Source organism: Ipomoea nil, unplaced genomic scaffold, assembly GCF_001879475.1.
Source record: "Ipomoea nil cultivar Tokyo-kokei standard unplaced genomic scaffold, Asagao_1.1 scaffold0444, whole genome shotgun sequence".
In the NCBI taxonomy this organism is placed as follows: domain Eukaryota; kingdom Viridiplantae; phylum Streptophyta; class Magnoliopsida; order Solanales; family Convolvulaceae; genus Ipomoea; species Ipomoea nil.
Genome location: NW_017616872.1, coordinates 856,021 through 928,109, shown reverse-complemented (window position 1 = coordinate 928,109; position 72,089 = coordinate 856,021). Strand labels below are relative to the sequence as shown.

General features: G+C 40.0%; 1 non-coding gene and 1 pseudogene across 1 annotated transcript; one reads left to right on the top strand and one right to left on the bottom strand.

Annotated features, from left to right (window-relative positions):
- Positions 1-9,910: 9,910 nt before the first annotated feature.
- Positions 9,911-9,984, top strand: TRNAT-AGU. Its single transcript has one exon. It is a non-coding gene; the product is annotated as a tRNA-Thr (tRNA).
- A 24,330-nt stretch (positions 9,985-34,314) lies between these two features.
- On the bottom strand, positions 34,315-38,769 carry LOC109172894 (annotated as a pseudogene).
- Positions 38,770-72,089: the final 33,320 nt, after the last annotated feature.

Sequence of the window (72,089 nt, the reverse complement as noted above, 5' to 3'; positions counted from 1 at the left end):
GTCCATGTTTAGCCTTATCGTGTTCGTGTCGTTATCGTGTCGACCCGTTAATGGACCCGTATACACGAATTGCCAGGTCTAGATGGTGGGATGATGCGTAGACAGCAAATAGTATGTGCGTAGAATGTTATAATGTTGAATTTATGGTTTGGTCAAATTGTTTTAAAGAACTGGAACAGTGTGGGAGGGTAAGCACGGTGAGTACAACTAATATCACTATATTGATGAAAGTTACAGTGTAAAGTGCGTATGAGGATATAAGCCTGTGCATATCGCCTGTATAGCTCTTAGGGAAAATTGGCATTGTTTATGTACCGAAAGCGTATTACGCACAATCTATATACACACACGCACAGACCGAAAATGCACACTAACACGCGCCAGCTACGCACATACCAATTACCCTAAAAACACCATGGTATTATTTAACTAAATCCTTTCAATGCACTCACACGCCTTTGCTACGCACATACCAATGACTAAAAACACCGCAGTATTATTTAATACAAAAAACATGTTTATAACACACTGAATATCAATATGCACATACCAGACCCTCTATATGCACAAACGATATAATAATCTATGAATAAGCTATGGCATATGAAAAATTTAAAGAAGTAACACATCCTAAATTACACAAGAATGGATCATAAATCAAAGTATACCTACTACGGTGAATCATTGATATGCAATTTGTACAGTATTGAACATTTAAATAACACACTGCACTACATTACAAAACCAAGCATTACATTACAAACCCAAGCACACTCTGAGGCAGAGATACGCATTGACCCACCCACATCGGGCGCCGGGTGATCGAGGCTTGGGGCACTTCAACTGCTTCAAGTTGTGGCAAAGTCACCGGCCGATCGGGTTCTTCGGCCACTCCTACTGTTTCCGGATGTGGCAAAGGTGCCACCGGATCAGCTACACAAACGGGCTCAGGAACACCATCACCTGCAAATGGCATAATGAATATACTTAAAATATATAATAACCACTAAAAAATGCACACACCACCCAACACCAATGCACACACTACCCAACACCAATGCACACACCACGGTAGGTAATTTCTTAGGCAATATATATAAAAAAAAAATCTGCTTAAAAGTAACGCACGGGCCAAGTGTTCTTACATTCTTTATTAGGAAAACAAAAAACTCGTCAGCATAACAAATTAAAAAAAAAAAAAACATTAGGCAAAGTCTATGATCTATTGATGCACACACTCGCCAGCATAACGCCGCACCCGCTACCGTTTGGGGTCCCCACGCTATCTGCACTCGTGGAATTTGAACGAGTCGAATTATAAAGCGTCATTGTCGAATAATTTACCACAAAATCGTGTCTTAACCATGCAAGAGTGCAAGACTGTGTTCCCCTAACACATAATACACATATTACACTTTTAACTATACTTGTTATTTGGATATTCCCCTAAAATAAAGCATGTTGAATCAATTTCTTACAAACATATTTTCTAATGGTGATATCCACGCCCGAGCTTACGGTTGGATATATATTTCACAATGCCCTACACAGTTTTAAGAACAATTACATCTGGTTATGATAAAGACAAATAAACAATTGAATAAAAATTTTAAAAATAAAATAAAAACTTTATAAACTTATAATTATCATCAAATAAAACAAGCATATTCCCTTCATAAATTCATCATGAAAACAATATAAATATTTAAAAGAGCCCATTCCTAGCAAAAGTTGAAGCATGAATGAATTTTCTACAGCAACAGACCTAAGGGAAAACACCATTTGTCTGGCGGCCACTTCCATACATTGAGACACACAATTTTATTTCCATTTTTTACCGTTGCCATGCTTCTCATATCCTGTAGCTGTTGTGGTTCCAGTTTCACTGTGGCAAGATTTCGCAATTGCTGTGGCGTTTGATCATTGATGACCTGCGGCTACAGTTTAACAGGTGCAACATTTCCTAATCCACGCCGCCCCCTCCACCCCCTGGAATCATCAAGAACCCTAAAACTACCGAACACCACCTGCGCAGCCACTCCCGAACATATACCCAATCTCCACCCACAAAACCAAGCCCAGCAATGGCACACCAAACCCTCGTTTCGCCAAGCCAATACCCACCCCTTCGAACAACAATAAAAGAGAAAAATAAGAAGAAAACAATGGAAAACGACATACCTCGACTACCACCAGGAAGAACTACTTTTCCAACGTTTTGTCCGGCTGATGTAGGAGCGAACCATGGAGAACCCAGGTACAACACCCAACGACTAGAAGGGTTTGACGGTTCTGGGATAGCCGATGAAGCCACTAGAATGCGAGAATATTGTCGTTGGAAGAAGCAAAGAATCTCAAACGCACAAGGAAATAAACACAATATCACGATTTCATAAGGAAAGAAATTAATGGGTGTGCAAAATTACTCCAATACCCCTAAATATATTACAGATCAGCTAAAAGAATATAAAATAGCCAATAAATCTGAATCATTAAAATAAAGAAAAGGATGCTCAGGATCGATTCTCACGAACTCACCTGACTAGGGGGTGTGCACCGGATTCAAAATCTATATATATATATATATATATATATATATATATATATATATATATATATATATATATATGATCATATGAGAATCCTTTATTAGATGATAACTAAGAACACATCTGGATCGTCCATCATTGGCATTTTCACGGTTGTGATTTTTTTCATTTTTCTTATCATTAATTCACAGGGTTTTATTGTAAATGTCTGTGCCTTTTAAATCTTTTTAGTATTTTATGTATATCTCTTCATTGATTGTAGGTGTTTTAATTATGATAGGATAGAATTGCATTTTCTCTTCTAGCTTTCTATAAATAACAATCACAAGTGATAAAACACAATCCATGGCTCAATTAAAGAATGAATTGAAACTATAATCAATTGAAATCAAAGTAATGATTGAAATGAAAGACTTAGTTCTTGTAGAAATGTAGAATCTAATCCTTGCATGAAGATGAACAATGGAAGTCTAAGCTAAGATTACAACTAAGAATTGCCTTAACCTACCCCACAGCATAAAAGATTAAAATACATTTAAGTTTTTTTCTTCAATTTCTTTAATTTTGACAAATTATGTACACTTATTGATGATCAAGATGAGAACTATATAAACTGTATTAAATGAATAGTAATTACAACTGTACATCCTATGGAAATATATACAAAAGGAATCATAGGAAGACTAGGATAGGGAGTCATAATGTGACTCAAATACAAAGAGTCTTAATACTAGTCCTAATACCTCCCCCTCAAGAAAATCTAGGACTAGGTAAAGCTTTAGTAAATATGTTTGCAAGTTGATCTTTGGTGGATATGAAATTAACTTGAATGTCTCCATAAACAACTTTATCTCAGACGAAGTGATAATCAATTTCCACGTGTTTGGTACAAGCATGAAAGTGGAATTTGCGCACATATAAGTAGCATCAAGATTGTCACACCATAATTTTGGAACAGATATACCTGACACGTTAATCTCACGCAGCAAGGGGACTATCCACGTTACCTTGGCACAGACATATGTTAGAGTTTTGTATTCAGCCTCAATAGAATATCTAGCAACAGTTCTTTGTTTCTTACAGACACAAGAGACAAGATTGGATCCAAGAAACACAGCAAAACCACTCGTGGACTTACGGTCCTCAGGACATTCGGCCAGTTAGAATCAGAGAATGCATAGAGTTCTCTTGATGCTGACTTTCTTATACGCAAGCCAAAATTAACTGTTCCCTTAACATACCTCAAGACTTGTTTTAGATGCTCCCAATGTGCTACTGTATGAGTATGCATGTGTTGACACAACTGATTGATTACGAATGATAGATTTGGGCGAGTGATAGTTAGATACTGTAGTGCTCCTGCCAGATTTCTGTACTGCGTAGGATCATCATATGAATCTGCACTAAAGGGGGGAAAATTCGAAACAAAGATAGGAGTAGACAATACTTTACATTCTTCCAGTCCAGCATGTTTCAAAATATCATTCATATATCTTTGTTGCGAAAGTAAAATACCATCGTCACACTTAATTGTTTCAATCCCATGAAAGAAACTAGGTTCACCAAGATCCCTAATCTTAAATGCAATAGATAATTCTGTTATCAAACGAGTCACAAGATCTTGATCACTTCCCATCATAAGTATATCATCAACATAGACAAAAAAAAAATACACATAAACAGAGTCCTGTGAGTAGTAAAAGAGAGACACCCGTTTTTTATGCTTGAAACCCAACAGAGAGTAAAAATGTATATAAACAATTAAACCAAGCTCTAGGAACCTAATGGTACTCGGGTTGGACTTCCATTTGGAAGGTTGTGAGTTCAAGCCTCAGTAGAGGCGTTATTGGTTCTTTGTGTTTCAGTAGGTTGAGAAAGTATATGAACAGATACTACAATGTAATAGAGCCAGTAACATTCAAAAAAAAAAAAAAAAAAAAGCTCTAGGAACCTATTTTAAGCCATACAAAGAACGTTTAAGCAAACAAACATGATTGGGACATTCAGCCCAGGTGGCTGCTTCATATAAACAGTTTAAGACAAGTTTCCATTTAGAAAATCTTTATGAACATCAAGTTGCATTGATAACCCAACCAGAAGATAAAGCTAAGGAAAGGAGCAACTTGACAGTAATGGGTTTTACCACTGGCTGAATGTATCAAAGAAATCATGTCCAGGCACCTGATTGAATCCTTTTGCTAATAATTTTGCCTTGTGTCTCTCAATAGAACCATCTGCATTTCGTTTGCTATGAAAGACCCACTTATATCCAATAGCATCCATATCTGCCCGAGATGGTACAAGACACCATGTTTGATTCTGTAGAAGAGCACTAAATTCCTGGTTCATAGCCTCACGCCACTCTGGATGTTTTACTACCTGTGTGTAACAAGTGGGATCTGGGGAACAAACCTAAGCACTCAGAGCTATGGGTGGTGCCTGTGACTTACTACGAGTCTCCAAGGTGTGGGTCCGAGTGGTAGATTTTACTAACTTTCCTCACGGACGCCCCTTGGGTCGAGTAGAAAGTGTCGCTACATTCTGCTGCTGAGCAGGCTGCTCTTACCCGCTAGTATCCCCCGTAGGATCCCTAGACCCGTGAGGGTCTCTCGCGGGTTGGTCCAGCGGGTCGTCCCCACCCGCCGGTTCATTTAGTTGTGTCAAAGGCACGACATTTTGGGCATTCTGCTGTAGAATAGATTCTGCCCATGGAGTGGTTTGAGGAGCTTGTGGTGTCTGCAAAACATTTTTAGTAGCAAAGGGAAAGATAACATCATCAAACCGCACATGTATGCACACATAAACTTTATTAGTCTATAAGTCCATGCACCTATAACCCCCGAATGACTCAGGATATCCTAGGAAGACACACAGAGAGGACCTTAAGGACATTTTATGACGGTTATATGGACGTAAATAAGGATAACATAGACACCCGAAGACACGAAGGAAATAGTAGGATGGAGGGGATTTATGCAAGACAAAGTGAGGACTGGAGTTATTTAACATAGTAGATGACATTCTATTGATTAAATACACAGTAGTCTCAAAAGCAAAATCTCAAAATTTATACAGAACAGAGGTACGAGCCATGAGAGTTAAACCTGTTTCAACGATGTGTCTATATTTTCTTTCGACACGACCATTTTGTTCATGAGTATAGGCACATGACTGTCTATGAGTAATTCCTAACTGAACAAAAGAATGATGTAGTTTCTTATATTCAGCCCCTAGATCAAATTGAATGGATTTTATTTTTCTATTGAAGGAATGATCGACCATAGTACGAAACTTATCAAAGATAGCATAAAGATCATATTTTAATTTCATGGGATAATACCAAGTATAGTGTGAGTGATCATCCACAAAAATAACAAAGTAGCGATAGCCATCAATGGATAATAAAGGAGCTGGACCCCAAATATCTGTGTATATTAAATCAAGAATATTGGAACTAGATGACTCGGCACGTGGCAGTGGGAATTGGGCAGATTTCCATAACTGACACACATTACATAGACTTGAATTACAATGAATAGAATTACTTGAGCTACTAACCGAACAAGGTTGAAGAATACGATGTAAGACACGATAATGTGGATGTCCTAGACGATCATGCCACACTGACTCAGACGCATGAGCGGAAAGAAAAGCTGAAGGAGACGAACCGGTGATAGGAAGCTTGTATAGACCGCCAGAGCTATTGCCCTGTAGCAGAATTTCTTTGGTATTGATACCCTTAACAACAAAAAAGAAGAAGGGTGAAACTCTAAAAACACTTGATTATTTGAAGTAAATTTTTGAACAGATAATAAAGATGAGGTATTAAAGGAAGAATGACTAACATGACTAATAGATAAACCCTTACCATCACCAACATGCAAGGTGTCATTACCAACATATTCCTCAGACGTGGATAAGGCTTCAATGTCTGGGGTCACATGATTGGTTGCTCCTGGGTCTAGAATCCAAACCTGAGAACCATTAGTGTCTGAACCATTATCTTAATACGTCAGGTTGGCTTGAGAAGGATGATTTTTTTTTTTTTTTATCGAAGCGGTTGTAACAAGCAAGAGCGATGTGACCATTGCGCTCACAAATTTGACATTTAGACTGGTCGCTGCTGCCACCATTGCCACCGCGGCCCCGACCACCACTGCCACGACCGCCTTGTTGCTATCCGCCACTGCCTCGTTGGCCGCCTCGGTTCCCGCCGTGATTGGAGCAACGGGTCTGCCCTCCGCTCTAAGAAGTGAAGGCTGTAGGGGAGGACCCGTTGGTCCATCTGATGAACTCCTGTGCGCCGAGAAAGTTGGCCAACTCCGCAAGGGTTATGTGTTGTCCATGAACCAAAAGTGACGCGGTTAGGTTCTGAAACTCTAGCCGTAAACCCTGAAAAACATATAGATTCATCTCGTCCAATCCAACTGGCCGACGGGCCAAGGCTAGATCCTCCATAATAACACGCGCATGGCCAATATAATCGGCAACCGTGGGGATTTTCCTTAACGAAGAGACTGAAGCTGACCGAGAAGATTAAGTGACCGGGCACGAGACGAAAAAGTTAGAGACTGCTCTATGACACCCAAACCTCCAGCGACGTACGATGCCCAACGGCGAGGTGCATGACATCTTCGGATAGCGATGAAATCAACATTGCCATCAACGCTTTGTCATGGCGATATCACATTGCGTGGGCCGAGTTCGATTGTGGTTCGCCATCGGCGACAACCGGTAGGAAGGCTGGTGGGCATGAGTTGGTCCTATCAATAAAACCCATGAACCTGTGTCCCTCTAAAAAGGGAATTACTTGCGTCCTCCAAAACAAGAAATTTTTGCGTGTAAGCTTAATATTGATATAGTGATGGGCAGTAGAAAGCGAATTGACAGCCATAGAACCGGAAGAGGTAATGGCGGCATCAGAGATGGTTCATTTCGAGGAGTTAACAGATCCGTCAGCCATGGGAACAATGAAAGAAACCCTAGCTAGCTGATATCAAATGAAAATTGTATAAACTGTATTAGATGAACAATTATTTGCTCGAATTCAAGCAATGATAACATCAAAAAACATAATTGATCCAACCCATTTCATCAATTACACTATATAATATTCATTATTATAATTTATATAAATGTATATCGATCCAAATATTCTTCAAATATTATAACAAATCAATTCCGTGTAACGCACTGGTGAAAATCTACTATATTAATAAGAGCCCAAGAGAGTTAGGCCTATAATGGGAAGAAAAAATGGCGGTCAAGTTTTTTAATCAAATGAATGGCTCAGCTTGATCAGATTTTAATTTTTTTCTTAAGATTTACTAATTTATCCTTAATGAATATGATTATCCGTTAACTTTTCCGTTAAATATTATCTTTTCCGTTAATTTCTGTTAGTTCACCGTTAACTTATTCATTGATCTCAATAAGAAAGGTCTTAAGTTCGAAGTTCGAACCCCATCCCAATCAAAGTTAGCATATTTAGTACTCTATTTTGCTTTTATTAAATTAAATAATAATTTAGTAGTTACAACAAAAAATAATACATATGCATTTCGATCTTTAATTTAGAATGATGTATCTACAATGTTTTTATTCAAAAAATTTATTTATTATCAATAAATTAAATAAGAGAAATAATTTCATTAGTTATATTGTCTTTATTTTTCTCCAATATAAAAATTCTTTACATTCAAATTCATTAATTGATTATATTCGCTACATTGTCCCTACAATGTCTTTATTAAAAAAAAAATTATTCATTATCAATAAATTAATTAAGAGAAATAATTTTATTATATTATATTGTCTTTATTTTTCTCCAATGTAAAAATTCTTTACATTCAAATTCATCAATTGATTATATTCACTACATTGTCTATTATCTTTTTTTGTGCACTATTTTTTTTTTAATTAAATATCAAAGTTATAATACAAAATAATGTTATATATTTATTTACCAAGTATTTTATTAATACCATGAAAAAATTAAGAAAAATATAATTAATAAAGCCAATCATATTAACTACCTGAGAAATTTGTTGACAAAGAGAGTATTCAAATCACACAACAAATTGAAGTGAAAACTATCTCGTAATGTCCTTGTTTGACAATCAGTAGTTAGCGGTTTGCGTTAATGGATTATATTAGCTGATTTGACCAGCGAATTATATCAATGATGGGTAAAAAGATATTTGAAAAAATTAATTTTTTAGATTAACATTTAAAATAACCTAAGGGTATACATACATTTAATAATAATAATAATAATAATAATAATAATAATAGTTTTAAAAATAAAAAAATAAAAAATATATAATTAAGCCAATCATATTAACTACTTGGGGGATTTATTTACAAAAAGAGTATTCAAATTACACAACAAATTGAAGTGGAAAACTACCTCGCAATGTCCTTGTTTGACAATCAACAATTAGCTCTTCAATATTAGTATATATTTAAAATTTTATGCCCTAATTTTTATTTGCTCTCCCTTATGTCCCGTATTTGGTTTCAACCATACCTATACAATTATTTTATTGACAATTATAATCAATCTTGACTATATTATCTTGCATTTGTAAACTTAGAATTACCTATTTAAATACGCAAATTCAACATTCAATTATTTATGCATGAACAATTCTAATATAATTCTGCATTGATATACTTTAAAGTACTTATTAAAAAAAAACATTGAGCATTATCCCAATCGCGCAATGCGCGTAAAAAACTAGTACTAATATAAATAGTACAATAACTAACAACTATTAAAGGTATTTAGACTTTTAAAATAAAATGTAATAAACTGATATTAATAAGCTAGTCAAAATAATTTTTTTTTTATAATTTATTAGCATTAATAAGCCAAATCAAAAAAGTTATTTATTAAATACTCTTTTAATTGTTTCACCAAATCAAATAGCTAAAGTTGATTAAACAAATCAAATTTTGACTGATAAGTCATTATCCAAACACTTCAAAGTATATGATGTAATTTTACATTATAAAATTTGTTAATGTTATTAGTATAGATAAATGAGTATAAATAAAATAAATTGATTATATGAATTGAATTTTGGGATGAGCGGTGTAATTCCTTACTCCGGAAGCAAAAAGCAGGGTAAGGGTATAGGAATAGGAATTGGAATCCTGGGCAGCGCAGACAGCAGTACAGCACTGAGCAGAGAAGTAAAAACACGTCAGCGCCTGAAAAAGATAGCCTGCCCGCCCAGTGGTCTCCGTCATTTCCGTCTTTCCGCGTTTAAATTCACATCACTATCACCCAGCTGTAAATCATATATTCCGTTTAGTAATCCATATAAATAATGCTAAGGCAAATTTGTAATCAATCAGCTCTCGTAGCTCAGTTGGTTAGAGCACCCGTTTAGTAAGCGGGAGGTCTTGAGTTCGACTCTCAACAAACGCATTTTTCTATGCGTTTGTTATAGGCTAGGTCCAGTTAGGTAACGTTTTCAATATTTCGGCCCGTTTAATGAATTTTGGGCCTGATTAAAAATGAACTGATAAATGAAAAATCATTATTGCGTATTTTCTATGGCAATTTATATCCTACACAACGGCGCGCGTTGCACTATGCGCCCAGATTCAAAACGATGTTGTTTTAATTATTTATTTTTTTGAAATTTTTCGCCCTAGTGAATGGCAGTAATTTTTTCTTTAAAAAAAAAACCCGCTGTTCAAGAATGTACATAATGTTATACTAGAATACACATAATGTTATATATGAATGTACATAATTATATAACAAAATATACATACTCTTTTTAAAAGATAATACACATAATCTAACATAATACATAATAAACATAAACTTTTAACATAATACACATCAACTCTTAATATAATACACACAAATTTTCTGATTCGGATGTACATAATTGTATAAAAAGAATGTACATAATTGTATAAAAAATACACGTAACTGTATGAACCAATACACATAACGTTGTGAACAAATACACATAACGTTGTGAACAAATACACATAATCTCAGCAACTTCTTACCGCGCCTCTCAACACTACTCTAAAACGACGTCGTTTTGGGAGGCGCGCGGCGCACATTGCTATGTGCGCCGTGGTGTAGGATATAACGATTGATTTTCTATACGTTCGTTATAGGCTAGGTCCAGTTAGGTAACGTTTTCAATATTTCGGCCCGTTTAATGAATTTTGGGCCTGATTAAAAATGGACTGATAAATGAAAAATCATTATTGCGTGGACCAATACTGTGTAGACTCTTATCCAAAAAGACATAATAAATTATTTTAACTCATAAAATATGAATATATAATTGTTGTGTTGTTTGTTTGGTTATTATTTGTGAACATATATTATTTCTTATTCATGAACCAATTGTGATTATAAACATGTGCATGTGTTTGGTTATTAAGGTTCATGAACATGTTCGTGAACGTGTTCATTCATGAACTCGACCTGTTTGTTAATGTTAATGAGCACGTTCACAAACGTTAACGGATATTAATGAATGATTAATAAATGAACACAAACAAGATTTTCAAAAATCTTAACAAACAAACACGAACGCAAACACTCCAAAAATATTAACAAATGAATACGGACAACCTCGGTTCGTTCATTTTTTTTTTTTTTAATTTTTTTTTGTAATTCGTTAACAACCATGCTCCAAAATCAAAAGCTTACCAAACCAACTCTCTCTCACTCTCACTCAGTAATTGTTTCATGGATTAAGCAAATGTCTCCCCCATCTTCAGACATACCACATGCCAATTTTAAGACTCAACCGTCCACATTATTTAGGGTATGGCTCAAACAAGGAGCATTATGCTTTGTAATCGTCCGCACCATGCAAGGTGCACACAAAATTAGATTCATAATTTTTATAATATAGATTCATAAGTTCTATATTAAGATTCATAATTTCAATACTGTAGATTCATAATTTCAATACTGTAGATTCATAATTTTTAAACTGTAGATTCATAATATTTCTATACTATAGATTCATAATTTCTAAACTGTATAGTTACGTTATCAAATTATGAATATATAGTTATGTGATTTGTGAATACAGAATTCAACAATTGGGAATATGAATATTGAAAATTATGAACTTAAAGTTTTGTAATCTAGCTACAATTCTAATAAGAGCGAATAATGTTAGACCCTTAACTGAAACAAACAAATGTCGGTAGTATTGTTTCTTAAAATGAATGGTTCATATTATTTTGATGTAGTATTTTTGTTTAATGATTTTCCTTATTTACCCTTTATTATATTATTTTCTTCCCTTAAATAACCTAAATTCCGTTAGTATAAACTTTAGTAACGGAATATTTTGTTAACTATTTATTATTTTTAACTTACTCATTAATTTCTATAAGAAATGTCTTAGGTTCGAACCATATCGCAATTAGAGTTGGCATAATTGTTAAACATATACTACGGATATGTTAAAATGTATTAAAAAAAAATATATAATATAAAATTTAACATAAACTTTGGTCAAATAATTAGTCCGACTAAATACATAACATTCAAAGTTAAGCATCAAAGATTATAAATCAAGAGCCTTACAAATCATTTGATTTTTATGCATTTAAAAAAAAAACAAATTTCAGTTAAGTTTTTTTTTTTTTTTCGTTTAATTAATCTTCTTTTGATTATTTAGACTAGAACAAAACTTAATATTTCAATTATATTTTGTATTATTGATATGATTTAGGTCGTTATGGTATTAATATTTTTGTATGTATTTTTATAATGGTACAATTCTACATTACTAGGTGCTTATAAGATAAAGAGTTAATAGTACAACTAAGATCCAATCATATACACAACAATGCAAATCTAAAGCTTCCTACACCATATCTCATTGCACGATGAATCCATCGTCTATGCTACCACCAGTAACCCAATTGCACATGACACACTACCAATAATAAAAAAAAAGAGGACATGTACTGATTTGAAGATGAAGACAATGGCAATGCTACCCAAAAGAAAATTAAGAAGAATTAGAGAAATTTAAACCAAAAGTAGTATTTATTTAGACAATTATTTTTAGACTAAGTATTTAGACTAGCGTTCTTACAAAGTTGCAAACATTTATTTTAGTGACAATATAATCAATCTTTCATATATTATCTTGCACTTATATACTTTAAATTACCGATTTAAATAAACAAATTCAATATTTATTTACATATGCATGAATATCTCTGATATAATATTGCATTGATATACTTTGAAATACTTATTTAAAAATAATCATTGAGCATTATTTCATTCGCGCAAATAAAAGAAATAGTTGTAAACATAATGTTCAATAATTATGAATCTATAGTGCAGCCCTCCTTCTTGCTTGGAAAACCATAAGCAAACACATTTAATGATCATTATGTAGACCATTTATTATTCCTTTATATCTAAAAACATAATAAGTGTGAATGAAAGTTATACCCCTGATTTATGTTCATTTTTTCCATTAAGTTTTTTTTTTTTTTTTTTTTTTTGTACATTATGCTATAAAGGTTGTACATTAAAATATTTTGGACAAACATGCCCCTACCGTTATAACTTCCGTTATCTTTTCCACTATTGTTAACATGCACATGCATCCACCATATATTTTCTTATCTTCTTCATTAATAATAATATATACACATTAAATATTAGAGTTATATGTTAATTATTACATAAATATAAATATCAAATTTATAAAAATGATTTACATTATTATTATTATTATTATTATTATTATTATTATTATTATTATTATTATTATTATTATTATTATTATTATTATTATTATTATTTAGAATAATTTAAATATCTAAAATCTAAATAAATTTAAAATTTTAATATAATGTATTAATATTGGGCACCTATTTTTTGCGCATCGCGTATAAAAAATATTAGTTGTATATATATTTGTGTACACTTGGATTATATAGTTGGCTGATGAATGGAATTTCTTCTATTATGCTTTGTCTATTTTCCTTTCGATGAGAACTGATTGTATTATATTTTCTGAACTTGATTACAATGAGATAAGATGATGTGAATATATAGAATAGAGAGTCACAGTGTGACAATGATAAGAAGTAGAGAGTCACAGTGTGACAAGGATAAGAAGTTCTAAACAGACTCATATACATAGAGTCCTAATACTCCCCCTCAAGCACAGTGTATACTAGTAACCTGTAGCTTGTCCCTTAAGGAAGAAAATCTAGGTTCAGGCAGAGCTTTGGTGAAGATATCAGCAAGTTGATCCTTTGTGGAGATGAAGTTGACTTGGATATCGCCCGAAGCTACTCGATCACGAACAAAATGATAATCAATCTCCACATGCTTGGTGTGCGCATGAAAGATTGGATTGGCACTCATATATGTAGCTCCTAGATTATTAAACCATAATTTTGGAATGGAAATACCCAGAATCTGTATCTCACGCAATAATGACATAATCCATAGAACCTCAGCACAAACATCTGCAAGAGCTTTGTATTCAGCCTCAGTGGATAACCTGGCAACAGTTCTCTGTTTCTTGCAAACCCATGATATAAGATTACTCCCCAAGAAAACAGCAAAACCACTCGTGGATTTTCGATCGTCAGGACAACCAGCCCAATCAGAATCAGAGAAAGCATGAATGTCTCTAGATGAGCACCGTCGTATGCGTAAACCATGATCAACTGTTCCCTTAACATACCTGAGTACCCGTTTGAGCTGCTCCCAGTGTGATATGGTGGGAGCATGCATATGCTGGCATAACTGATTAACTGCAAAGGATAGGTCAGGTCGTGTGACAGTGAGATATTGCAGTGCTCCAGCTAGACTCCTGTACTGTGTGGGATCATCGTATAGATCTGAATTGAAGGGGACAGTTTTCGAGACGGAGATAGGTGTAGAAAGGGGTTTGCATTTAGACATTCCAGCCCGTTTTAAAATATCATTCATATACCGTTGTTGAGATAAAATAATCCCATTGTCACTCTTAACTGTTTCAATACCCAGAAAAAAATTTGGTTCATCAAGATCTCTGATTTTGAATGTAGCAGACAGTTTGGACAAGAGCTGAGACATAATACCCTGATCACTTCCCATTACAAGAATGTCATCCACGTACACCAATAGATAAACCAAAGCAGAGTCTTTAGAGTAATAGAACAGAGAGACATCTGTCTTGGATGCTTGAAAGCCAACCGATAGTAAGAACGTATGTAGTCGATTAAACCAAGCTCTGGAGCTTGTTTTAACCCATACAGAGATCTTTTTAACAAACAAACATGATTGGGGAAGTTAGCATCAATATAACCAGGGGGTTGCTTCATATAAACTGTTTCAGCCAGATTACCATTCAGAAAAGCATTATGAACATCTAGCTGTTTGATAGACCACCCAGATGATAAAGCTAGAGATAGAAGAAGTCTTACAGTCGTAGGCTTTACCACTGGACTAAATGTAACACCCCCCCCCCCCCCCCCCCCCCCCCCCCCCAAAAAAAAAAAAAACAAGACCTAAAAACAAGTCTTAACACATGCAGATTAACAACAAAACTAGCACAACGGAAGAAAACTGAAACTGGATAAAAGAAATCCAAAACGGGGTGTTATGCCATGTCTACCACACCTGGTAAACGCTAAGGCGAACAATCTGCAAGTGTATCACTATCCCAAAGCATCAAACTACAAACAGTCTAAAACCATTGGCTCGCAGGCCACAAAAACACAATCTAAAGGTACAGGCGCTAAGCTACCGGCTCTAGACATCGCGCTAGACTACTCAACACCTGGAAGAACACAAAGATAAACATCGGGGCGACGCTCGGTCAGCGAAAGATGCTGGTAACCCACCAATACCGTTAAGTATCATAAACAGGTAGATATAAGATATAAAAACCATTTTCGAAACGGAATACATATATATAAGTCAAAAGCCAAGATCAGAAGACAACACAAGACTCACCACTCACAAAGATAACACCAGGAACACATCCCAACCACAAAGGTTAACCACACACAAGGATAAAGACTCACCCAACGGCAACACATGCCAAACAACACAAGCCTCCGTGACTACACACGTCACGAGAGAAGAGAACTCACCACAACGGCTACACAAGCCCTCGCGACATCACCCATCACGAGTTGATATGCCTTCCTTATGCCCTGTTCCAACCTTATGGCTACCCCCAACCTTGTACCTTCAAAGCCAACCATTACTTCCAGAAATCCTCTGTACAACCAAGTCCAACCTTATTCCGCCGGGACTGTCGTCCCCCACCTATAACTACCAACGGAAACCCACCAATCACGACAACACATGCCCGGATAACACAATGTTATCCCCCAATCACGTGGACTCAGCCACAACTCCATAATCACGTCACGGCCACCACGAGGACCACTGCAATACCTTGGTGACTAGCGTCCCATACCACTAATCGTGCAATCCAGGTAGAGCCACACACGCACCACCACTCACACGAAAGTCAAGCAACGGATTACAACGAAGGTATGAAACACACTCGATCAAGGAACGGGTCACAACCCAACAACAACAACGATGAATAACGCAAGTCATCATCAACCAAACGGAAGGTACGAACAACACACACGCTAGCATTAAGACAATAAACTAGCATGCTTAACAACGGGGAAACTCAAGGTAGTTCCGAGGAACACACAAGACACTTCTTGGTTCAACGAAACACAATGTTGAACACTTAGCACGAATCAAGACACCAAAGATCCTACATGGATACCTACCATAAAGCTCTAGACCTACGAAACATCAAGAAGACGCTCAAATAGTTCTGCAAAAGAACAACGGGAAGCCAAAAGATCAAACACCGAGACAAACAAATCACGGGGAACAAATCCCGAACCAACTCCACCATGTTCCCCGCGGGTGGACCCACGGGTAGTGCCCCACCCGTGGTCCTGCCCGCGGGTACAACACCCACAAGGCAACACGTTCCCCGCGGGTAGGCCGGCGGGTGGTGCCCCGCCCGCCGTTCCGCCCGCGGGTACGTCCCTGTACCACAACAAATCCCTTCGGGGATTTTCTCCTCTAAACACAAATTCAAGTCCAAAACACACCAAATCTCACCAAACACAACAAAATGACTTGAACCAAGGAACATGCCAAGCAATGGCACAAAGAAACCCTAAACACAAGCTCTAGATATGCAATATCACAAGATAAATGCAAAAACTCTCACATTTCATAGCAAAACACAAATAGAAGCCAAGAAATCATATATAGGTAAGCAAAATAGGTTTTGTAGAGCATGGGTTACCTCTTGAAGACCAAAAGACTCCTCTTACACCACAACAAGCTCTCCACTAAGCTCACTAGCCAAACCCACTTCAAGATCAAACCAAAAGATCATAAAGATCCTACCTTTAAGAAAAAGACAACTAAGATGGAACCAAAAAGACTAGACAAGCTTAGATCTTACCCTTCTAGATGCCCAAATAGAGGAAAGATTGAATCTTGGAAGCAAAACTTGGAATCTTGACAAAGGTCTCACTAGGCTTGAAGAACAAGCTACTCTTCTTTTCTAGAGAGAAGGTAGAGATATTTTCTAGGAATTGTAAGGGATGGAAAAATGAAGAAGTCTTCTAGGTTTAGGTTACAAAACTAACTCTTGGTGAAAAGACAAGGATACCCTTACTAACTCTTAGAAAGTGTAAGGAACAAGGGAACTCCTCTCAAAGCACAAGGTACAACACCACTTAAAGATTGACTAGTCAAATACTAGTCCTTGAGTATCAAAAATCAGGATTTTAGGAATCAATTCCTCAAGAGAAATAGAATTAATTACTCAATTAATTCATGGATTGGAGTGTGGATTTTTTGGGGTGTCACATCCTCTCCCCCTTCAAAGAAGTTTCGTCCCCGAAACTTGGGTACAACGAGTTAAAACGAAAGGTAACAAGGAAACAACATTGTGACAAGAAATTTCAAGAATATCCCTTTTGGTCAAAACCTCCAAAAGTTCTCACAAGGTTCCAAAGCAAAGAAGAAGACATTACGAATCCAAGGATTGGCAAGAGGTCAACAAACGGATAGATTGAGCATCAAGAACTCTAACCTCAACACAACAACCAACTTCTAGACAACAACCAAGAACTCAACAACTAACCCAAACACCAACTAACAAACTAGCTAAACAACAAGGCACAAACAAGACAAGCATGCACACAAAGCACACAACAACCTAACACCAAGCTACAACAGCTAAGAAACAACAAGAAAGAAGCGAACAGGGTTACCACAACACAACTAGAACTCCTCACTCTCCGACTCTTCGGCCTCTTCAGACTCTTCCTCTTCGGCTTCATCTCTGTGACTAGAGCTAGCTTCAAACCGATCCAGCCTCTGATGCACTGCGGCAAACTGCGACCTCACAAACGCAAAACCCTCGGCGATCAAACTGTTCTGCTGACGAAGCAAAGAGAAAACATCCTGCTCTCTCTTGGTGCGAACTTCTTTCCTTCTCCGGCTTTCCTCACTGTCCAATTCACTTACTTCAGCTTCAGTGGTGTCCGGTGCTCCTTCTTCTTCTTCCTGATCTGCTTCCTCCTCAACTTCTTCGTCACCACCCAAACTCTGGACTGCAAGACTCAACTTCCTGGCATGGATCCCAAGCCCAGCAGCTAACTCTGCTCTCTCAATAGGTGCTTTCCTAGCAACCTCTTCAAGCGTGATGTACTCACCACTATCCAACTGAAAAAGATTACAACTCCGGAGATTGGCGGTATCCAACACCATCTTTCCCACAGCCTTCGGGAGACAACCATCCACACTAACACCTTTCTTAACCAAAACCCAACTTAACACCATGCCATACGGCAAACTCTTCCGGTTGTGATCCCGGCAAAACACCATGTGTTGCATCATCAAAGCAGGCAGGTTGAACTTAACCATATTCTTCAGACTGAAAGCAAAGGTACACTCCAACTTACCCAACAAACTGCTCTTGTTGTTGTTAGGCAACAAACAATCTGACACCAACATCACCAAGATCCTTTGTTCCGCAGACAACCACTTCCTTTCCGGCCTCGAAGCTTGAGTGAAACCACACGTACGGCCAAACAGATAGCTCAAATAGTCACGGTATCCCATGGTATCCGTACTAACCCAAGAATGACCACTGTACTGAGCCACTCCGGTAGCAGACAAACTCAACAACTGAGCTAACCTCTTCTCAGACAACACAACATTCACACCTCTCACCTTAGAGGTGATCTCAAGCCCTTCACCATCCTTCGTCACAACCATGTGACGGTAAAACTCCTTCACCAAGCTCGGGTAAGTCTCGGCCCTTATGGCGAGAAACCCATCCAACAAACCTTGAAACTTAAGCAAATCCGACAAGGAACTTGAAAAAGATTCCGGATCAAAAGCTTTACCTTCAAGCACAAGGTAGTGGGCATCCACCCATTCCGCTTTCCTAGCCAAGCTTGACCTTCTAGGCATGGTGAAAGATGATCCAAAGCTCAACAAACAAAGCCCAAAATTCTCCTTCTTCACACTCACGCTGCCTCTCTCTCTCGCTGCACTCTCTCTCTCTCTCTCTCTCTCGCAGCTGCTCTCGGCGACGCGGCACACAGCAGGTGGGCGGCGGCGACGGGACGGCGAGGCTCCGGCGGTGGTGCGACGGGTAGGTAGGTGGGGGGAAGGTGGGATGGCTTCGGGTAGCTCACGGGTAGGGAGAAGGAAAAAGAAGAAGAGAATTTGGGGGAAGAAATTAGGGATTTGGGTGAGATTGGTGAAAAAGATGATTAAATTTGGGAATTTTGAACAAAGTGGGAATTTAAGGTTTAAAAGGAATTAAAATGGGTTAGGTTTTAAGAAAGATAATTAGCTCAAGTGGTTTAGAGGTTGGGTAAAAAAGAAATTGGTTAAGGTTTGAAACTCAAAAGTTACAAAGAAACATTAGGCTTAACTTTTAGGCTACACAAGGAAAGATTTTGGTAGGGATTTGCTATTTTTCCAAATCAAAGAATACTTGGAAAATTTAGGGAAAAGCTCAAGGAATTGTTGTAAGAACAACCAAGTCCAAAGGTGGAAGAATTGGGCTACACACAAGATAACTCAAGGATAGATGGTTACCACAAAACAAGGTACCAACTAAAGAGAACACTTAGCAAGAAAAGAGTCTACACCAAGCATCCAACGAAAAACTAACAAGGAAAGCATGCCAAGGATTGCCAAACAAAGACAACTACGAAACAAGGATTGCCAAACAAAGACAACTACGAAACACAAGACAACACCCAAGGCAACAAAGAACTCAACACTCTCGGGAACACAAGGATAGGCTCAAAACAAGGGTTACCTGCTAACTCCTCCTCCACCAGACCCTCCGACTCCGCCTGCGAACGCGCCATCACGAAAACTCTCCCAGGCGGCTTAGCTCCAACAGCTCCACGACTCGAACTCCCTCTTGGTGCTCCTCCAGCTCCCGGGGGTGGCGGCAACGCTCTCTGACCGACAAGCTGAGGACACTCCGCAACTCTATGACCAACAACCCCACAGCGAAAACACTTAAACGCCTGGCCATAGCAAACTTGACCCGGATGCACCTTCCCACACTTGCGAAAACCAACCGACTTAGCTTGAACCGAAGGCTCCATCCTAACTGGTCCTTGAGAAGAAGATGACACAACTCTAGCCGGAAAACTCGGTCGGGGCTTCTTGAAAGCAAGATAACCACCACTCTCAACCCTCTTCCTAGCCAACTCAAGCGAACTCTTCTGAAGCTGCTGAACACGAAACAGATCCGCGGCACACAGATACGCATCCTTGAGGGAACTAGGCCTACTCACCGTCAACGCTTTTCGTGCCTCATAATTCAGACCGGAAACGAAACGCTCAACTTTGGCAAGCTCTGTAGGCACTAACATCCTCGCAAAGCGCGCCAACTCTAGGAACTTCTTGTGGTACTCCACCACAGATAAGGGTCCTTGCTGCAGATGAAGGAACTCATCAAACATGGCGGCTCGCACATGCGTTGGGTAGAACCTTTCGCGCATACTGTCCTTGAGCGCGGTCCAATCAAACCCAGGCTCTTCAAGAAGGGTCGGACTCTCGTGAACCCACCACAGATCAGCTTCTTGGAAGAAGTAGAACGTTGCCAGTTCTACTCTCCTTTCTCCGGGACAGCCCACCACGGTAAAAATCTTATCAAACACCCGTAGCCACTCTTCAAGGACTACAGGGTCTTCTTCACCAGCAAAGGAAGGCGGCCGATGCCCTGACACTAAGCGACCCACATCACGGTGCCCAACCGGAGGCGGAGGCGGCGCAGCTTGATTGTTGTTCAACAGAGTTTCACTGAGAGACTGCATCGTCTGCGTCAACTGATGGAGATTCTGGGCGAGCTGCTCGTTGGTCGAGGTCTCTGGGAACGAGCGCGACCTAGAGTCCTAAGCTACAACAACAAGGTTACCAAAAGAACAAGCAAGCAAGCAAGACAGAAAGCAACACACATCTCACCGCGCAACCTAGAGTCCTAAGCTTAACACTTAACTTCTTAAGGTCTCGAAACACACTTAAACACTTAGAAAGTCTAGACTCAACTCTTCCTAGGCTCTAAAACTTGGCTCTGATACCAACTGTAATACCACCCCCCCCCCCCCAAAAAAAAAAAAAAACAAGACCTAAAAACAAGTCTTAACACATGCAGATTAACAACAAAACTAGCACAGCGGAAGAAAACTGAAACTGGATAAAAGAAATCCAAAACGGGGTGTTATGCCACGTCTACCACACCCGGTAAACGCTAAGGCGAACAATCTGCAAGTGTATCACTATCCCAAAGCATCAAACTACAAACAGTCTAAAACCATTGGCTCGCAGGCCACAAAAACATAATCTAAAGGTACAGGTGCTAAGCTACCGGCTCTAGACATCGCGCTCGACTACTCAACACCTGGAAGAACACAAAGATAAACATCGGGGCGACGCTCGGTCAGCGAAAGATGCTGGTAACCCACCAATACTGTTAAGTATCATAAATAGGTAGATATAAGATATAAAAACCATTTTCGAAACGGAATACATATATATAAGTCAAAAGCCAAGATCAGAAGACAACACAAGACTCACCACTCACAAAGATAACACCGGGAACACATCCCAACCACAAAGGTTAACCACACACAAGGATAAAGACTCACCCAACGGCAACACATGCCAAACAACACAAGCCTCCATGACTACACACGTCACGAGAGAAGAGAACCGTGAGTGCATGAACTGTGAAAGACGATTGACCGCATAGGATATATCTGGCCTAGTGATGACCAGGTACTGCAACAAGCCAAAGAGACGCCGAAACTGAGTGACATCAACCGGCGTAGAACCAGACGGTGCAGGTAGCAACTTGTCCGAGGTAGCTAGCGGTGTTGAAACAACCTTTGCACCATCCATTTAAAACCAAACTAGAATATCAGTGATGTATTGACTTTGAGTCAGAAATAGTCCAGTTGACGATGGAATAACTTCAATGCCCAAAAGATGATGTAAGGAGCCAAGGTCTTTGAGAGCAAAACGAGCTGACAAAGTGTCAACAAAGCGATTAAGCCAAGCAACCTCACTACCTGTTAAGATAATATCATCCACATACACCAGGAAATAAACCACAACATTATTAGCAGAATAAACAAATAAAGAAGCATCTGCTTGTGACTTCACAAAGCCACACCGTAACAAGAACTGCGATAGCTCCAAGTACCAAGCCCTCGGTGCTTGCTTAAGACCATATAGAGCTTTAGTCAGCTTGTAAACATGGGATGGAAACGAAGGATCCACAAACCCCTGTAGCTGCTCCATGAACACCTCATCATGCAATGTCCCATGAAGAAACGCATTATTGATATCTAATTGACGCAACGTCCAGCGGTTACTCAGGGCCACCGTCAAAACCACACGAACGGTAACCGGTTTCATAACTGGGCTATACGTCTCAAAATAATCACGGCCGGCAGTCTGGAGGAACCCTTTGGCAACCAGCCGCGCCTTGTACCCGTCAACCGACCCATCTGGCTTGCGCTTGACACGATAAACCCACTTGCAGCCAATTGGGACAGCCGCTCCGCGGGGAACCAATTGCCACGTTTTGTTACGCTGGAGCGCTTTAAACTCCTCATCCATCTCTTTCCTCCACCGAGCATCTTTAAGAGCCTGGGCGACGGTAGTAGGTTCTAAAGTGGGAGGCAAGGGATGTGACGTGACTTGGTTAATGAGGTAATCAGAATACCTAGGATTAGGACGACGCTCCCGGGTGGAACGGCGAACATTACCCAATGGTTGAGATGTGTCAGAGGTGGAAAGAGGTTGTGTGTCAGACGTCAAACTGGATGTAGCTGATGGTGACGGAGTTGGGACGGGTGTTGGAACGGGTGTTGGAACTGGAGATGGAACCGGAGTTGGAACCGGAGTTGGAACTGGAGATGGAACCGGAGTTGGAACTGGTGTTGGAACTGGTGTTGGAACTGGATTTGGAACTGGTGTTGGAACTGGTGTTGGAACAGGTGTTGGAACTGGAGTTGGAACACCAATGATCTCCGCTTGTGTAGACAACGGAGACGACCTGTACAAAACATTGCGTGATTCTGAACCATGGGAATTATAAGGTAAGCTGTTAGATGAGTTTTCCAATTCATTATAAGGAAACACATGGGGCAAAAATCTAACATGCCTGGATACATAAATACGGTTGGAACCAGGATCCAGACATTTATAACCAGACTGAGTGCTGGAGTAGCCAAGAAAGACACACGGGCGTGATTTTGGTTGAATTTTCTTAGTGCTGTAGGGGCGTAACCACGGAAAACACAGGCAGCCAAAGGGCTACAACTTATCATAGTTAGGGAACTGATGGAACAAAACATAAAGTGGAGATTTATTACCTAAGACCGGTGTTGGAAGCCGGTTAATAAGGTAGAAAGCCGTCTGAAAAGAAAAGGACCAGTACGAGGACGGCAGAGACGCAGTTTGAAGAAGAGACAAGCCAGTTTCAACAACATGCCTGTGGAGGCGCTCTGCAACACCATTATGCTCAGGAGTATGTGGCGGGGTGGTAAATTGAGAAATACCATGATCATTTAGAAACGGTACAAGTTTTATAAACTCTCCCCCATTATCTGAGTAAACAGAAATAATCGAAAGGCTAAAAAATTTTTCCACTAATTTTTTGAACTGAGTAAAAATGGAAAACACATCTGACTTACGCTTCATAGGGTAAAGCCAAATGTATTTTGAGAAATGATCGACAAAGATTACATAATAGTGGAATTCATCAATAGATTTTTCAGTTGGCCCCCACACATCAGTATAGATTAATTGTAGCGGTTTAGTACTAACAAGAGTATTTTTTGCGAAGGGCAACTTATGACTTTTATGCATATTACAGGACGAACAATAAAATTGTCGAAGAAATGACATAGAAACTAGAACATTACAGCGTTGTAACACAAGTTGCAACACCTTATTGGACGGATGGCCAAGCTGTTGGTGCCATTGAGACAAACGCGACATTTGTGTAGTGTGTACTGATGGGTGAGAAGCAACTGGACCATAGTAAACACCATTATTGTTCACTCCCCGTAGTAGAGAAATCTCCGTTCGAAGATCCTTAACAATAAAGTGGGAATCAAAAAATTCAACGGACACACGATTAGTCTTGCATAGTTGGGATATAGACACTAAGTTAGTATGCAACTGAGGAACACGCAAGACATTTTCTAAGGTAAGACCAGAAGACGAAGTAGGAATTACAGACTGACCAATATGAGATATTTGTAAGGAATTACCGTCACCCAGGCGCACTTCATCAGGACCACTATACTCGGAGAGTGTCTGCAGCGACTTGATATTGGGGGTGGCGTGATGCGACGCTCCACTGTCAAACAACTAGGGTGGAGACGCCTGCGCAGAATGGGCTGTAGGCGATGTAGAAGTCTGGGTAGTGACAACATTGTGTTCCCTTAGGAACCTAGCCAGCTTGCGGCATACCTTCGTTTCATGACCTGCAAAGTTACAAAACTTGCATATAACCGTAGAGCGATTACTCCCCCATTGTTGCCAAGACGTACGGTTGGTGTCGGAATTAGCAGTATTATTTTGATATTTCCGACCATAGTTCGATCGCTGGTTGTTCCAGGAGGACGAGGCCCGCTGAGTGGCATTAGCTGTTGCCAATAGTGATTGGCGTGTATCATTAGCAACCTTCAACTGGCGTTCATGGTCAGTTAGAATATCTGCCAGCTCACCCCACGAGGTGGGGGTTTCACGAACGCGGACTGCAGAGATAATGGAGTTGTACTCCTCTCCAAGCTGCGTCAGCACATACACGACCAAATCTTCATCAGTGACTGGACACTGAGCAAGAGCAAGGTCATCAGCGATAGCCCGCATGTCAGTGAGGTACGCCGTAATTGACCGAGAACCTCTGGGATTTGTGGTGAGCTTTGCCTTGAGGGAAATGATGCGTCCTCGAGAGGCACTAGCGTAACTGGCAATGAGATGTTGCCATGCATCGCGGGCTGTTGTGGCCGAGGAGATGACCGGCTGGATTGTGTCAGTACAGCTGCCCAGAAGTGCATTGACAATAGTTTGGTCTTGGCGATACCAAACAAAATGGCTCGGTTTAGCGACGGTGTTCGCGGAATCGGTGAACTTGGCTGGTTCCATGATGGAACGGTCAACATATCCCAGGAGATCAAGTCCAACAAGAGTAACATGGACTTGCTGGCGCCATACTGGGAAATTCGTAGGTGTGAGTTTGATAGGGAAGTGTGTAGTAGCGTGAAGCTGAATAACTTCAGTGGTGGACGGAACAGTAGTTTGGGTGGTGGACGCCATTGAGTAGGAAGGAAGCAAGGGAGAGAGAAAAAAAAAGTTTCTTTTGTAGGAGATTTTAGGCTCTGGATACCATGTAAAGATTATGAACAAGTGATATATTGATGAAACTATAGGTAGCTATAAATAGCTTTACAAATGAGAGAAGATAGCTATTAGTTACAACAACTAGCCTAATAACTATTATACAGGAGCTAGAATAGGACTAAATATAATAAGAGAAGATATCAACCACATATATCTTTAACAAGCAGCACGGACGATGGTCGCCGGTGGGGATCGCGGTAGAGCTAAGCGTCGGGGTCCACCATCTCGGGGGTAGGACCAGGTATGTTTTGCCCCCTTTTTTCCTTTGCGAATTTTGTCTCGTTTTTTGGCCTCAGTTTTTGTGGGTTGGGGGTGGGGGGGGGGGGGGGTGGGGGTACGGTGGCTCGCGGCGGGCTGGGGCGGCGGAATTACAGTAGGGTTTTATTATTAATATTATTATTTTTTTGTACTGATGGGATCAATTTTTTATCTAAATATAAGTTTTTATAATTTTATTCCAATTGTTTCTATTTTTTCTGTAAATCAAATTTAATGTTAATTTTACAGTAGCTTTGTAGTTTCGTAGCTAGCTGCTACTTGTTGTGTTTGTGTTAGTAATTGAAGTGAAAATTAAATTAAAATTTTGAGGTCCATCTTCAAGCTAGGGGTGTGCAGTTATTTTTTTTGTATGAGTTGCTCTGTGCAGTTATTGTGTTCTGTTTGTGCAATCAAACCAGGTCTATCAAATAGGTGTGTGCATGTCTGTACTGGAGTGTGTGTAGGTAACATTTTGTGTGTTTGGCGTAGGTAGAGGGGATGCTTAGACTGTTTTTTTAATGGCTTGTTGTGTGCATTGATTTTCTAATTTTTGTGTAGTCATATATGGTCTATCTCATAAGTTTGTGGGTGAATGTGCTGGAGTGTGTGCCTGTGAATTTGTTTCCCCAATGGACTTCTTGCATGTGTTAATTGTTGGTGTTTCAAATTGGCCATGTATTTAAGTTCAATACCGTTGTGGATAACTCACGCTCGTGAGTATAGGGTAATTTGGTTCCTGAGAGGTTCCTACTTGACTTTGAGTGCTCGCCGTAATTTTACGTATGTATGGCATTTGGCTATCAACCTTTTAGTATTTCCTATTTTAATGACCTTCCTGTACACTCAGTATAAGTCTCACTTGCACACAACCTGCTTTTTGGATTAATGCTTCACATTTGTTATTGTTCACCCCATGTGTACACTGTTTTCTTTGTATTTGGCCACTCCACATTGATTTTGAGTTTTTTGTTATGTCCAATGTCCAATTGTTCTTCCCTATTCTTCGTCATAGTCACTATTTCCTTCTCTATGTTGATTTCCATCATTGCCGGTATGAGATCATATACAACGCTATTGTTCCTACTGCGAATCGCCAGAAATATGGCGACACTTTAGAAGATTCGGTATTTTTTCAATTATTTTGCGATAATATCCTTTTGTTCCTCCCCCTTTTTTTTGTTTTTGTTTTTTTTTTCTTTTTTGTTGGCATATTTTATCCCATGCCTTGATGTTTGGTAGAAGGACATGCTTGCTGAATTTTCAAAGATAGTCATCCAGCCTAGTCAGTAATTTGTGCAAGTTTGGATGTGAAGCGGATGCTAATGTCTTGGCGGGACTCTAAGAATAAGATAGATCGTGGGGTGTATCTCATGCATCACATGGATACTAATGTTGGGCAAGGCGTATCGAAATGGGATTGTGGACTAACTAAGGGTGACACTAGTAAGTTGCACAAACTAAGGCATCAATACATGAAGGAAATTGTGCTCTCCGAATACAATGTGCACAGATCACGGAATTTAGCTCATGCTTACCAGCATATTCAGGCACCTTTGCCTTTTATTTAGTGATACAGTTCCCACTTTGTGTGTTATGACTAGATTTTTTACTGTTTAAATTATAAACCTTAACTTTTTAAACTATTGGCTCTTTTGTTAGTTTTTTGGAGTGTTTCATTTTGTCTCTTTGGGTTATTTTTTAGCGTTATCTAGTGCATATTATGGTTTTTGTTGCCTCAAAGTTGGTACGTTTTAGATTGCTTTATGTTAGTGTATTTACAATTTTTGTTCCACACAATTTGCAATTTTTTCTATCCTATGTTGTAACATTAACTTCTGCTTTCTGTAGTTCGAAGACCTGTGCACACACCTTTGCTAATGCATGCGTTCATTGGGGTGGGGGGGGGGGGGTGTATTCTACTAGTCATGCACATAGCTTAATGGATGTGTGCAATTGTGTGCGTCCATGTGGTGGCTAATGTGCACTGACACCCTCAGTACGCATAACACTTGTGCTTTAATTAAATTACCATTCCAAAATTAAGGTGCGCACCCACTTAACCCTACGCATGCTCCTACATCTGTGGCAATTTTCACTGTGTGCACACGAACTTATATGTTTGGGCACCATTAGAGGCTTAACTAAATTCATATGTATTTTTAGCTACAATTTGTATATGTCCTCATACATGGCTGGACTCCAGTCCTTTCCACTTTTACTATGCACGAAGGGATCTTGCTCCATTTGTTTCAATACTGAATGCACACAATCTAACTAATCATAATGAAATTAAATTTCAAAGATCTCAACTTGGTTAACTATAAATAGTTTTGAAGTCAATCAACGCAAAGAATGAAACCATCTCTTCCAAATACTCAAATAAAAAAAAAAATTAAACAAATACTGATTTCTCTGTACAATTGCGACTATCATGGTGGCCGACATCATGTATGGCACTTCGTCCCACCTTTTTTCTTCTTTTTGGTTGATTTTTCAGTTTTGGTTTTTAATCTCTTCACACTACTTTTGTTCTTAGCAATTGTAGGTGCTTTAATGTGTATATCTCCCGGCTCAGTTGCTCACGCGTAGCTCAACTACATGGACTTGATACCCACCCTTAGGACACTGCGTCATCACCATACGAGCCTTACAATGTACCCTATTTGACACCTGCCTCCTTGTGGGTTGTGTGTTGTTTCCTTCAACGGTGTTGGTGTTGTGTTTTTTCAAACTTGGCTTTGTAACCTTCACGGGGGCATACCATGTATTTTATCCCCACTTCTTCGTCTCGACTTTTCCGCATCGTGCTGTTGTTGACATCAAAGCCGACCATGGTAGCATATGCCAGGTAGAATTCATTTCCTTGTTCAACTTTTTCAATTCGTTGCCCAACATATCATGTACTTTTCTCATCACTAGTAGGGCACCAATATTTGGTTCCGTTTGGGGATATGTCCATGAAACATTCCTATACTCCTCCTCTAGTTTGCTCCTCACCTGTGATCACAGTACTTTTACGATTAAGGAAAATTGTTAACAACACATGCACATAGTATAGCCCAGATGCGCACACGGAACAACCTATGTCGTGCGCTGATGCCAATTAGTGTGTGCACGAGTATTATATGATTCTCTATTGAGTGAATTCCATTTTTGGTCCTACTGTTATAGGGGCGTTTCCAATTTTAGTCCACCTTAATTTTTTTTGCCACTTTATAACCACTATTATTGAATGTGTTCCACTTTTAGTCCCGCCGTTAGTATTTCCATCAACAGGCCGTGTAATGTAGGGGTATTTTGACCTTTCTTCTCATCCAAGACTACGTTTGACTAAAGAAATGAGAACATTAAACCTAAAACCTAAGAAACCTCGCAGGCCCATGTTGGAACAAACGAAACGATGTAGCTTTGGCTTCTCATTCTCGTTGTTCGAAGAGCCATCTTCAAATATCGGAGGAGGAGGACGAAGTGCCTAGATTAAAAGAGAAGAGACAAACATAAAAAGACCAAAATACCCTTTGATTATACGACCTCTTGAAGGAAATATTAACGGTGGACAAAAAGTGGAACACATTCAATAACAGTGGTTGTAAAGTGGCAAAAAAATTTAAAGTGGACTGAAATTGGAAACGCCCCTATAACAGTAGGACGAAAAATGGAATTCTCTCATTCTCTATTTTCCATTAAACCTCCTACTGTTCCAATCTGACATGGCTTCTAAAGTCGTCATATTTATTCCCATTTACTCATAATTCAAGATCTACAAAACGTATGCAGTACAGAAATTCACTACGAATTCACAATGCCGTCTCATTATGGTGATCAAGAGGTCGACTGCATTAGTTGAGTGTCGGATCTCCATGTCCGCGCAGCTGGCTTCCTCCTCTTCTCGCTTCCATGCAATGTCGGAATCCCATTTCTCCAAGGGGTGTCTGACTCCATGCTAGTAGTTATATCCTACCGTAATTAGACTTCTTAAAATTTGGCTAAATATTAATAACAAATATAATCCATAATTACAATGTGATTGCATTCCCATAATTACCCTTTTTTAAATAATCATAGCTACCGGATGCGCATGATTTCCCTCTATCTAAGCCGTCCGTTTGCTTAAATCTAATGGCACCAAATTGTCTGCATGTTTATATTTTAAGGGAGTTTGCATCTGAATGAAACCCTATATATATATATATATATATATATATATATATATATATATATATATATATATATATATATATCATAAATAATGATGGTTTTGTTGAAACCGGTCCACCATAAACTAGGTGTAGGGGTACAGAACGGGGGTTAGGAAAATAATAACAATATTACTGGGGTGTGAGGCCCAATAAATATATACAAAACCCATAGTACAAGCCCGAAATTGCAGCCCTAAAATAATAACTAATAAACTAATGGGCTGTTTGGTTCACAGAATATGCCTGGAATGACATAGCATTCCCAGTAATATGCATATTCCTCTGTTTGGTAACCACTTGTATTCCTAGGAACATTTTTCCCGGGAATGATATATTCCCCTTGCAAGGGGAATAGAGATTCCTAGGGGGGGCCCTGGTATTAGGCTATTCCTGAGTTCTCAGGAATAGCCTAAAATTACTATTTCCTATTTTACCCCAAATAAATCTAAATCCATAATTCTCAAATCCTAATCGTTCTAGAGTCTCTGCCTCTCTAGACCTTCTCCGCGACCCTGGTTCTCGGCTTCGGCCTCACGCCCTCCGGCTTCCACGATTCCACCATTGGCGAGTCGGCAAACTCCGGTCAGGCGGTTTGCGGTCACTCCCTCACGCCTCTGGCTTCTACTTAACTGCTTCTCCGTGATGCACTGACTCTATAGTCTGTCCTCTGATGCCAACGCCTTTCGGCCTTCGCTCCTCAGTCCGCTAACAGTCCTCACTCCTCAGCCTCGCCGGACGCCGGACGCCCAGTCAACCAATCAACCAGTCAGGTAATCATCAAACAGGGGCCCCAGCACCAAATGTGAGACCACCCCGCCGCCATTATTGGATCACCCAAAGTCCGCAGACCGCTAGAAGGTTGCGAAGAAGCCTTGATTGTCAACACAATGCATCCCAGCCGTCGGATCCTCCATGCAATGGGCGAGACGTCGGAAACGCCTCCGATCGATAGTTCGTTAGGAAATCGCCGGTGTTGCAACAGAATCCGAAAATTCTGAACTTCTACGATCAATAATCTGAGCAGTGGGTGATGATCACGACACATCCCCAACACCAACTACACCATCGGATAGTCCATGCGATGTCCCAGTCCCCGGATTAAAGACGCTTTAAAAAAAAAGGAAAAGAAAAGCGACGAATTCTTCGTTCCCATGCATCGACAATCGCTCTGTAGAGACCGGTGGCCGCCCTATTTCTCATGGTTTGGGGATATGACTGTATGAGGAGAGGATTACTTTAATTTTTTGCTTTTTGTTTTTTAATACACAGGGAGGAGTGAGAGCATGAGAGGAATTCTAATTCAAGCAGATCAGTAATTGTAATTTAATTTAAAAAACAATTATTTTGATTGTAATTGTTTAATTTAATGGTAACATGTTATTATAGATCAAATTAGTTAATTGCACAGTCGCACACCACAAACACACACATTACAATGAATATTCGGTGTAAATAATAGTACAGATCATTGTTGTAGTAGTAGTAGTAGTAGTAGCAGTAGCAGAAGCAGTAGCAATAGCAGCAGTAGTAGCAGTAACAGCAGTAGTAGCAGTAGCAGCAACAGCAGCAGCAGTAGCAGTAGTAACAGTAGCAGTAGCTGTAGTAGTAGAAGTAGCAGTAGCAGTAGCAGTAGCAGCAGCAGCAGTAGCAATAGTAGTAGCAGTAGTAGTAGCAGTAATAGTAGTAGTAGCAGTAGTAGTAGTAGTAGCAGTAGCAGTAGCAGTAGCAGTAATAGCAGCAGCAGCAACAGTAGCAGTAGCAGCAGTAGCAGTAGTAGTAGCAGTAGCAGCAGTAGCAACAGTAGCAGTAGTACTAGTAGTAGTAGTAGTACTAGTAGTAGTAGTATATTTTGTAGAAGGGTATTTATGTCTTTTACCCCTATATACTATTTCTATTCCTTAACCAACCAAACGTTAGAATACAATTCCTAAAGTCTATTACTTCAGTGAACCAAATAACAGAATACAATTCCTATTCTATTCCTTACCTATTCCATTACCTATGGGATAGCATTCCTATTCCCTCCAAATTGATTTCGTGAACCAAACGGGGCATAAGGGACTAGGAAATAAATAAAGCTAAATACTTTACCAAAGAATCAATCCCAGGTATGCCAGCAAGGGGGTGGAAACCAAACCTCTGGACTAAAGGAGTAGTCATACCTTGTGGTGTCCCTTGTAGACCCCCTACTTTTATACTGTAGGAAGTCGAACCAGATCCACACACATGTCAACCATCCCAAGGACACCAACCTCAACCAAACACGCGTCCCACGTAGTCATGTCCGTTAACCGCCTCAACCACCCCAACCAGCTACCAAAATGGCACGTGCTCGCGAGGAGCACGGAGAACCAGCCCAAGTACGCGGGACATGTGCGTCCAGGGGGCGACGGGCGCACCTATCGCGCCGGGCGCGCACGCGTTGCCCCGCGTGCCCAGGCCTCCTAGATGGCAGCTCGACCAGCCACCCCCCAAGAAGCTGGCCACGCTGCCAGGATGCTGGGGGGTGCGACGGGCGCCTCGACCCTGGTTGGCGACCACGCCGGTTGGCGCCCTCCACGGGGCAGCGGCGGCCGCCGACGCCTCCCTCCTCTTGCCTTGCCTTCCACCTTGCACCCCTCCACCCCAGGCCTTGTCTTGCACCCTTCCTTCCACACCCCCTCCTTCTTGGGCCTCCAAGCCTGCTTGCACACGTCACTCTCTACCACCATGCCATACAACCACCCCCACCATGCCTACCCAGCCCAATAAGATTTGGGTCAACCTCCTTCCTTCACCACCCTACTTGGGCCAAGACCTTCCCAATAAAATGGGCCCCTAGGCCCATGGCCCCATCAAATATATATACTATTTTTGGTGTATCGACTTATTCACTACCAACAATCTTAAAATCGATATTTTTGGTGAATTAGTGGATGGAATCCACTATTGTTGTAAGTGGAAGCATGAATGTTGCTCGTGGTCCACATTCAAATGGTCGGAGTGGCAACATTGTTGCACATTTTGAAATCTCGGTGAACTTTGATTCAGAGACCGGTGGTGGCATCAAAGGGTATATCCCTACGATGAAGGTGTCTGGAATGACACTAAGTAGATTGGTCAAAAGATCGTGGAAATTCAGGGAATTGAATTTCAAAGGGTAGCAACTTAAAATGTTGTTCAACCTAGCTATTCTCGGCATGTCATGGTTCTTGACCGAGATGGTTTCTAGTGTATACAAACATGAGTCTAACGCTCAAACCATTAGCGAAGTGGAGGCTTGGAAAGTCTTTTTTTTTTTTTTTTTTTTTTTTTTTTTTTTTTTTTTTATATTTTATTTCCTATGCCTAAGCTACGTTTTGAATGGTTTGTGTGACTTGTTGTACAATGTATACTGTAAATTGGAAACTGCTAACGGCCTGTGGTAATCTTTGAACCTGAAGTATAAAAGTGAAGACGCTAAGGCAAATAAATTTGTCGTTAGCCAATTCCTTGAATACAAGATGGTGGATTCTAAAGATTGTCCTAAGTCAAGTTGACGATGGAACAATTATGAGTGAATCCTTTCAAGTAGAATCTGGTATTCACATGTTACCTCTTGGTCGGAAGGACTTCAAGAAGCATGTGAAACAATTCCACGGAAAATGCTACAATGGCGTAACAGTTGAAATGGAATGTAACAAATGTGTTGCATGTTTGAAATCTTGTAAAGAACTTCGGTTCTAGTTCATGTGGAATGATAAAAGATTTCAAGATTAACCATTTTTTTAAAATTATGATAGCTATATAATCGTGAGCATCATAGCTCAAGTGTATTGAATATTTTAAATAATATTCTTAATATGATTATATAAGCTTGATTCAACTAGTTTGGAAATTTGGTTGATATAATTCTATTAATTTTGTTAAAATTAACTTGATTAGAGATACTAAATTGTACTAGTATAAAACTTGAAATTGAGACAAAATGATGAAAATGCTGGGACAACAAAATAAATCTAAAACCACTTGACTTTTCGAGTAGTGGTAGAAATGATTTATATAGTTGTCACTCTTGTGGATTAAGACAAGGTGTGACACCCCGTAAATCTAAATGCTAATTGGGATTAATTAAGGAATTAATCCTAGCCTTCCTTGGTAATCCCTTCCTAAAAATCCTAAAATTTAATAGTCGAGGGACTAGAATTTGATGAGTTAATTCCAACAATGGTCCCCCGAGTATGTTGATTTTCCACATTTAGTCCCCGTCTTTTAATTTGGACAATTTAACCACCCGACAATTAAATTTTTTCCAATTGAGGTCCTTCCGTCAATTGTTGGTTAAGTCAATTTCAGGGGCAAATGGGTACTTTTACTTCCTCAACGTATAATGACGGAAATATGCGTATAATGATGGAAATACTTCCACGACAAGCTCGAAAGCATTTATTTGTTGCTTTGCGTACATTGGCCACGCCGCCACCGGCACTCCGCACCACACACTTTCTAAGATGGAATTCCAACCGCAGTGAGACACAAAGCCTCCGATGGATGGGTGGGATAGTACCATCATCTGCGCCGCCCATCCGATCACTTTACCTCTAGCCTGAGTACGCTCCAAGAAGGTTTCCGACAAGATTTCCTTAGGATCCGAATAGTCTCTGGGCGCCCCGATTTCTCCTTTCACTTTTGGCCGCCGTAGGGACCAGAGGAAGCGCCAACCGCTCCTTCACTTGCTCTGCTCTGAAGCTCCCGTAGCTCCCGAAGCACAGGAACACCACCGAAGAAGGCGGTTGTTCATCCAACCATCTCTTCACCTCTTCATCATCGCCGCCGTGGCGATTGATCGGCGACCTTACAGGGTAAACGGACGAGAACTTCCCGTCAGATAGGGATGCAATCACGTGCACCTCTAGCTCCAAGAATGTGTTAATCAGAATTCCTTTTGTTCTTTTGATCATTCGAGCTCAGTGTTGGACCATTAAAAGGCCATATTTGTCCAGCAAGGGAGTAGGCAAGACCTTAGCCGGTACAGGGCAAAACCATTCTTAAAAGAATAAGAATTAAACATCTCTCTGTATGTGACTGCAATCAAACTGATTCCATGGAATCATAACAAAAAAGTGAAGCATTTCATCAAACAAAACCCATTTGTTCATAATCATCCCAATCTGCAGAATTTTATTTTTTATTTTTTATTTTCAATTCCTTCTTTAACCAAAAGAAAAAAAATCATTAATTTATATCGTGTAGTAAACCCACTCATGCAAAGAAATCCCTAGAGCACCATGAATATGAGAATGAAACAAAAAAAAGTAGAAAATATCAAACCTTTGTCTTGAGATCTGATTTAAAAACTTCTATTCCCTAGATTTAAAGATCAAACTTCATAGTATTGCAGATGCCATCTTCCCCTTGAATAACTATTTGTCGCGATTTTCCTCTGTGACTTGGGGCATCACTTTCTTGCTCACCTGTAATAGAAACTGCAATTCTCAGATACAAGATGAGAAGAGCGGGAGAAGTCAAAGATGTAGATGACGGCGGCGATTGGGGCGGAGAGACAAAATCGGGATCATCGATTAAAGGCGGCGGAGCGAAGGAGACGACGGCTTCTTGAACCTATCACGATGATTAACAATGAGATCGACGATGGAAGTGGTAAAATCGGTCTCGACGACGAGCGGCGACGCGATGTTTCTTCTGCGATGAATTTCGTCCTTCACTATCTGGGAAATTTGTGCCTATATTGGGGGAATGAAGATGAAATATACCCTTTAGAGGGAAATGGCGCTTTTACCCCTTGTTTTGATGTCTAACTTACCAAGATTTGACGGAAGGAACGCAATTGGAAAGATTTTAATATTCAGATGGTTAAATTGTCCAAATTAAAAGTCGAGGACCAATTGTGGAAAATCACCATCCTCGGAGGAGCATTACTGGAATTAACTCGAATTTGACTAGTCTCTTATGTCAACCAAGTGTACCTTATGCCTTATGTTTTGTACCTTTACCCTTTTGTCTTTCCAACCGTAGTAAGGGTAAAAGTGACCTTTCACTCATGATTTGTCGTTCAAGCTATCCCTAGCAAGTCATTCCTTTCATTTTCTCATTCTAGCCTAAGTTCCAAACACTCCATCATCTCTCTAAAAAGAACCTTGCTTATTCTTCAAGCAAAAAGGAGGACCTTCTAACTTTGCAAGATCCCATCCCAAGATTCCTACTTTCTTCTTCCCAAGCATAGGAAAGGGTAAGGTTCATAGCTATTTAGTGTTTTTAGTCATCTTTTGGGTGTCTTTATCTAAGATAGAATCTTTCTTGTGTTTTGGCTTGTGTAAGAAGTTGGTGGAGAAGAGGAACTCTAAGAAGAGGCTTAGGAGGGTGTAAAGGAGAAGGTGTTAAGCTACAAAGGTAACCCATGCTATACAAAACCTATTTTCTTACCTAAATGATGATTATTGGCTTCTATTTGATGTTCTTGATGTGATTTGTGAGATTTGATGCATGATCTTGTGATGATGCATGTTTAGAGCTTGTATTTAGGTTTCTTGAATGTCATTGCTTGGCTATTTCTTGGGTTCAAGTCATATCTTTGTTGTGTGTGAGATTTTGGGTGTTTTGGACTGGAATTTGGCTTTGTTGATGAATTTCCCCGAAGGGAAAATTGGTGTACAGGTAGTGTACCCCGCGGGCGGAACGGCGGGCAGTAGCCTACCCGGCGCCCCACCCGCGGGGAACGAAGTGGGGGCCTACCCGTGGCCCCACCCGTGGGGAACATTTGATGATGGTGCGGGATTTGTTCCCCGTGATCCTTTTCTTCTTGGTATTGATGTTTTGACCTCCCGTTGTTGAATTATTAGGCTCTTTGTGAGTCTTCTTGATGTTTCGTATGTCTAGAACGATGTGTTAGGAATCCATGTTAGGATTTGGTGTCTTGAATCGTGCTAAGGGTCCAACTTTGTGATTCGTTGGTCTAATATGAGACTTGAAGGTTCGTTGGAACCCTTTATGGTTTATCCGTTTGATGAGCATGCTAGTTTGATGTTGTTATGCTAGTATGTACGGTTTGTTCCTTCTTGTTGAGGATTGGCATCTCGTGTTGCCAATCATTTAGATGTTGGATTGTAATCCTTGATTGTTGTGTATGGTCTCGTGACTTTGGTGTGATCTTGTACAAATCATTGTACCCTTTTGTTGATACTTGATTGGGGCTATCGATGAGCCTTAGTCTTCTTGATGATGATGACTATGTGTGAATATGAATGAGATTGGTGGTTTGGTTACTTGAGCTTTGCTCACGAGTTCGGTGGTATGTGACTATGATATTTAATGGTACCCTCGTGTACTGAGAGTTCGGCGGTGAAGTTTGGCGGGGGACGACGGTCCCAAGCGGAATAAGGTTGGACTTAGAAGTACATGGTGGCACTAGGAGGTAATGGTTGGAACTGAAATAAGGCCGGGGGTAGCCATAAGGTTGGAACGTTAACTTGTCATTATGTGACTGTGTATTTCCTTGCTTATATGCATGTCTTTGATGAACTCTACCTTGTGAGTGGTAGGTTGCATCTAGAGTTGTGTTGTCCCTTGTTGTTTGTAGTTTGGTTGTCTTGTTGAGGTTGATGATCCTCGTTCTTGTTGAGAGTGTGATGAGTCTTTGATGTTGATCTTCTTCTGGCTTTTAAATGACTATATACTGTATTCCTCAGTCTCAAACGCTTTTGATTATATCTATCTGTATATTATGCTATTTAACGCGTATTGATGGGTTACCAGCATTATTCGCTGACGGGGTGTTATCCCTATGTTTTACAGGTTTTGCCTAGTTGGAGAGCGCGCTAGATGTGGACTCTAGTTAGCGTAGCTTTGTTTTCCCTCTGCTTAGTTTTGGGCCTGTGAGCCTTAGATAGATGTGGCCTGTGTGCCTTAGACAATGTGTTGCTATGTTGGATTTTGTAGACTTAGCCTGTGCACCCATAGTTTTATGGGTGTGGCATAACACCTTTCCCGGTTTATATTAGCTTCCGCTTTATGTTGACTGATGTTTAGTTTGCTAATCTTTGAATTTAAGTTTTAAAATGTTGGTAAAAATCGGGGGTGTTACACAAGGTTTTATCTAAATTAAGAAAATGTGGAATCAAGACAAGGGTTAATTACTAAATGGGCTAAAAGCTCGGTGTAATAACCTCAATAAATATTATTCTTTGAACTTACCTGGTTGAGTTTTTGTGTTTGTGGCACGATAGACTAGGCCATGGTAATTTGTAATCTATACGTAGATTAATTAGCATGAACTACATTCCAAATTAATGATAAGCACAAATATGATATTTTCCTGTGGCGGGATTACATGCGACGGACCCTGTGGTTGGTTTACATGTGACGGCCCCTACGACGGGTTTACAGGCAAAACCCCCGAATATATTCGCTAACTTGGTAGACCACCCGACAACGGCCCCTGCAGCGTTTTTACAAGCAATGGCTCCTGCTGCGGGTTTACCGGCAATACCCTACTATTGCCCCTGTGGGTTTTTCAGGAAATGGCCCCTACTACTACCCTTGCGGTTCGTTTACAAGCAACAACGGGATCACACTCCCCAGGCTCAGCGGGATCAAACTCTCCAAGCTTGGTTGAAAATATATAAACACCACTACATACATAAAGTTAACATAAATTAAAATATAATTTGTAGTCGGCATACCTGCACTATGATTAAAAGTTAAGTAAAGGGTGTTACCCCTAGAAAAGAGCCACTATATAGAGCAAAAACTTTAGAAATGCTCTGTTGTACAAACTTTCGAAGATTCTTCCCCTATAATTACCTGTCATTTCCTAAAAAAAACCCAATAAAAACGTTACAGGCAGCCACATCAATTGTATTGATCTGCTATACAAAATTGCTAAGCTAGCTTGTTCCTTGATTAGGCTCTGGTACAAAGTGGTATCAGAGTTTAGATTGCAAAATCTTAGGAATAAAAAATAGAATTGATTAGACTCTGATATAAATTGGTATCAGAGCTTAGGTTGCGAAGGGTTTACATGTAAGAGCCGGGTATACATACAAGCCATGCAACGGCCCCTACGGTGGGTTTACACGCAACAACCCATGCTGTGGGTTTCCATGTGACAACTCTTGCAACGGGTTTAGAGGAAAAATGTAACACCCCGAGATTTTTCAACTCTTAAGACTTATATAATAAAGGTAAATTCTCATTAAATCCCAAAAATATAACGTAAGAGTATGGGGTGCTATGCCACACCTGAGCTAGAGAAATCAGGTGCACAGGCTAACTAACTGAAATCCTCAATAATGTCAATACATAAGCATGGCACGCAGGCCGAAAGTGAAACTATCTACTCTACGCTTCAAATCTCTAGCGCACTCCAGTGTCTACTCATCTGTGCCTGAAAGCCAAATATATCTGTTCAGCGAGAGATGCTGGTAACCCACTCCAATGCGTTGAAATACATTATAGATAGATATATATAGATATAGGAAAAGTCATTTTGAAGCAGGAAGATAATACTTAAGAGACACTAACTTTAAAAGCCGGGAATAGACTCAGCAGATAGGGATGAGCACATCAAGCAATAATAAACAGTTAAGTAGAGATAACATCATAAGGAATAAGCATCTAAGGTCACAAATCACTTTCCAATTCCAAAACACATCACCATTCAATCACCATTCATATCACATAATCATTGATGGCGCCACGGGACCAATCGCATGCCCCGAACATGAGGGTTAATGCTTATAACATTTAACACGGCCCCGCAGCACCGTACCTCAGTACCGTGGTATGAGGGGAGTTGATCGCAACCAACCCTTTGAGAACCGCTGACGAAATCAACGTCAGACCACGATCCAACACACTGCTGACGCACACAGTCGGTGGACCGCGATCCCCTTTACAAGGGGGGACTTACGACCTTACACACCGTCGATGCGCACAGTCAGTGGACCTTAGCGGATCAAGCCCGGCTTACCGCTGAGCTATACTCAGTCGGTGGGCGAAGATCCTCGAAGACTATGGCCCTACACACCGCTGTCCCATCATTCGGTGGATCGCAGCTAGCCGTAGCCCTACACACCGCCTGATTACTCAGGTCGGTGGACTACAGCCTTCCTCGACTTATTGGCCCTACACACCGTCCTGGCGCGTTCAGGTCCGGTGGGTCATAGCACCGAGGCCCATATTTGGACCTGTAGTCCAAGAAGTGAATCAATTTGGCCTTAGCCACTTCTGAGCCTTAGCTCAGGAACAATCCATTTGGCCTTCAGCCACTTCCGAACCTTCAGTCCGGGAATAATCCATTCGGTCTTCAACCGACTTCTGAACCTTAGTCCGGGAACCACCCAATTGGCCTATAAGCAAAATGGGGGATCATGCAACACATAACACATAGGAACACGTAATAGCATATCGGGAGGGGAAAGACATATAAATAAACTTACGTGTGATCACTCACATACTACGAATAGTCCTAAGGTTTCATACAACTTCCACCTAGGTCAACGGGTTACCAATTCAACTAGCATGCAATCCCTAAGACTCATCTAGCCTATGAGTGGAACCTGAAACATCGAACTAGACTCAAGCACGACAAGCAGGGTCCGTTGGGACACCACGGGGAGCGGGGAACATCAAACGGGGAAGCCAAACACCCGTGGTGGGATACGGACCAGCGGGTAGCCGGTGGGTGGGGGTCACCCGCCGGCTACCCGCCGGAGGGCACTGTTCCGGGCAGCGGGTTGCCGGCGGGCAGTCGGCTGCCCGGTGGCTGCCTGCTGTCGGGCAGTGCCCCTTTGGGCAGCGGGTAGGTGGTGGGTTCCCCCACCCCCACCTACCCCCATTGACTCTTTACTCATATACTCATCCCAGGAACCTTCGTGGAACCCGAAACCATGCTTAGACACTTTTAAACGCGAATAACGACATCATGTAAGCAATTAACGGATCAAAAGCAAGAATCATGTAGGGCTTATCCTATTACGACTTCTAAATATAAACAACACCCGAACATGCGAATTCCCACCTAGATATAAATCAAGAACATCACAATACAAATTCCCAATCCAACCTAGGGCTCTAATCCCACCCAAATCATCAAGAACATATTTTATTTTTAATGTCAAGAAATATCAAGATTCGTCAAGAATCATCACATTATAATCAAGAACTTCTTTTTAACATCAAGATCATCAAGAAAGCATATAAATCATCTTATTAATCATCAAGAACATAACACAATTATCATAGAAGAATTCAATCAAGACACAAGAATATAGAGGGGGGCCAAGGAAGTAGATTATAGCGAAGAAAATAGGTTTTGTTGAGACATGGGTTACCTCTTAGCCTTAATTAATTTCCTTGGCTATGAAGGGTCTTTCTTTAAGCTTTCTTCTTTCTTGATTTCTCCTAAGGGGATTCTTGGAACTTCTTGTGTGGTGAGAGATTATTGTGGTGTAAGATCTAGGTGCCTCCTATGACCCTATATATATATATATATATAATATATAATATATAATATATATATATATATATATATATATATATATATATATATATATATTATATATATATATATATATATATATATATATATTATATATATATATATATATATATATATTTGGTGCATGCCGTTCCAACAGTAATCTTGTTCTATTCCGGGGCGTCCAACTCGTTCATATCCCCGGAATTCGTGAAGAAGTTGGACCTAACCAACGGTGTCGGGGTGAAGCTAAGTGTCAAGGTGGCATCGGGAGAAGTTAAGGCTTGTGATTGTCTCTTCAAAGACGTTAAGATAACCATCGGCGGAGAAGAGTTTTCCAGTAATCTAATACAGTTCGGCCTGGACGGGTTGACGTGGTCCTAGGTATGGACTAGCTAGGACGGTTTAGAGCCCAGATCTTGTGTAGTGAATAGAAGGTGGTTTTGAGAGGACCAAGTGGAAAGAGGGTGTCGTATCGAGGGTCAACAGAAGAACCAGGGATCAAGTTACTGTCCATGATGAAGATGAAAAAGTACGTGGAGAAGGGCCACGAGATCTTCTTGTGCTCAGTTGAAAACCTGGAGGCCAAAAGAGATGTAGCTCAGACCATACTTGTTGTATGTGAATTCCTTGATGTCTTCCTCGAAGAGATTCCGGGAATGCCCCCTTCAAGGGAAGTTGAATTCTCAGTGGACCTTATACCCGGTACAACGCCTATATCCAAAGCTCCCTATTGTTTAGCGCCCAAGGAGATGCAGGAGCTGAAGACTCAGTTGCAGGAGCTGTTAAACAAAGGTTACATCCGGCCGAGTACCTCACCGTGGGGAGCGCCAGTGTTGTTTGTGAAGAAGAAAGATGGAAGCATGAGGTTGTGCATCGACTACCGTGAGTTGAATCAAGTCACAATAAAAAACAAGTATCCCCTGCCGCGGATAGACGACTTGATTGATCAACTCCGAGGTGTCGGGGTGTTCTCCAAGATTGATTTGAGATCGGGTTACTACCAGTTGAAAGTGGCATATCAGGATATACCTAAGACGGCGTTCCGAACGCGCTACGGCCACTACGAGTTCACGGTAATGCCGTTCGGGTTAACCAACGCACCAGCAGTGTTCATGGATCTAATGAATCGTGTATTCAAGTCTCACCTTGACGACTTCGTGATCGTGTTCATAGACGACATCCTTGTGTATTCTCGGGATAAAGAAGAGCATGTGGGCCATCTTCGGACAGTACTGCAGATTCTGAGGGAAAAACAGTTGTACGCCAAGCTTTCGAAGTGTGAGTTTTGGAAAGATAGCGTAGCATTCTTGGGCCATGTGATAGATAGCAGAGGTATATCGGTGAATCCAGATAAGATTCGGGCGGTAAAAGAATGGACCGTGCCGATAACCGTGGCGGAAGTAAGAAGCTTCTTGGGTTTAGCGGGTTACTATCGAAGGTTTGTGTTGGACTTCGCTAAGGTGGCTTAACCGTTGACAAAGATGTTGAAGAAGGATGTGCCCTTCCAATGGAATCAAGCTTGCGATTTAGCGTTCCGGGAGTTGAAAGAGACGTTCACGACCACACCAGTGCTAATCCTACCATCCGAAATAGAGGGGTTTGAGGTATACAGTGATGTAGTTAAGAAGGGACTAGGTTGTGTGTTGATGCAAAATGGGAGAGTGATAGCTTATGCATCGCGAAAACTTAAAGTACATGAAGAGAATTATCCCACGCACGATTTGGAGTTGGCAGTCGTAGCTTTCGCTTAGAAGATTTGGAGGCATTATCTGTATGGCGTACGTTGCAAGATCTTTACAGACCATAATAGTCTCAGGTATATCTTCACCTAGAAGGATCTCAATATGCGTCAGTGACGGTGGTTGTAACTCATTAAAGACTATAAGTTGGATATCCAATATCACGAAGGAAAGGCAAATGTTGTGGCGGACGCTCTGAGCAGGAAGACCAAACATGCTGTTAGTTCCATTTGGGTAGTGGCTGACGAGCTTTCCAAGGAATTTCAAAGGATGAACCTAGAAGTGGTGGAGCAAGGTGAAGTTGAGTCGGAGGCCCGTCTTTTCAACCTAAGAGTCATACCTACGCTTTTGGAGGAGATCAAAGCGGAACAATGGAAGGATGCTAGCTTGATGAAGGCAAGAGATGATCTGGAAAAGGAAGGGGGGTGGGGGGGACCATTTGAGTTGTCCACGGATGGAGAGTTGAGGTACGCGGGTCGTCTATGTGTGTACCCACAACCTGTGACCGATTGAAGAGTCAGATTTTGGAAGAAGGCCATAATACACCCTATTACGTACATCCTAGAGGCGACAAATTGTATAAAGACGTGAAGAAGCTTTTCTGGTGGCCTAACATGAAGAAGGGGGTGGCGGAGTTTGTGGGCAGATGCTTGACTTGTCAGAAGGTGAAAGCGGAGCGTCGCAGGGTCAAAGGCTTAGTACAGCCATTGGAGGTTCCACAAGGAAAATGGAACTCCATATCTATGGACTTCGTGGGAGGTTTGTCAGCAACCCGTTCCGGTAAGGATAAAATCTGGGTAATAGTTGATCGCTTGACCAAGACCGCTCGCCTTATCGCAATGAAAGAAACATGGACAATAACGCAGTTGGCCCAAGCCTATGTTAGTCAAGTAGTGAAGTATCATGGAGTGCCAAAAGATATAGTCTCCGATCGGGATCCAAGGTTCTTGTCACAATTTTGGAAGTCCTTGCAAGCAGCTTTAGGGACCAAGTTGAATCTCAGTACCGCCTTCCATCCGGCCACGGACGGACAAACAGAGAAAACTATTCAGACTATCGAGGATATGTTGAGGGCATGCATGCTAGATTTTCAAGGATCATGGGAGGATCACCTGGACTTAATAGAGTTCTCCTATAACAACAGTTATCACTCGAGTATACGCATGGCTCCTTATGAAGCTCTTTACAGTCAAAGGTGACGCAGTCCGTTGTGTTGGGAGGATAAGGTCAATCCGGTAGTCTTGGGACCGCAGTTCTTGCTTGACACCGTAGAAAAGGTTAAACAGATTCAGAGCAGGACGAAAGTGGCACAAGATCGTCAGAAGTCCTACGCCGACCGAGCAAGAAGACAAGTAGAGTTCGCTGTGGGGGATAAAGTATGGCTAAGAGTATCGCCCACTCGGGGAGTGATGAGGTTTGGAAGGAATGGCAAGCTAAGCCCCCGATTCATAGGACCTTATGAGATACATGAGAGGGTTGGGAACCTAGCTTATCGGTTGGCTCTACCTATGGAGTTGGAGCGAGTCCATAATGTCTTCCACATATCTCAGCTTAAGAAGTATGTCCATGACCCAACACATGTTCTTCCACCGGAAGTGATCCCTTTGGATGATGATATGTCTTATGAAGAAAAACCGCTCAAAATCTTGGATTTTAAGACCCGGGATACGCGTAGGAAATCGGTGAAGATGGTGAAGGTTTGATGGTCACATCACGGAGTAGAAAAAGCTACTTGGGAGTTGGAATCGACCATGAGGGAGCGTTACCCATAGTTGTTCTCGGTAGGTACCTTGTCCTACCGTTTGTTAGTTGTTTGTTGCTTGCCTTGTATGCTTGTTCTTGCTTGTCGTTTTGATAGTTTTGTAGCTGGTGTTTTGAGTTGGTTGTCTAGTTCTTAGTTGTTGGCTAGAAGTTGATGTTTGTGTGGGAACTAGAGTTCGTTATGCTCAATTTATCCGTTTGTTTAAATCCTTGCCAATCATTGTTTTTAATCCTTTCTTGCCTTGAAATTCTTGTGGAATCTTTTGGATTTCGACCAAAAGAGGTTATTCTTGACATTCTTGTCACATTGTTGTTCCTTTTTACAGTTTGTTCTAATTCGTCGTACCCAAGCTTCGGGGACGAAGCTTCTTTGAAGGGAGAGAGGATGTGACACCCCGTAATCCAAATTCAATTAAGGGATTAATTAAGTAATTAATCCTAAACCAACTGGTAATTTAATTTCTTAAATTCCTGAAAATTCAATAGTCGGGGACTAGTAAATGACTAGTCAACCCCAAAGTCAAAGTTATACCTTGAGCTTTGTAGGGAGTTCCCTTGTTCCTTTACACCTCTTCATGTTAGTAAGGGTATTCTTGACTTTTCACCTTGTGTTAGTATTGTATGCTAACCTAGTAGAACACCCTCATTTCTTTCCTTACACTTTCCAAATTCTAGCTCCACCTTCTCTCTAAAAAGGTAGATAGATTTTCTTCCAAGCCCAGTTGAAGCTTTGCCAAAACTTCAAGAGTTGTCTCCAAGATTCTACATTTCATACATTTGGGCATCAAGGAGGGTAAGATCCATGTTCATCTTGTGTTTTTAGTGTTTCCTTAAGTGTCTTTTCTTAAAGATAGAATCTTTATGATCTTTTGGTGTGTTCTTGAAGTGGGTTTGGAAGGTGAGCTTTGTTAGGAGCTTGGTGAAGTGTTAAGTGAAGGTTTTTGTCTACAAGAGGTAACTGTAACACCCCAGATTTTCAAGACATTTAAAACTTATAAAATAAAGGTATTATCTCATTAAATCCCAAAACATAACACAAGTGTACGGGGTGCTATGCCACACCTGAGCTGGAGAACCCAGGTGCACAGGCTAACTAACTAATATCCTCAATAATGTAAATGCATAATATGGCACGCAGGCCGAAAGGGGACTAACTACTTCTACGTTCCGAGTACTAGCGCTCTCCAGTGACTTATTCTTCTGTGCCTGAAAGCCAAATATATCTGTTCAGCGAGAGATGCTGGTAACCCACTCCAACGCGTTGAAATACAATACATATAGAGATATATATAGATATACGAAAACCATTTTGAGCATGAAGATATATCCTACGAACTCTAGCTTTAAAACCGGGAATGACTCGACAGATAAGGTCAGACACAAGCAACAGTTATGACGAGCATATGCAGTTCACAACAGATAAGGTAGATAAGGCAAAGCATAAACAATGATCATAACCCAACATGAACAAATCCCAATATAAACCCCATAGTCACATCCCCCAAGACACTCGTAATCACAACTCACCCATGTCACAACACATAACACACTTTGTTGGCGCCACAGGACCAATCGCATGCCCATACATGAGGGTCAGCGCATATAGCTCTGACACGGCCCCGCAGCACCCTGCCCCGTATCGCAACACGGAGGGGTCGATCGCAACCGACCGATGAACCGCAGCTCATAAGAATGTGTAATCTGACTGTAGCCAGGAATTCCCATCTGACTACAGCCAGCCTCCGAACCGCAGCTCGGGAAAATGTCATCTGATTGCAGCCAGGAATTCCCATCTGACTACAACCAGCTTCTGGACCGCAGTCCAGGATACCGTCATCCGACTGCAGCCAGGAATTCTCATCTGACTGTAGCCGGCTTCTGAACCGCAGCTCAGGAATAACCAATCCGATCGCAACCGAATTGGGGCAACACGCACACATAACACATAGCAAGCACATACAACCCACATTACACGTTGGGAAGGGGAATAAACGTATAAATAAACCTATGCGTGAACCATCACCAACTAAGAATAGTCCTAAGGGGTTCATACTTCTTCCACCTAGGTCAACGGGATACCAATTCAACTAGCATGCAATATAATCGACTCATAAACCTACGAACGGTACCCGAAATACCAAACTAGACATAGGCACGACAAACGGGGTCCGTTGGGACACCACGGGGATCGGGGAAACATCAAACGGGGAAGCCGGGGTCCCAAGGGAGGGAAGATTCCAGCGGGTAGCCGGTGGGTGGGGGTCCACCCGCCGGCTGCCCGAATTGCCGCGGGTAGGTGGTGGGTCCCCTACCCCCCACCTACCCCCCACTGACTCTTTTCACCACTTTTCGTCCCGGGAACCATTGTGGAACCCGAAACCATGCTTAGACACTTTTCAACGTAGTCAACGACAACACATAGACAATTAACGGATCAAATACGATAAACGAACGGCACATAACCTATCATGCTTTTCTAATCATAATCAACACCCAAACATGCGATTTCCCCACCCGATAATCCAAGAATAATATCATACGATACAACCTAGGGTTCTAATCACTTTTATATCGACAAGAATACAATTCGTCTTCTAATTGCAAGATTCGGTAGGAACAACACATAATTATCAAGGATACCAATTAATCATCAAAAACATCATAATCATCAAGAAAATCACGTAATCATCAAAATCCCAATTAATCATCAAGAACATCATAATTATCAAGAAACTCCCAATATCAAGATTATCAAGATTCCTCATGGAATCATTATATCGACATCAATAATAATCATCATCAATCGCCATTTACAACAATATGGGGGAAACCCTAAGGGGAAATTATAGCTATGAAAATAGGTTTTGTTGAGACATGGGTTACCTCTTAGCCTTAATTAATTCCTTGGCTATGAAGGATCTTTCTTTAAGCTTTCTTGCTTTCTTGATTTCTTCTAAGGGAATTCTTGGAGCTCTCCTGGGGCGATGGGGCGTTTAGGCGTGTGGGAGGGGGTTCTAGGTGCTCCCTAAGTTCCCTATTTATAGATCCAAGGGTTTATTTAGAGTTTATTCCTATTGGGTTTAGGGGTTGGGTTTATATAATTGGGCCTATGGGCTATGGTGGCCTTTTTCCCTAATTAACCATTATAGTTTATTCTTTCTCCTGGGTTATTAATTAATTAATTAATTAATCAGTTGGTTTTAGGATCCGTAACACGGGGTGTTACAGTAACCCATGCTCTACAAAATCTATTTTTCTTACCTATATGATGATTTCTTGGATTCTACATGTGATTTTGCTATGAAATGTGAGTGTTTATGCATTGTCTTGTGAAAATGCATATCTAGAGCTTGTGTTTAAGGTTCTTTTATGCTATTGCTTGGCTATTCCTTTGATTCAAGTCATTTTGTTGTATTTGGTGAGATTTTCCATGTTTTGGACTTGAATTTGAGCTTGGTGTTGAAAATCCCCGAAGGGATTATTTTGGGCACAGGTGTGTACCCGCGGGCGGAACGGCGGGCAGCGGCCTACCCGCCGCCCACCCGTGGGGAACAAATGGCCAGTGGGTATTGTACCCGCGGGCGGAACCGCGGGTAGGGGCTTACCCGTGGGTCCACCCGCGGGGAACATGATGTGGCTTGGCGGGGATTTGTTCCCCGTGATTCTTTTGACTCGGTATTTGGTCTTTTGACTTCCCAATGTTCTTTTGTGGAACTATTTGAGCGTCTTCTTGATGTTTCGTATGTCTAGAACTACATGGTAGGAATCCGTGTAGGTTTTGGTGTCTTAAATCGTGCTAAGTGTTCAACATTGTGTTTCGTTGAACAGTGATGAGTCTTGTGTGTTCTTCAGAACTGCGTTTGGTTTACCCGTTTGATGAGCATGCTAGTTCGGTGTTTAAATGCTAGCGTGTGTGTTGTTTGTACGTTCTTATTGGTTGATGATAACTTGTGTTCTTCATCGTTGTTGTTGTTGGGCTGTGACCCATTCCTTGATTGAGTTTGATTTCATATCTTCGTTGTGATCCGTTAATTGATTCCTGTTGAGGTGTGATGTGTGTGTGGCTTTACCTGGATTGCACGATTAGTGGTATGGGACACTAGTCACCAAGGTATTGCAGTGGTCCTCGTGGTTGCCATGACGTCATTATGGAGTTGTGGCCTTTGTGTAAGGTTCACGTATTTCTTGGGAGGCATGTGTTGCCGTGTGTGTGATCGGTACCCTCGTGTACTATGAAATCGGTGGTTCTGTTGGAGGGACTGTTGGAGGGGGAACAACGGTTCCCGGAGGAATAATGTTGGACTTGGTGTACAAGGGTCCTGGAGGTAATGGTTGGAACTAGACATAAGGTTGGGGATAGCCATAAGGTTGGAACCGGGCATAAGGAAGGCATATCAACTCGTGATGGGTGATGTCACGAGGGCTTGTGTAGCCATTGTTGTGAGTTCTCTTCTTGTGACGTGTGTAGTCACAAAGGCATGTGTTGCCATTGGGTGAGTCCTTAATCTCTTGTATCATGCATGTCGGGCATTAATCTATTGTATGATGATAGATTATGCCTTGATCCTTCTTGTGAGTCGTTGTCGTTCCTTGTAGTCTTGGGATGTGATCCCGTGTTCTTGTTGAGAGTGTTTGAGTCTTGTGATGACTATTACTTTTGGTTTTGAACTTATATATATGTATTCCGTCTCGAAAATGGCTTTACAAACCTATATCTTATCTATGTATGATATTTCATATGTATTGGTGGGTTACCAGCATTATTCGCTAACCAGGCGCCATCCCATGTTTTATATGTTTCTTTCAGGTGATGCTTAGACGAGTGCGCGGTTTAGTGCCGGCTAGTGTAGCTCCTCCCTTATGTTTTGTGGCCTGTGAGCCTATTTAGACTTAGTACTTTGTTATGTTGGTTTTTAGATGTTGAACAATGTAGATGTTAGCCTGTGCGTTCACCTCTGGGTGAGCGTGGCATAACACCCCATTTCTTCCTGTTTATATATTTCCTCTTTCAGTCTTCCGCTGTGTTTGATGTTTTGTTTTAGATATCTGCATGTTTAAGGCTTTAAATAGCATGGGATTTAGGGGGTGTTACAACCTGCACCTACGGTCTCGCTCATTGAAATTGCAACTTCATTTGATGACGGTGCCGTATAAGAAGAAGAAATGTCTTCCATTAACATCTACAAGTAGCATTCAAAGAACAGTTAATGAAACATACACGGGAACAATTAAACACAAACATATTACATACACTTGAACAAATATACTGAGACAATCTATGAAAGTTAGCATACTTGAATTGGAAACTTAAAATATAAAACATCAAATATATATTATAAAACTTAAAAAATAAACACTGGAACAATCTATGAAACATACACGGGAAAGTTAACATACTGGCGTACTGCATATAATGGAAACTTAAAAAAAAATCACTAGAACAATCTATGAAAGTAATGAAACATCAAACATACACTGGAATTAGAAACATAAAATATAAAACATCAAATATATATATATATATATATATATATATATATATATATATATATATATATATATATATATATATATATATATATATATATATATATATATATATATATATATATTAAAAAAAAACAGACCTCGGTGGACTGCTGGCCGTGGATTCGTTGACTGGTTGGAGTGGTGGCTTGGAGTAGACAAGCAAATGAAATGGCCACCAGTGGACGAGCAGACAGAGAAGAGCAGACGACGGACTGACAGTCAGATAGAACTGGCGAAGACAGACAGAGTAGACGACGGACTACTGAACACAACTGGACAGTGGACCTGTGACACCCCGAAAATCCTACCCTTTAAATAGGATTAATTGAGTAATTAATCCTAAGTTATCCTTGTTGATTTTCTAATCAATTTCCCAAATTGATAGTCGGAGGACCTAAATTGACCAACTCCTTGGTCAATTGATCTAAGTAAAAAAGGGGTACCTTTAGCTTTGATAGTTGTTCCTAATTCTTTGGGGTCTTCCTAAGCCTTTCTAGGAAAAGTAAGGGCATGATGGTCTTTTCCCCTTGCTTGGTCTTGAAGCCTTACCCTATCAAACCTAAAATTCATTTCCCGACTTTAGCAAGACAACTTTTCTCTTCCTTCTCTCTAAGAAAACTTGACTTCTTCCCCAAGCCAAGAAAGATCTCATCCAACCTTGCTAGGAATCATCCCAAGATTCCACCTTTCCACCTCCCAAGCTTGAGGGGAAGGGTAATATCTAGGATTGGTTGGTGTTTTAGTTGTTTTTACCTAGTCTTTATCTATGATTAGTGTTTTCTTGTGGTTTTGGTTGTGCAAGAAGATTTGGTTGAAGAGGAGCTTCATGGGGAAGCTTAGAAGGGTAGAAAGGAAGAGATTTTGGTCTTCAAAGGTAACCCATGCTATACAAAACCTATTTTCTACTTGATATTGACGATTCTTGACTCATATGGATGATTCTTGATGATTGTGAGTGACTTGATGCATGATCTTGTGATAATGCATGTTTAGAGCTTGTATCTAGGTTTCTTGAATGCTATTCTTTGATCTATTCTTGGGTTCAAGTCATTTCCTTGTTGTATGTGAGATTTGGGGTGTTTTGGATTTGACTTGACCTTGGAGATAAAATTCCCCGAAGGGAATTATTTGTTGCATAGGGTGTTCCCCGCGGGCGGAACGGCGGGCAGATGTCCACCCGCCGCACCACCCGCGGGTGGAAGGTTGTACCTGGCGGGTAGAGCCGCGGGCAGATACCCACCCGCGGGGTACACTGAGGTGGCCTTGTCGGGTGTTGTTTTTCCGTGGTTCCATCCTTTGGTATGTGATGTTTTGACCTCTTTTTGTTGGATTGTTGAGCTTTTGGGTGTCTTCTTGATGTTTCGTATGTCTAGAACGATGTCCTAAGTATCCATGTTAGGATTTGGTGTCTTGAATCATGCTTATGGTCCAACTTTGTGATTCATTGGATTAATGTGAGTCTTTGAGGTTCGTTAGAACCATTTTGGTTTACCCGTTTGATGTGCATGCTAGTTGTGATGTCGTTGATGCTAGTATGTGTTGTTTGTCCATTCCTTTGAGGATTGGCAACTTGTGTTGCCAATCACATTGATATTGGATTGAAATCCATTGTTGTTGTTGAATATTGTTTCATGTCTATCATTGAAACCTCTTGATTGATGTCTATGATGTGATCTTGTACATCCGTTGTACCCGTTGTTGTTGCTTGGTTGGGCTATTGATGAGCCTCAATCCTCTTGATGATGACTATGTGTGATTATGAATGAGATTGGTGGTATTCTGACTTGAGCTTTGCTCATGAGTTCGGCGGTATGTTACTATGATATTTAATGGTACTCTCGTGTACTAAGAGTACGACAGTTGTAACACCCCAGATTTTCAAGACTTTTAAAACTTATATAATAAAGACAAAATCTCATTAAATCCCAAATTACGATACAAAGAGTACAGGGTGCTATGCCACACCCGAGCTAAAGAACTCGGGTGCACAGGCTGAATTCTAAACCTCAATCAGTATCAATACTAAATCATGGCACGCAGGCCGAAAAGGGAAAACTATCTAAGCTACGCCTCAAGCTTCTAACGCGCTCCAGTGATCTACTCGTCTGTGCCTGAAAGCCAAATATATCTGTTCAGCGAGAGATGCTGGTAACCCACTCCAACGCATTGAAATACAATACATATAGACATATATATAGATATACGAAAACCAATTTGAAGCATGAATATATATCCTATGAGACTCTAGCTTTTAAAACGGGGATCGACTCAACAGATAGGGCTAAGCACAGACAGCAGTTATACCAAGCATATATAGTTTACAGCAGGCAAGACAGGTAAGATAAGCACAATTAATAATCATAATCCAATATATGTGATTCCCAGTGTAAATCCCATAGTCACATCCCCAAGGTAGTCATAACAACAACTCATCCGTATCTCATCACATAGCACACTTTGTTGGCGCCACAGGACCAATCGCATGCCCATACATGAGGGTCAGCGCATATAGCTCTGACACGGTCCCGCAGCACCCTGCCCCGTATCGCAACACGGAGGGGTCGATCACAACCGACCGATGAACCGCAGCTCATCATAGTTTGATCGCAACCAAACAGTGGACCGCAGCCCAAGAGTATGTCATCTGTCCGCAGCCAGGAAATATGAACCGCAGCTCATGTAGAAACGTTTGATCGCAACCAAACGGTGGACCGCAGCCCAAGAGTGTAAATCTGACCGCAGCCAGCTTCTGAACCGCAGCTCAGGAATAACCAATCCGATCGCAACCGAATTGGGGTATCATGCACACATAACACATAGCAAGCACATGCAACCCACATTAACACATTGGGAAGGGGGAGAAAACGTATAACAAAACCTATGCGTGATCCTTCACATACTAAGAATAATCCTAAGGGGTTCATACTTCTTCCACCTAGGTCAACGAGATACCAATTCACTAGCATGCAATATATAAGACTCAAACAACCTACGAACGGTACTCGAAATATCAAACTAGACATAGGCACGATAGACGGAGTCCGTTTGGACACCACGGGGGTCGGGGGAACATCAAACGGGGAAGCCAAAACCCCACGGTGGGGTACAAACCAGCGGGTAGCCGGTGGGTGAGGGGTCACCCGCCGGCGGCACTGTTCCGGGCAGCGGGTGCCCGGCGGGCAGCTGCCCGCCCGCCGGCTGCCCGCTGCCGGCGTTGCCTAAATAGGCCGCGGGTAAGTGGCGGGTCCCCTACCCCCACCTACCCCCCACTGACTCTTTTTCACCAAAAATGCCCCGGGAACCTTTGTGGAACCCGAAACCATGCTTAGACACTTTCAAACGCAATTGATAACACACGTAGACAATTAACGGATTAGAATCAAGAAACATATGGCACATAACCTATCATGCTCTCCTAAACATAATCAACACCCAATCATGCGAATTCCCACCCAATATACCAAGAATAGTACCATACGAATTCCACGATATACCTAGGGTTCTAATTATTTTTAAATCAACAAGAACACAATTCATCTTCCAAAATCAAGATTCGGTAGGAATGTCATACAACTATCAAGAACCACATATAATCATTAAGAGAAGAACACCATATAATTATCAAGAATGTTATATAATCGTCAAGAACACCATAATTATCAAGAACCTCTCATCATCAAGATCACCCATGGAATCATCCCACCAATCATCAATAATAATATCACAAATCATCAATACACAATAATATGGGGAAATCCTAAGAGGGGAATCATAGCTATGAAAATAGGTTTTGTTGAGACATGGGTTACCTTTTAGCCTTAATTAATTCCTTGGCTATGAAGGGTCTTTCTTGAAGCTTTCTTCTTTCTTGATTTCTCCTAGGGGAATTCTTGGAACTTCTTGTGTGGTGAGGGATTATTGTGGTGGGAATTCTAGGTGCCTCCTTATGTTCCCTATTTATATATCTAAGAGTCTTACTTAGGCCTAATTACTATAGGTTTGCTAACTCTATTCCTTTTGGGACTAAGGATTGGGTTTAGGGATAAGGGCCCATGGACTATGGTGGGCCGTCCCTAATTAATTGTTGTGATTTAATTCTTTCTCTTAGGTGATTAATTAAATGATTTAATTGGTTTTAGGGATCGTAACACGGGGTGTTACAGCGGTATTGTTTGGCGGCAGTTTGGCGGGGGACGATGGTCCCAAGAGGGATAAGATTGGACTCAGAAGTACAGGGTGACACTCGGAGGTATAGGTTGGAACTGAGATAAGGCCGGGGGTAGCCATAACGGTGGTACTAAGGCATGAGGTTGGAACGTGAAACTTATCATTATGTGATTTGTTGTATGTATTGCTTATGAGCATGTCTATGGGGAACTTTACCATGATGATGGTAGGTTGCGTTTATTGTTGAGTATGTTGCTTGTTGTCCTTATTAACTGGTGGATTGTTGTTGATGGTTAGCCTTTGTTGAGAGCATTATGATTGTGTCTCTTGATGTCCCTCTCTCGGTTTTGGAAATGATATATACTGTATTCCTCTGTCTCAAATGGTTTTCAATTTATCTATATATTATGATACTTAACGCATATTGGTGGGTTACCAGCATCTCTCACTGACGGGTGTTATCCCTATGTTTTTCAGGTTATGAGTAGCTTGGAGAGCGCGCTAGTAGATCTAGATAGCGTAGTTCTTATGCTTTCCCGTTGTGTAGACTGTTCGCCTTTGTGCCTTAGGCATTTGACTTGATCCGATGTTGTTAGTTGTTGCCTGTGCACCTATTGTTGGTATAGGTGCGGCATAGCACTACCCGGATTGAGTTTAGCTTCTGCTTTCGTATTGCTTAATGTTTAATGATTTAGCTTGTTTTCCTTGTTAATTAAGCTTTTCAATTTTGGTAAAATTCGGGGGTGTTACAGGACCACTGGACCTCGTAGTGGCCGGACGCCGATGGAGACCAGTGAGTAGACGGAGTGTAGGAGACGAGTGGTGAGGGATTGAGGGAGTGAGGGGGTCTAGGAGACGAGGATGAGTGGCGAGAGGACAAGAGCAATCTGGAATTATAAAAATTAGGGATTTGATGTTTTGAGCAGATAGGGTTAGCCAAATTAGTATGTGTATATATATATGTGTATATATATATATATATATATATATATATATATATATATATATATATATATATATATATATGTATATATATATGTATATATATATATATATATATATATATATATATATATTAAAAAACTTCGGTTAACCGACCTTTCGAACCGAATTAACCGTTAACCAAAGTTTTAAAAATCCTTTAATCATTAACCGAACTGAAAAAGTTCAGTTTGAAAATGGTTAATCGAAAATTATCCAAAATTTGCACACCCCTATAATTAATTGTCATGTCCCCAAAAAAACCAATGAACGCGTCATAAGCAGCCACAGCAATTGAATTGATGTGCTGTACAAAATTGTGAGGCTTGTTCCTTGATTAGACTCTGATAAAAATTGGTATCTGTGTTTAAATTGCAAAATCTTGGGCATATGAAATAGAATTGATTAGTCTCTGATAAAAAGTGGTATCAGAGCTTAGTTTGCAAATTTACATGCGTTTAGAGTTGTCAAAATGGGCCCAACCCATCGAGTTCGACCCGTGTTTTAGATGGATTGGGTTGAAAAAATCCCAACCTATCCCGTATTTGACTCGGCTTGCTTAACTCGTATTGAATAAGGGTTAAACGGGCTGAACCTGGGTAACCCGTGGGTTATCTGCCCTGTATATATATATATATATATATATATATATATATATATATATATATATATATATATAAATTAAGGTATATATATATATAAATTAAGGTATATACAATATGACAATATTTGCCCTGATATTTCATATTTCACTCTGGCCCATCACTCAAATCCCTAATTCACTCGTCACTTCTACGATTGGGACTACAAGGGTGACAGCGACACTACATCGACGGGCAACGACGAAACTACATCGACGAGGACGATGGTGGTTGGCTTTTCCACTACTCCAGTCTCCACGACTCCACTGCAGCTAGAGCCGTCAAAACGGGCTTAGCCCGCCGGGCTTTCCCGCCCCGCCCCGCCCAAAGGGCGGGGTGGGCTCGTGTTTTAGAAGCCCATTTTAAAACGGGTTTTTTGCCTGCCAGCCCATCTTTTTAAAAAAATTCTAAATCCTAAATAAAATAAAACTAAAGCTAAAAGCATAACTCCCTAAATCATAATACTCAAAGGCGGTCAAAGGCTCAGCCACTCAAAGCCCTAACTCTCTCTTACCGGGAAATCGCAGATTCCCAGCGAATAGCGATGCCTCCGCCCGTCTCCTAGTGACACTGTCGCCCGCCGAATTCGGCATCACAGTCGGTGCTGCCACCACGACCGTCGACCACTCCAGGCTCTTCGAGCCACTCCGTCCAGCAGCGAGACGAGAATCCGACTGGCGACTACTCCAGGTAATTTATTTTCCTTCTTTTTCTTTTCCTTTCATTTAATGTATTTTATTTTTATAGTTTACAACTGTACATATGATTATATATTTATATGAATGATATTATATGATTAGTATTTTAGTAGTTTACATTTGGATATGATTAATAGATTACAGTAGTTCAGTGCTACATATTTGTTTTAAAAAAAAAATATGAATTACTGTAGATTACAGATTTATAGTGTATATGAACTAGTACAATGTACTGATTTGTTTAAAAAAATCAATGTACAGTGTATATGAACTACTGATTTGTTTTAAAAAAATGTACTGATTTGTTTTTTTTTTAAAAAAAACAGTGTACTGCTCAGATTGCTCGTGATTGATTCTGTGTCTTTGAACCAAACTAATGCGAACCAAGCTACTCATACCACTGCCGATGATGTTGTTAATGGAATGCCAGGAATGGATTGTTCTACAAGGAAAGGTAAGTCTAAACAACTTACTGGCTTATTTTACAAAGATTCCAGTTAGTGAAAATGGTATTAAAAGGGCAAAATGCAATGGTTGTTTAAAAGAATTTAAAGCTGGGGGGGGGGGGATATATGAAACTTTTTCATTAAAAAGACACAAAAAAACATGTAGGATGTTAAAGTTTAATGATGTTGGACAAATGTTTGTTAATCATGAAGGCAAACTTGAATCTAGGAAAGTAGATCCAAATGTTGCTAGGGAGTTGTTAGCTTCTGCAGTCATCAAACATGATTTACCATTTTCATTTGTTGAATATGATGGTATTAGAAAATGGCAAAAGTATTTGAATCCCGATGTGCCTTGTATCTCTAGAAACACACTTGTGTCTGACATTACCAAGATCTATTTTCAAGAAAAAAGAGAAGCTTAAACAAGTGTTGGCAAATGTCAAAAAAAAGAATTTGTTTAACTTCTTATGTATGGATTGCATGCACTACTGAGGGATATATTTGCTTAACTGGGCACTTTGTTGATGCGAATTGGAAATTGAATAGCAAGATACTTTGTTTTGCTAAGATGCCCCCACCACACACAGGATGTGAATTAGCTGCAAAAATATTTGAATTTTTGAAGGATTGGGAAATTGAAAGAAAGGTGTTCTCTTTGACATTAGATAATGCATTGTAATGATAGTATGCAAAACATTTTAAAGGAGCAATTAGTTTTGCATGATAGTTTGTTGTGTGATTGAGAGTTTTTCCACATTCGTTGTTCAGCCCATATATTAAATCTCATTGTACAAGAGGGGTTGAAAGTGGTTAATTCAGATTTGCATAAAATTAGAGAGTTTGTCAAATATGTGAAAGGTTCTGAGGGTAGGATGAAGAAGTTTGAAGAATGTATAAGTGCAGTTGGTAACATTGATACTAGTATTGGATTGAGATTGAATGTGGTTACTAGGTGGAACTCCACATATTTAATGTTTGAAAGTGCTATTAAGTACAAAAGGGTATTTGCTTCTCTTCAATTGAATGATAGACAATATAAATTTTGCCCATTAAATGAAGAATGGAAAAGAGGTGAGAAAATATGTGAGTTTCTTGAGCCATTTTATGAGGTGACAAATTTGATTCTCGGTTCTTCCTATCCTACCTCAAATCTATATTTTATGCAAGTTTGGAAGATTGAAAGTATGTTGAAAGAAAACTTGGATAATGAAGATGTCTTGATAAGTGGAATGTGTAAAAAGATGTTTGACCAATTTGATAAATATTGGTGTGAATATAGCATAGTGCCTGCATTTGGAGATATTTTTTATCCAGGATAAAGCTTGTAACATTGGAGAATTTATATGAGGAGGTTCAGAGTGCTCCAACTAAACTTAAAGAAATGATTTCACTTTTGAAGACAAAGTTGAACAAACTTTTTATTGCTTATGCAGATATTATTACTCCACCTCTTTCCCAACCACGATTTTCTCAAGTCACATCTTCAAGTATGCAGAGTGAAAGTTTAGGTAAAAGTCAAAGAAAAATAGCATTTGAAGTAAGTATTTTAAGTTCTAAGTTTCTAACACTTCAATTTATATATATTTTCTATATTTGCATTTGTGAATGTGATAACATGTTCAATATTTTAAATTTTAATTTCTAAGTTCTAACTAATGTAGGCAATTAAAAAGTATGATAGTCAAACTGTTAAGACTGTTAGAAAGTCAGAATTAGAAATTTATTTGGAGGAGCAAAAACTTGAATATGTATACTATGATGATTTGAATATCTTGGATTATTGGAAAGAACGTGTGCATAGATATCCTGCACTTACATTGATAGCACGAGATGTTTTGGCTATCCCAATTACTATTGTTGCATCGGAGTCGGCATTCTCTATTGGTGCTCGTGTGCTCACAAAGTATAGGACTTGTACTTTGCCTGAAAAAGTGCAAGCACTTATTTTCACTAGAAATTGGTTGCATGGCTATGCCATTGGTAAGTTATTATATTTGTTTACAAAATAATGAAATATTTTATTATATTTTAGGTAGTTGATATTTACCAGGACTATGTGGTCTAATGGTACCCGGGTTGGACTTTCATTTAGAAGATTATGAGTTCAAGCCTCAGTGGAGGCGTTATTGGTTCTTTGTGTTTCAGTAGGTTGATACTACATTGTAATAGGGCCAGTAACATTCAGAAAAAAAAAAGGTAGTTGACATTTTGGTACATTGTAATTTAATTTTTAACTCTCTATTATTGTGACACCCCGTAATCCAAATTCAATTAATGGATTAATTAAGTAATTAATCTTAATCCAATTGGTAATTTAATTCCTTAAATTCCTGAAAATTCAATAGTCGGGGATTAGTAATTGACTAATCAACCCAAAGTCAAAGTTATACCTAAAGCTTTGTGAGTTGTACCCTTGTCCCCTTACACCTTTCATCTTAGTAAGGGTAAATAAGTCATTTCCTTGGCAATAGTCTTTCAAGCTAACCTAGGAAGACACATTTCATTTCTTCAAACACCCTTCAAGAGAAAAATCATAAGCTCTATCTCTTCTCTCTAAAAACTAGTTAGCTTTCTCTTCAAGCCACACCTAGGGCTGCCAAGATCTTTCAAGTTTGCTTTCAATATTCTACCTTTCATACTTTTGAGCATCTAAGAGGGTAAGATCTAAGCTCCTCTTGTGTTTTTAATGTTTTCTAAGGTATCTTTTTATAAAGGTGAAATCTTTATGTTGTTTTGGTGTGTTCTTGAAGTGGGTGTGGAAAGGGAACCTTGTTGGGAGCCTTGTGGAGTATTGTGAGTGAAGGATAAGTCTTCAAGAGGTAACCCATGCTCTACAAAATCTATTTTGCTTACCTATATGATGATTTATTGGATTCTACATGTGATTTTGCTATGAAATGTGAGTGTTTATGCATTGTCTTGTGAAAATGCATATCTAGAGCTTGTGTTTAGGGTTCATGTGTGCCATTGCTTGGCTATTCCTTTGATTCAAGTCATTTTGTTGTATTTTGTGAGATTTGGCATGTTTTGGACTTGAATTTGAGCTTGGTGTTGAAAATCCTCGAAGGGATAATTTGTGGTACAGAGGTGTACCCACGGGCGAAACGACGGGTAGGCGTCCACCCGCCGCCCACCCGTGGGGAACGTTGGTTTTCGGGAATGGTTCTCGTGGGTACGTATTTTGATGATGGTTGGGGATTTTTTCCCCGTGATTCTTTTGACTCGGTATTTGGTCTTTTGACATCCCAATATTCTTTTGTGGAACTATTTGAGTGTCTTTTTGATGTTTCATATGTCTAGAACTATATGGTAGGAATCCATGTAGGTTTTGGTGTCTTGAATCGTGCTAAGTGTTCAACATTGTGATTCGTTGAACCGTGATGAGTCTTGTGTGTTCTTCGGAACTATGTTTGGTTTACCCGTTTGATAAGCATGCTAGTTCGGTGTTTAAATGCTAGCGTGTGTGTTGTTTGTACCTTCCTATCGTTGATGATAACTTGTGTTATTCATCGTTGTGGTTGAGCTGTGATCCATTCCTTGATTGAGTATGGTTTCATATTTTCGTTGTGATCCGTTGATTGATTCCTGTTGTGGTGTGGTGTGTGTGGCTGTACCTGGATTGCACGATTAGTGGTATGGGACACTAGTCACCAAGGTACGGCAATGGTCCACATGGTGGCCATGACGCGATTATGGAGTTTGTGACCTTTGTGTAAGGTTCACGTATTTCTTCGGAGGCATGTGTTGCCGTGTGTGTTCGGTACCCTCGTGTACTATAAAATCGGTGGTTCTGTTGGAGACCTGTTGGACAGGGGACGACGGTCCTAGGAGGGATAAGGTTGGACTTGGTGTACAGGGGTCCTGGAGGTAAAGGTTGGAACTAGATATAAGGTTGGGGGTAGCCATAAGGTTGTAACCTGGCATAAGGAAGGCATCTCAATTCGTGATGGGTGATGTCACAAAGGCTTGTGTAGCCATTGTGTGTGTGATTCTCTATTTGTGACGTGTGTAGTCGCAAAGGAAATGTGTTGCCAATGTTTGTGTCTTTACTCTCTCTTGTGTTATGCATGTCGGGTGTTAATCTACTGTGTGATGGTAGATTATACCTTGAGCCGTTCTTGTGTGTCGTTGTACATCTTGTGGTCTTGGGATGTGTTCCTTTGTCTTCGTTGTGAGAGTATCGTGCTTTGTGTTGACTTCTGCTCTTAGTTTTGAACATATATATATATATATATATATATATATATATATATATATATATATATATATATATATATATATATATATATATATATATATATATATATATATATGTATATATTCCGTTTCGCAAATGATTTTACATACGTATATCTTATCTACATATGATATTTCACATGTATTGGTGGGTTACCAGCATTATTCGCTGACCGGGCGTCGTCCCATCTTTTATGTGTTTCTTTCAGGCAATGTGTAGACGAGAGCGCGGTCTAGAACCTATTAGTGTAGATCTCTTTGTTTTGAGTTGTTGTGGCCTGTGAGGCAAGGAAAGACATTAGTACCCTTGTGTGGTATGGATTTAGATTGTGGATTATGCAGATGTTTAGCCTGTGCGTCCACTTTTGGGTGGACGTGGCATAGCACCCTTTTATTTCCTGTTTATATAATCCTTGTTTAGTCTTCCGCTGTGTTTGATGTTTTGGTTAGTTATATGCATGTTTAAGGTTTAATTCTGCATGGAAATTAGGGGGTGTTACAATTATGTTGAATTCTTATGTAGATACTGAAGAAAGTTCAATTTCAACATCAAATTTGTCCTTTGAAGATTCAACTATTGTAAATCTTGTTGATGACAATGATGAAAATGAAGATGAAGAAGATGTGAATGTTGGAATGTTTGAATGATGTAATGGACTTATGAATTTAAGAACTTATGTAGTTAAGTAGTTATGTTTTGTACTTTTGTGGAGTTTGAACTTTGAATGTTTGGTTTATGAACTTATGTAGTAGTAGTATGGTGTATTGACTATTTGGACTCTATGGTGTCATTGTTCTCATGATGTGATGAACTAAGTTGTGTTATTTACTTATTTACTTATGAATAAGTGTTTTAAGTAAATAACAAATAACAATTAAGTTATTAACATAGTCACATTAGAGTTTAGATTTTAGGGACACATGATAAATTAAAAAAAAAAAACAAACAGAAAAAAAAAAAAAACAGGAATGCTTTGGCGGCGGCCCGCGGGCCTAAGGGGAGGGGGGCGAGGGCTATTTATATCATGCACCAGGGCGGGCATTGCATTGTGCGCTCATATATATATATATATATATATATATATATATATATATATATATATATATATATATATATATATATATATATATATATATATATGTTGGTCCCGAAAGGGTGGCGAGAAGTCTAGAGGGGGGGGGGGGGAGTGAATAGACTTCTCTAACTTTTCAAACTTTCTTCGAAAACACACAAGGCAAATAACACTTGGTAATTTCAACTCTAAGTAACAAGCATTAACAAGATAAACAACTTAGAGTGTGCAGCGGAATAGGTAGCGGTAAAGTGTTACGCTTATAAGTGCAGTGCTCAAAGAGATTCTAAACACGCAACAAGTTAGAAACACTTGATATGATTCAAAGATGATGTACGTAAAATTTGGCTTGCATGCAAACGTGGGAACTATCAAACCCAGACAGATAAAGATATGCGATAAATCGTAATCGGGTTAGTTCGCAGTTAGAATAAGCATGCACAAAATATATGAGCAGTAAGTAAATAGAGAGAGAGATTTATAGTGGTTCAGAGGTGGTGTAATCCTCCTAGTCCACTCTTCTCCTTTCACTTCAAGGAGGAAATTCACTATTCTTCGATCACCCAGATACAATAGTGAATAAGTGTCCACCGACACTTCTCCGAGTGCTTCGCACAAAGCTACACTCCTCCAAGGTTTTTCGCAAGCTCCTCTTGTTACTCCGCCTTCCCGAGTACTTCGCACCAAGCTGTACTCCTACACCACGAGAACTACGCACAAAGCTACGTCCTCACAGGGTTTTCACAAGCTCCTCTTGTTACTCTGCCCTTTACACCGAGTGCTACGCACAAAGCTACACTCAACCAGGGTTTTTCACTCTCTCTAGTTACTCCGCCCTCTTTCTACACTCAGTAGAGAATATTACAAAGAGATAAAATTTTTCTCTCACTCAGACTTGAATGTAATTCTATGAAGCTCTGTTTCCCCCTTTTTCGGCTAATTGAAAAAATAGATTGTATCTTTTGCTTATATGTCTTAGCCGTTGTTCAAGTTGTTGAACTGCTCAATCGCTCAATCGGGGGTTTCTTCTCATCTTGTCTTCAAATCTGCTTGGACAATTTATAGCCAATGAAAGCTATTTGTCCGTTGATCAACTTTCGATCTCGATCGTCCATTTTGAATTGTAGTTGATCAAATAATATTGTCAACTTGATCTGAAATATTAGGTAGATGTCATTTCTCCTTTTGTCAGATGATTTGAATAAATTGTCCGTTGCCGTGTCTTGAATTTTGTAGCCTCCAAAATTTGAATAAGTTCGGCGCGGCAAGCTTGATATTTCTTGTCCTTCATAAATGCTCTGACATGTCAAGTTGATCAAATAATTTATCTGTTGATTCTTGCTTGAGTATAAAATAATTTCTCCGCAAATCAGCCTTCTTCGAGCGTCTCCGGTTCCACCGTAAAAACTTGATGTTCAGATGAAAATATATCAGATATTTTCTCCTTCATGATCCTTGTAAAATAGTATACTGGAACCTCTGTAAAAACTTCACAGTTTGTTCAGGGTGAGATGCTCTGTTTCGATTTTAGGCTTGGTCCACCATACTTGGTGTGTTTCTTCATCTGCTGCATGGTTCTTGTGAGACTTATGCATTCACCTTACTTAGTCTCCATATTGGCTAGTCTCCCAGCTAGTCTCCTTTAATTAGTCGCTTTAGCTAGTCTCCCTTGGCTAGTCTCCAAGCTAGTCTCCCTTGGTTAGCTAGTTTCCAAGTTAGTCTCCCTTGGCTAGCTAGTTTCCAAGTTAGTCTCCATTCCAAGCTAGTCTCCAATACACTTGAGCTAGTCTCCCATACGGTCCCATACACTTGAGCTAGTCTCCCATACGGTTTGGGCTAGTCTCTCATACGGTAGAGGTTAGTCTCCCATACGGTATTAGCTAGTCTCCCATACGGTCCAAGCTAGTCTCCCAAGCAAGTTAAAAATGCTTCACTTAAAATTCGAACTTAAAATCACTTAGCATAGCTCACACGCGTTTCTTCCAATTCCTCTAACATGGTTCTTGTTAACTTATCCGCATTATAATTATGTTAAGCTATAATCCCGCTTAACTTCTTCAAATAAATTATGATCTTCCAGACTTGTACATGGGTTGCATGATATGGGTGCACCATACTCCGTACACTTAAACTGACTCAAATAGAATAAAAATGGGGACTACTTGATTTTTCAAAAATACATTCGGCTCATCAAAATTTACAAAATATTCCTAACAATTTCCCCCTTTTTGATGATGTCGAAACTTATACCCAAGTCATTTTGGCTTTGTCAACTTTGAAAAATAATTTCTTTTTAATTGCTTTTATTTCGACTAGCCAATTGACGGGTTTAACAAAAATTGTGACTTAGAGATTTTAAAATTCGGACAACCTAACCGTATAAATTAGACTTTGATCGTGGGGTGTTAAATTTTCTTTTAGCTTGAATTTTTCTTCCCCCTAAATTTTATATCCTCATTTTATACGTGTTACAATATTAATTCTAAGTCCAAATTAAACTCTTGTGACATAAAAACACAACATAAATAAATTAACTAAGACATATACTAGTATGGTACGAAATATTGTCATGCATTTTTATCCCATTTTAGCTTAGCATATGATATCAAAGAGTAGTGTGCTAGCTAAAATATATTATACACCAAAAATCGAATTTGTCAACCAAATTTGTTACCTCCCTTTCAACTTGGCATTGATGAATTCTCTCAATTTCTTGAAATCCTTCTCGAGGCCCTTGTGTTGATACGGTGCGGTCACTTGTCCGATGATGTAGTTGCCATAAGCTTCTCTTATGTTGTCTCCTTTCAACACTCCAGCTTCATGCCAAAAGATGCACTCATCAAGTGTTCGGCCATCGCTCATTTGCTCACTTCGGTGTCTGAACTCCGTTTGAAGCTCTTGCAATTTTTGTATCCTTGTAGCAATTGGCTTCGGCATTGGAGGCATTGGTGCAATCGGCGTAGGTGGCAACACACCATGAGAGGTTGAACTCGAGCTAGGACGAGTACCTCTAAGATAATCCATCATGCTCCCTCGGCTTTGACTTCTTGGTGATGACGTCCCTTGGCTTTGACCTCTTGGTGATGACGTCGGTCGAACAAGTTCAACTAGTGGTCCTCTTGGAGCTCTCGACTGTGCAAAGGCATAAGCTTGTGGCACAAAATGACGTGCTAATCCTTCCCCCTTTTCGGCAGCATCCACGAATCTTTGAAAGCTTTTGGTGGAAGAATCTTGCTTGTCATGAACTCCTTCAAGTATATCCAAGTTGATGCGTGATTGTTGAAGTAATCCTTGCACTTGTTGTTCCAAAAGTTTGAGCCTTGAAGTTTTTTCGGACCCAAACTTTCCCATTTCAACAAACAATTTGATCACTTCATTTTTCAATTCTCCCTTGGCCGAATCAATTTCATTCTTCAATAAGCCTTGCCTATTAAACAATTGTTGAGCACGGTCCACCATCTCCTTGTGATAACCATCAAGCTTGGTACCCATTGCATCCATTTTAGTGTTCAATCCACCTGTAGATTCTTGTAGAATAGACTTAACATCCCCAACAATCTCTTCCCTTAAGACTTGAGCATTGAACATTTTTGTTCACTTTGTACGGGTGGGGTTGGAATCGGCAAAGGGTGTGCAAAATCATCTTGTGGTGTGGTGATCATTGTGTCAACAAGGTTGGGTTCGGCTTCCTCGATATTGTAGCAAAGCAACAATGTATTTCGGTTCCTTGGGTGATCTTGATCGTAGAACTCACAAGTAGTTGGCAAAGTAGGCAAGTTCCTAGTTTCATCCAAGTTTAAAGAAATCCCTTGACTTGGTGCATTTCCTTCCTCATGAATGGACCCCGTAACCTCCGTTTTTGGATGTGGAAAATAAGACTCAAAACTCAAATTTTCATCCCCAACATTTGCAGGACACGGATCAATCTCCGGGAGCCCTATATCATCATTCCTCACCAAAGATCCCTCTCCGGGTCCTCTTCGGCTATCCTCCAAAGACAAAACGGTTGCTCGGCGAATATCATTTGGGTCAAATTCACCTATGGGCACTTCGGATGTGGCTTCAACCTTAACACCTTTTTCGGTTCTCTTCTTCTTGGCAAGCTTAGTCAAAAAGCGAGAATTAATCACCGAAAGACGGGTAGCTCTAGCAAGGTCACGTGAGCCTAACCAACTCAACACCAATTCTTCTCTTTCCAAAGTATTTGGCCCTATTGTTTCGGCCAACTTGTTATGGTCTCCTAATCTCCATGCTCTCCATTCAAGTGCTCTTTTATACTCCTCCAAAAGTGCACTATCCGCCCCAATTGTTGATATCTCATCATCACTTCCAACTTCAACTTGATCACTCACAACAACATCAACTTCCACTCTATTTTCCTCAACAAACCCGTGACTTTCAAGGATAATTGGGTTCGGGTTTTGAGTGGGTAGGGGTCTTGAATTTTGGTGGCTATATTGTTCTTCATTTGATCGAACAGCAAGGGTGTTTGATCCTTCATTGCTAGGTTCTCGGATATATTGTTTAAGGTTTTGGAAGGGGTTAGGCAATTTTCTTTTTCGGGTGGGTTTTAGTAGGCTTGAGGGTAAGGTGGGATTTTTTGGTTCATTTGAGTTGGGTGGCCGAAAGAGATAGCTATGGTTTGTAATGTGTTTGGCTTTGGTAAGGGTAACATTTTTGGTTCTCAAAATTTCACCAACGGCAAACCCGTAACCAATCTCCTGTAGAAACCATCCATCTACCAAAGGTTTCGCCTTCTTCAATGACTCACACAACCTCCCAAACATGAAAGCACCCCAATCCACACAAACATTGTTCAAAATTATGTCCATAATCAACAACTTTTCCCCCGACAACCTATCACGGCAATGATACCGGGACTCTACACATTTATGAATAATATCCAACAACAACCCGTAATCCTTCTTTAAATCCCTCTTGTTGCCATTAATCTTCGGAGATAGCGGTGCGTTAGCATCGCGAATCTCGGCCCAAATGGCATTGACATCATGCACATGATTTTCTACCCTCAAACTCGTTTCAACAAGGTTAAACATTCTCCGAAAATCTTCGAGTTTTATTTCTACATCAACACCCTTGATCATAGAAATAATTGAGCCATTTTCTACTCTAGCATTCATGTATAATTCGGTCACCTCATCTTTATAGAAACCAACATATCTAAAAGTGCAAAAATTTAACAACCCACAAGATTCGAGAGAGTTGATAATTTTTACCCCAATAGATTTGTCCTCCACTTGCTTATTGAAGTCGGTGACATCAAGGATCATTCCACTAAGCACACGGCTAGACTTCCTTGTTCCTCCGGTGGTGATTGTCTCCACATCCACTTGATTGGCATCCATTGAGTAGAAATTGAATTTAGGAATTTTTTAGGTGAAAATTGGGTGTTTCGGCAGTGAGGTCCGAAAAAGAGTAAAAACGGAATGGGTATTTGGATATAGAGGTTATTTGGGTAGGTTTTTGGGTTTGGGTGATGGGTTTTTGTCTGTAGAAGAGTTTTGTGTAGAAGATTTAGAGTGGGTGTTTGAGCATTGAGAGATTTTTGGTTTCTTCTTGTGCGTTTTTTCGGCCGGCGAGAGAGAAGGAAGGTGAGAATTTGTGTTCTTCTTGAATTCCAACTTCTACCCGTTAGGATTGAGGGAGAAGGGTGAGAAATTACTCTTTTGCCCTCTAGTGGGTAGAGAGAGAGTATTAATCTCTTTGAGGATAAATTCGACCTTCCACATGATTTAAATTTGCTAGCTCAGATTTATATACTCCATTTGTGAGTACATGGCGCCAAAAATTGTGCTTCAAATAACCGCCAACCTGGAGCAAATCAGATAAAAAAAATCTCGAAAATAATCTGTTAGATCAATAAATATATTCTAGATAAATATTATCGTCTCGATTTCTTATTTCAATAAAGCTGATATTATCTGAAACTGATAAGAAATAAATTGATCAGACAGATACCTAATATCTGAAAAGAAATTGCAAGTTCCCAAATTATTTAAAACAATTGACTTTTGCATATGGGCCTATCTTTTAACAATTGAATTTCATATTGTGGACAAGTTTTCATCAGAATAAATTTCTTTAACACACAAACCCAATTAGACATGCAAATATCTAAGTTCCCCCTAAATATATACAATTTCATCAAAATTAACCCAACTGAAAATTTGTTCCCCCTAAATTACATACTAATCTCAAATAAGCAAATTAGGCAAATAATTTACACAAATTAAATGTGACAAATTAATAAACATACGTATCATATAAATAAATCGCAAATGTAGGTACGCAGATTTCGTAAGATAAAATTATAACACATTTAGGTACATATAAATTTTACGAAAACATGTACATATTTAAACATATATCATACGTACATACCAATTCAAATTAAAACACATCGGTCACATAAAAATTATAAGCAATATATACAGTACGTATCAAAAATTAACAACAATTAAGAGTTTAGAAATCGCTTAGCTCATTTCGATCATTCCCATCTCATTCCTTAGAGTTGAAAAACGAGACTCACACAACGGCTTTGTGAGAATGTCGGCAATTTGATTTTCCGTGGGAACATGATCGATTTTCAAATCTTTCTTTTCGACGTGGTCTCGGATAAAATGGTGTCGAACGTCGATATGCTTGGTTCGCGAATGAAGCACCGGATTTTGGGTTATGGCGATTGCACTTGTATTATCGCATAAAATGCTAACATTTTCGCACTTAATCCCATAGTCCAATAATTGTTGCTTCATCCACAAGATTTGTGCACAACAACTCCCAGCTGCAATATATTCGGCTTCAGCAGTGCTTGTAGCTATGGAGTTTTGCTTTTTGCTGAACCAAGAGACCAATCTTCCACCTAAGAACTGGCATGTCCCTGAGGTACTTTTTCGGTCTATTTTACACCCTGCAAAATCTGCATCTGAATAACCAGTTAGTGTAAAATCTCTTTCTTTGGGATACCATAATCACACATTGATTGTTCCTTTGAGATATCGAATTATCTTCTTGGTTGCAATCAGATGACTTTCTTTGGGCTTGGATTGGAATCTTGCACATACACCAACCGAGTAGGATATGTCCGGTCTGCTTGCGGTTAGATATAGTAACGATCCAATCATCCCTCGATACATCGTTTGATCGATGTCTTTTCTTTCATCATCTTTATCCAATTTTTGAGATGTACTCATGGGAATTTTGACTGAGGATTTTCCATCTATGCCAAATTTCTTGATAAGATCTCTTGTGTACTTGGCTTGATTTATGAAAATTCCTTCTTCAAGTTGCTTGACTTGCAGTCCCAAAAAGTAATTTAATTCTCCCATCATACTCATCTCGAACCTGTTCTGCATGAGCTTAGAAAATTTCTCACATAAAGATTTATCAGTACTTCCAAAGATAATATCATCAACATAAATTTGTACTAATAAAATGTGATTATTTTCTTGAATTCTAAAGAGGGTTTTATCGACTAGACCTTTGGTGAATCCACAACTAATTAAGAACATTGACAAGGTATCGTACCAAGCTCGCGGAGCTTGTTTTAACCCATACAATGCCTTCTTTAATTTGTAGACTTGATCACCAACGTCTTTTACCTCAAAACCGGGTGGTTGTTCGACGTAAACTTCTTCTTCAAGTAAGCCCTTAAGAAATGCGCTCTTTACGTCCATTTGATACACAATAAAATTCTTGTGCGCTGCATATGCTAGGAATATCCTGATTGCTTCGAGTCGTGCGACGGGGGCAAATGTCTCATCAAAATCAATGCCTTCTTCTTGTGAATATCCCTTCGCAACTAATCTTGCTTTATTCCTAATAATGACCCCGTCTTCGTTTGCTTTGTTCCTAAAGACCCATTTAGTGCCAATCACATTTTGGTGCGTTGGTCTTGGAACAAGTTTCCATACGTCATTGCGCTTGAATTGATCTAATTCCTCTTGCATGGCATCTATCCAACTTGGATCGGCTAAAGCTTCGTCAATTTCTTTTGGCTCCAGTTGTGATAGAAAACATGAGAACATTGCATCTTGTTGTAGGTTCCTAGTAGATGATCGCGTTTTCACTCCGTCACTTGGATCTCCAATGACTAAGTCATGTGTGTGGCTTCTTAGCCATTTTCGATTCGGTTGAAGGCTCATTTGATTTTCAGAGTTTCCTTCTTGTTGCAAAGTCACTTGGTGTGAATCCATTTGTTGCGAATTGTTGACGGGAACATCTTCTTGTTCATCTACTGGAATTTCTTCTTGTTGAATTCTGGGTGCAATTTCGGTTGTACGTGATATTTCGGGTATCACATTGGATATTGCCTCAATTTGGTGAGTAACCATATCACTTGATTCTTCTACTTCCTGCAACACATTATCTTCCAACATATTGTTAGAAATAATTAAATCATGATTACCTTCACCATTTTTTGCCATTATTGTCGTGATTTTCATCGAACACAACGTGAATCGATTCTTCTACCACCATTGTTGATTTGTTGAATATTCTATATGCCTTGCTGGTAGATGAATATCCTAAGAATGTTCCTTCGTCCGCTCGCTCGTCAAAAGTCTTTAATTGAGACTTTCCATTAACAAGTACAAAACATTTACAACCAAATGTATGAAAATAGGTGAGATTGGGTTTTCTCCCTTTCCGTAATTCATATGGTGTTTTGTTATAAGACTTGTGGATTAGACTACGATTTTGAGTATAGCACGCCGTGTTAATCGCTTCTGCCCAAAATCGTTTTGGTAATCCGGCGGCTGATATCATGACTTGTGCGGCTTCCTTGAGTGTTCGATTTCTTCTTTCAGCTACACCATTTTGTTGCGGCGTTCGTGCGGCAGATAATTGATGTAAGATTCCTTGTGAATTGCAGTATGATTGAATCATTCTGTTCACAAACTCTGTTCCTCGATCGGTTCGTATTGTCGCAATCTTCATGTCTTTTTCGACTTGCAGTAGCTTCAATAGCTCTGGCAACTTTGATAAGACTTCATCTTTTTTCTTGATGAATATTGTCCATGTGTACCTGGAAAAATCATCAACAACAACCAAAGTATATTTCTTACCACTTATACTTACTGGGTCTACTAGACCAAATAAATCCATGTGCAGTAGACTTAAGGGTCTTGATGTTGACTCTTGAGCTTTGACTTTGAATGATGCTTTGATTTTTTTTCCTTTCTGGCATGCATCACAAACTTGATTTTTCTTGAACACAATGTTGGGTAGTCCTTCGACTAGATTATTTCTTGCAAGCTTGTTGATGGTTTTGAAATTCAAATGATTTAGCCTTCTGTGTCATTCCCAACAAGCTTCATTCGAATTGTTTGCCATCAAGCATACAGATTCC